Source organism: Oratosquilla oratoria, chromosome 26 (genome assembly GCF_046742065.1).
Source record: "Oratosquilla oratoria isolate Oo_2021 chromosome 26, ASM4674206v1, whole genome shotgun sequence".
NCBI lineage: Eukaryota > Metazoa > Arthropoda > Malacostraca > Stomatopoda > Squillidae > Oratosquilla > Oratosquilla oratoria.
This window is the reverse complement of record NC_134802.1, coordinates 44,308,890-44,380,978: the sequence shown is the minus strand read 5'-3', so window position 1 is coordinate 44,380,978 and position 72,089 is coordinate 44,308,890. Positions and strand designations below refer to the sequence as shown.

The following is a 72,089-nucleotide window of genomic DNA, read 5'->3' as shown; positions in this document are numbered from 1 at the left end:
CCGTACCTCGTTACGCCGAATTTCGGCTATATCGACCCTAATGAAACCCAAGGTCTAAGTATACAGGTCAGACCGTTTGAATTCTTCTGCGCAGCTTCTGACGTCATTAGGCTAGTCCATTTTCTCTTTGTGAAACACTGAAGAAAAATGTGAAACGCCAAGGAAGACAGGAACTATAATATTTTATATTATATATATATATATTATATCATATATATTATATATTCATATATATAGACAGGAACTATAATATTTTATATATATTTATATATATATTTTATATAATATTTGTCAGAATATAACTAATTGCGTGGAGCGGTGCGAGCGAAGGCAACGTCTTTCCCAATCGACGCACCAGCTTCAACTGACAGCTATAGGACCCGCCAACCCCACTTTGAACAGCCAGGTGACGTTCACGGGCCCGCTGCGCCAACTCCCTCGAAATTCGGTCGGAAGTGGTTAGACCTTATATTCTTAGATCTTGATGAAACCTACCGACCATTCGTCTGATATAACGAACACGGTATATGCGATGCAAGGTTTGATATGGATGGCGGGCGCATGGAAAACCTATATACATATGTAGTACTTACAGTGCGTACTTTCGGTTATAACGACCAAGCCTCCCCCTCCTCAATTAGTTTGATATATCGAGGGTTTACTGTAACTGGTATACTGGTGAGACAGTGTGTACCAAACTTCAATCTCATAAACCGACTCGAAGTTCGATATTTGCAGAGAGTTTGGTGTTAGGCTGGTGGTTTGCCCCACGTTGGGCACCCAAATGTTAGGCTGGTGGTCTTGCCCTACGTTGGGCAGCCATACGTAAGGTTGGTTGAAGGCAAACTCTGTTGGAGAGTTGGTTTTATTTAACAATGAATTTTGGGCGCCAGTGGGGGGGGGACGAGACGGCGAGGGAGGTGACGACTGTGTTTCAAGTCATGTCCCTGTGTGATCTGCTTGCGGGGATGGGGCGAGAAAGCAAGGAGCAGCGATTCAGGCTCATGTATGATGCTCCGAGGCGATCTGAATCTTCGGCATCCGTTCAGTTCTTTATATACACGGGCAGGTAATGACCCGTGCTCCTAATTGGCGTGAGGTCAAAGTGCGATGCGTAGGGAAGTTGGACGCAAAACGTTCTCAGGCCGTTGACTCACGTAGAGGTTTGTTCTGGGTGGCTAATGAATACGAAATTTCAACTTGTTAAGAATGTATATATTTGTTTACAACACGGACAACAATACTTGCACCTGCTAACAAAGCTTCTTAAATACTGACGCCACGCTCTCGTTCGCGCCAAAAACAAGACACGCATCGCATCTGCGATATCTTATACAAACAAAATACATTTTATTGTACATAATGTAAATATGGTTACAAATAAATAATAAAATAATACAATATATACACCATGCCAACACAGGTTATGAGGCGGTTATCGCACGTGAGTTCCTTCAAAAGGGCTTTGTGGTGTCTCACGTGGCAGACCCTGGCACTGGTTAGTCATCCTTGGGTGGCCTCACAGGGTTCGCATTAGGTTAGTGAACTGCATGTGTGTTTCCTCAAACGGTCTTTGTGATGATCATGCGGCCAGCTGTGGCTCACATGGCTAGGCGGCATATGAGTCAAACTGATGGCCCCACGAGCGATTCCCTTGGGAGGCCTCGGAGGTCAAATGTCGTGGGCAGAGAAGAGATGAGGACGAGAGTGAAGACTACTCCTAATATTTGGCATAATAAAATATTAAGATATATCAAACTTTCAGATATAACGCCCAAGCTCCCCCCCCCCCCGAATTAGTTCGATATATTGAGGGTTTACTGTACTCTTCTTTCAGTACACGTCTTCAACACCCCCTCCCCTTGTTTGCTCCTTTCTGGCACATACTTTCCTATTACCTCATCCTCTGGCTCATCTCGGACTCCAGTGATAGAACTTTCAACACCTCTACATTTATGTTTCTTTCAAAATTCTCCGCACATTCATTTAACTTATTCAAAACATTTCCTCTTACATATGACCAAAATACACAAAACCTATCAAATATGCACACATCTTTCCATTGTAGCAACTGCAACGCTTTGGCCTTCTTAGAATGCACCACACTTACCAGTACGAAATGAAAACAACAAACTCTCCACTGCCTGCATACACCCATACCCTCAGAAAAAAAAGCAGATACAATTTGAACACTTAATAAATAAACGTTAGTGGAATCATGCTACCACGCAGAGCTGCAATCATTCGTACATCTAGTGGTATAAGAAATCATGTTATACTGCACTGTCCTACAGTTCAATCCAGACGGATTCACAGAGGCGTCTGTGTCCAGAGATGGATTAGTCAACTGTTCATTGGAATACAGAAAATTTGACAAATCCACACAATAATTTGTTTCCTAACCAAATCTAACATAACATTAACTAGGTCGGAGTTGTGTCATTATGTCATGTTGATGCTGGTACCCGCCTCATACTCTGGGTCCTGTTTCAGTTCTAATGACTCCCTGGTAGCCCAACCAGAAGCTCCTACTTCAGCTGCAGTTCATTCACCAATTTTATGTTGAGTTAGGTTAGGTTAGCTTCTGGTTGGGCTACCAGGGAGTCATTAGAACTGAAACATCATTAATTTATCAAATGTGTATTGTTAATGTTTTAATAGTATATTTTCCTTTGGGTCTGCAGAATGGAGGAATAGGAGGCTTTCCCTGAAGAATCACCGTGATGCCTCCCCGGAAGACCATCCCTCGACTTGAGGCTCTGGCCATGAAGACGCTGGTCCGGCGTCTGGGCCAGCCCTGTATTGAAATGACCTTCGGTTTCATCATGATCTTACAGGGTCAAGTGAACCAGGAACTCAGAAAGTCCCAGACCTCTTCTTCCTCTCCGCAGAACAACCACGACCCGAAGGACTCGAATCCCGAGGAGTTCGCCGAAGACAGCTGCGGCAAGGAAAATCACGAGGAGTGTGCTCGAATGCCCTTGCGGAATGAAAGTGCTTGTGGCTTCTTTTCCGACGAAGAGGAGGACTTCATCGACGTTGATTGTGACATCGAAATATGGCGGAGAGCTTTCGAAAACCACCAGAATTCGTGGAAGGGCCAGCGTATGACTTACAATCAAAAAGTGTTAGGATATCGCGTATTGATGGAGCAGGCGAGAATATACGTCAACAGCCGACTACCAGCAGCTCTTCAGCGGAGACTACTGGAAGAGCTTTTGGAGTTCATTAGCGTTATGCACATAAAGGGTTGTGACAAGGTCCTACAGTCCATTATGAAAACTACGATTGGCTTCTTTAGAAACGAGATCGTAACCCAGTTAAACCTCTCCTCTTGTGTCCATCGATCCCAACCGAAACGTTTGATTGTGCCGGGTTACCACTACCCCCGAAGTATGCTCCGTGGTCTCTTGGGTGTGGCGGGCCTCAGGTCCCATAAGAAAGACCATACGATAGTTCTTGGCGTGCCTGGAGACCTTGACTGCTTCATATACGACTGTAAGAACGTGACTTATCTGGATGTTGGCCATTTTGTCACTCCAGCTCTCGTCTGGAATTTGGGATGTCAATGCACCAACTTACGACAACTCTTTCTTGACTGCCCAGATGGATTCTTCTGTTACGAAAAGGAAGGAAGCAGCGTTGAGAGACAAAATAAAATTTATACTAGTGGGTGTCTTGCAGCCTTATGTGGGGAGGAATATAAAGGGTTTACCGGGAAACCCAAAGGATGTAAAAAGATTAAAACCCTCGTCTTGCCTTCACCAGATTTCCGAATTGACGAAAAGACAAAAGAGATTAAAATAGTAGCTAAATGTTTAAAGTTTATGCCAAAGCTAGAATATTTGGGAGGAGTGCCAGTAATTCATGTCGTTTTAGAATATGCGAAACTTTACAGGGCGGAAAACGAGCCCCCGAAACCACTTAAGTTGAAGGGTTTTGACGACTTCAACCGACAGTGCAGGATCAGGAATCCTGACACGCTTGCTATCAACACTCTTCTCGGCAGCGTCAACAAAATCATTGTGCATACCGTCCGCCCTGGGGATACGTTTTATTTCGCAGAGTTCCCGAACGTGAACGAAATCACTGTCAAAACTTCTTTTGAGAGGCTCTCCTCGTACCTTTTACACTTAAGGAATTTGAAACATTTAGATTTGACCGGAGGAGGAGAGAACATTCGGCCCTTGTTGACTTACCTTCACGAATCGTCACCATGCATCGAGGAGCTAGTGCTTAACTACTTCAAGGTCGAAGAATGTGACAGAAGAAAGACTGAAGACAAGTTTCTACAACTGAAGACAATTAAACTCTACTTCCCCAATGACTTAAACCTCTCGGTGGTAGTGGACCTTGTTAGCTGCTGCCCTGCCCTTACTTCTCTCCATCTCCAAATACGGAGGGAAGCATGCGTGAGTCACATCGAGGATGAGTACATGGTCCAGCTTGCGAACGTTGCCCCCAACCTGGAGAACTTCTTCCTGCTTCAGCACTACAAGTGGTTCAAGGAAGTAACGGCCTTGTCTGTGGAGGCTTTTCTGACGTCCTGTCCGCGACTGTCTCGTCTGGGGAAGATCACGCGATGGGGACTCACGGAATCTGAAGTGGAGGAGTTACAAGACAGAGTGAGACACAACAACTGGGATCTTCTTTTAGTCGTCTGAATCAGTAGGTTGTTTTTTAACTTTTAAAACATGTGGTAGGGCAGTAAAGAGATGATTTTTTGTTTGTTTTTCAATTAAGTTCGGAGTCTGGTATTCGATAAGTTTGAGCTGTAGGTGCCTTGCATCGGAGAAGAATATTACATTTCTAGAATGATGGCCATTAAAAGAAGCAGTTGATTTGTAAATGCGAAATCTTGTTTCTATAAGTTGGTCTGATAACGTCATACATGAGAAACTTCTTCAGGAAGATGCCTCTTTTACATGTATCATTGGTAGTATACAGACTGGAAACTTACAGTATCAAGAAGATATATGGAATGACTTAGACAGTATCGTAAACGATCTCTGTGAAATGCAAAAAAGTTTTTATTGAAAATGCAAAGATATGTTGGAATAGTGGTAGAGCAACACAACCTTTTTTGTTCCTCGGAGTCACAATCTCAAACTGATTCTTGTGTGAACGACAGAATAAGTCTTCTTATAGCCATATTTTATATGTCATACTTTTTATTTCTGAGGATATAAGACTTTACATTGCAATGCATGGTTTAGAAGGAATTAACAATGGGTTGTCATGCTACAGGAAGTAATTACTTGTGACTTTTTCAAGTAATAGGTATTAGAAGTGTTCACATTTAACAAGACCATAGTTCTTTTGTTACCAACATGACTCCTGTGCATTGGGGTTCACTGGGCAAAGGAAAAATAATTTTTACTTTGATGGATTGTTGAATATGGTATTATTAGAGGCCCAAAAAGTCATGGATCTGAAGATGTGTAGTCGTTATGAACAGTGACTACCTGCTCACAGTTTTAATTAAAGGTGCAATAGAAATTCGTGCTCATACTTGATAAGAACTAGAAACGCTTAGCCATTTCTGTGCTCATACGTTGTCTCCAGTTAGTGATCCAAGATGGAAGCTTTAGTGAATCGTTATGCAAATATTAGGGGAGCTAGTACTGTCTAGTGAAAGACTTTGTCTATGAAGGCGTTTTGTCCACATGAACCATCTGAAATTTGAGTGTTAGAATAGTTCAGCATGATGGAGCATTGTATATTACTATTATCATCGGCAAACGGCCTCGCGCTGAGGAGACCTGCACGTACTCGGAGTCAGAAGTCTTGCGCTCCGGCCCATGGTCATCAAAATCACCGGGTACCCTGAAACGTCAAATCCCGACCGTTTTGCAGTACGGTGCACGATGATTTTCTCTCTCTCCACAGTGGCTTGTAACCCGCTTAGGCTGGGGAGGAAACAGATGCAGTTTGGAAAGTTCGAGAATGACACATCATCGTGCATCAACGATAAGCTCGGAAACAGGACGCAATGTCAGTTTACCTCATGCGACTGCGGGTCATTTCAAATCTTGTGATCATGGCTAACGTTCGAATTTTGTAGCCAGAACTAACGTTCGGATCCTTTGACCGTAACTAACTTTTCAACTGAAAAATAACTTGATTTATCGCGCAATGAGGACTCAGTGCCGTAGTCAAGAACCTCGTGGGGTGCCCGACACTAGCCCAAAAGACGACCGACGATCGTCTAGATTAAACTGTGGGTGCCAAAAATCGGACAAAACTTTGCTACTTTTTTCGCGTCTCAGCGGTATAGGTCCCCTCCCTTCACCTATAAGGGCCTTAGCCACCACTCACCGCATCATGATGTTACCAATGGTCATACAAAACAAGTTGGAGATTTATTAGTTACTGTTTTTTAAAGTGCCGGGAAAAACTCGTTAGTCTGCCAGGTTTTGAATGCTTGCCAAGGGTTCCCCACCCCTGGCAAAGACAATGATTCTATAGTAATCTAGTCGTTCTTTTCTCGGGACGTATTCAGGGACATCCCATTGGTTACACCACGGTGTTATGTATGTCTCCTGTTTAGAATATGGACGATTACCGCGCCGTTAATATCATGAATAAGTTTTTATTGCGCATCAACATCGCTTGCACGATGACATCGGGTGTCCCGTGAATTTGCTAATTACCAAGGGGTCCAGCGTTGTGGCATGGCTATGTGTCTGCACGGCTCTAATATATATATTGGTCCTGCCTGCCAAAAGTCCTTTGTGGAACCATGGCATACATATTCAGCTGTAGGCGTATTTGGTAACGACTCAAAAATCGGACGCGTCGGGCCTAGGAACGCTGCGAGCCGTCGTTCCTGTTTGGGAACACATCGCGCGATTTGACGTCATCGTTATGAGTGCGTCCGCTAACCATTCACTGCCCAAAGAAGAATGACGTGGGCAAACCTGAGAAGTTATTGGTGCAATGCGTTCGAGATTTGTGTCGTTGCCTAAAGGCCACGCCATACTACGCGTCTTTCGAGTGAGGGTGGCCTGGCGCGGGGGTGAAAAGCGCGCGCATTTTAACCGTCCTGTGTTCAAACGGTGACTCATTGCCGTGGGTGAATGACGCACGCTACTCAGTTCATCCCTGGCATTTCTGTCTTTGTACAGGTGATGTTTCACTTGCCACAGGCACACGTTATCCTTGTACAGTTCTATCAGTTGAATAACGTCCTCACGACGCCAGTAGAGCTGCGACTTCTGTGACATGATGAGTGAGGCGGTTTGGTGGGTCTTCTGTTGCGCCTCACCAATCCACCACTGCTGGGAGGACAGTGGCGCGCGTCAAAGTGCCCTGCGCGTCTCAATTTGAGTGTGTTGCGGGGACCGCCGGGGTCAGTTCCCCACGATTTGACGCGTAGTGTGACGTGGCCTTAAGACGCCTTATGGTAAGCATTTTACTTTCTTGTTCGACACCATCGGCGTGTGTTATAATTCACAAGTTTAGGATAGTCGTGGTTAACTGCTGCTGTTACTTTGGTACAATGATCCTAGCTGTGAATTAATGCAATATTTTTACGACAGAATTATTATGTAAACGCCAATGCAATAACATATGTGTATAATCAGCAAGCGACAGAGTAGGGTTCGTCAGTGCGAGATCACAGACTGGCAAACTTCACAGACATTTAATTATTGTTTTATTATATTATTGCCAACGAAACTCACGTGTTGGTGTTCGTGAATGGTGACGAACTCTATGCAAAAGTGACACCACACAATAACCGTGATATGTATGAATTAGTAAGACCTCTGTTCACAGGAGGAACAGCGAATAAATTACTTAACAGGAGGTCGCGAACAACACTGACAGTTGTTGAGATAATACTGATTGTTGAGAAATATAGTATTAAGATGCCCTAGCGGAAGAAAAAAATTAAAAAGATAACCCATTATCATGCAAGAGAAACTATACACTATTAATTAAAATGTACTATAAAAATCACAAACTACTCCGTAAGCTTTTGTTAGAACGACACTGAGTTCTAAATTTATAGTGAGAAATACGTGTTATATCCTAATTACTGTTTCTGAAAAACTACCTAACTTGTAAGTATATATATATATATATATATATATATATATATATGTTGAGAAATTCTGACAGGTTGACGTAAGCGGAGTAGGAAACACAGGAGTCTTAGTCTTCAGTTTATTCCTGACTAGTTTCGCAGGTATGCTTTTTCAAAGGAAAAAGCATACCTGCGAAACTAGTCAGGAATAAACTCAAGACTAAGACTCCTGTGTTTCCTACTCCGCTTACGTCATATATATATATATATAAGGTATAACCAGTACCTCTTTGTCCATTTTTTCAATGTCTGGAAAATGCATAATGAATATGTAGCTGGACTGCATACCTGGAAGGGAATACACACACAGACAAACACACACGCACACACAGAGTAGAGAAGTTTCACTCGTTATCCTATATTCATCGCAAAGAATATATGTGTATAAGCTTATAAGTCTTTCACTCTTTATTCACATTTTGTATATCACCCATAAGTCTTCAGGCCACGATTGTTATGGACTACTGTTCACATCAGTTGTTGATTATTGAACAAACTGTGTAGTAACTACATTTTGGGAATCTAAGCACAAAAGTCACAAGCGATGAAGGAATGATATGAACGATGATGTGTATTTACATGACCATATCTTTAGTTTTTTTAATGATGTTCGTTTTCATATATATGTTAAGGGTTCCATATTTAATACTTCACTTGTAATATCAACTCGTGGTCATATCAAGTTAATACGTTGACGAAGATTTGATTGTGTAATTCGTGTTTCCTATCATGTCTGTTTTACTATGCATATTTGGTGTTTTTATATATACATATATAAAATTGCCTTTATCATTAGATGGTTGTACATTTGATCTCTCCATCATTCATAATGCATATATTTAATGATAATTATTATACATGTAAACTTTGTACGGCATATTTGTGAAGGTACAGTAGGCAAGATTTATGCGTGATCTACCTGTTGTTCGTGCAGCGTGGATGTGGCACAACGCGTTGTGAAATGAACGGATTGTAGTGTTCATTTTCAACAGTTAGAATATACACGCGCGCGCACACACACACACACACAATAGATGTATGTTTGTATATATATATATATATATATATATATATATATATATATATATATATATATATATATATATACATATGTATATGTATATTTACAGAACACAGTATATGTATATACTACAGGAATACAGTGTTGCCACATCTCAACACTCGGTGGACCACACGAAAACCTTACCAGCTGTACTATATTGAATATTTTGATCATGTGTGAGGTCATCGATGAACACCTGAGTAAGATGGCCAGATGTCGGAGAGGGCTGTCTCCCCACTGTCCGTCACCAAGGCCCATCAACACCTTTACTTCCACTTCGAGATGCAGCCTTGGTGGGCTGATTCTCGATCCACGGAGTGAGTCCAAGATCTTTCTATATTTAATCAATTTCTACTGTTTTCCATCACTTTTCCACATCGGGAGAAATGGCTTCGAGAACTACTCCCCTTCCAGTCGGTAACATAAAAACATAAGAATGAAGGAGACTGCAAGAGACCATAAGGCCTACACAAGGCAGTTCGCACAACACAGCAATCTAGCATTCCTTCCTAGTAAGATCTATGGGGCTGGCGTCGCCGGTTGTCGTGGGGTAGCGGGTTTCTAGTCAGAGAAACGGCTGTAATTGTTTTGTCCGTTCCGCCATCGTAGTGTAAGTTAGGATTTTTAACACATTTTTTTCTAATAATGTCACGGACAAATGGTCTTGGCACAGTAGCGTCGGTGGTATTCGGCAACTTGTCTGTATTCAAGTATGTTTCTGCAGGTTTACTGTCACAAGGATAGAAGCGATGGTCAACCACGGATGATTCGACAGTCTCGCTGGTGACGTGTGGCAACTCGACACAATGTCGCTGGAGACACGTTGCAACTTGCCTGTACTCAAATATTTTCTCTTAGTTTCAGTGTCACAGGGGCAGAAGTACATGACAGATCATAACAGCCATAAGAGTGCTGATGCACATTCAAAGTAGAAGGGTTCCGGTCACAATAATGATGATTATTTTTAGTATTATTGCCGTTATCATCATATTAATTATCTTGTAATGAAAGAAGATTAGAGTAGGAAGGTATCAAGAACTTGGTGTTGGACTTCCAGTGGATGTCGGGGTGGCGCCCTTTATATAATTGTTTCTGGTTAGTGCGAGATTATTTTAATCAGCTGAGGGGCCGGGCCCGGGGTGAAACGAGTTTTAGGACAACCCAGACCCAGCCAAGATCCACGCCATCTTGGCCAATCGCAGCCGCTTCTGCCTACGCGTCATCCAATTGTGATTGGTCAGGGAAGGAGAAGGGGGCCGTGGTTTGTTTCGCCTGGTAGCGTGGTTGTATCAGTAAATAGGCAAAACATGGAAAGAATATGAACGTAGCGAAGGCGGCAGACACTGCGTGACTGAAAGACAAGGGAGGCATGGAACTGAAACACTATGCAACCGATGTGCAACTGCAGCATGCAATTCGTTGACAGTGAGCAACACATTCCGAAGCTATTTTCTCTCTCTCTCTTCCCCTCTTTTTCTTATTTATTGTGCCATTAAAGTTATCTTACGTCAATGAATGACGTCTCGTGACATAGGTCTATTCGTTAGTCAAACAGCTGAATTGTCGAAATGATAGGAATAATTTTGTTCTATTTCCAGTGGCTGATTATATATATATATATATATATATATATATATATATATATATATACACTATAATCTTTTATAACTTCTTCCTTTGTAATGGACGTAATATGACGTGAAGGCTTACGATTGGTGCTTGTAACCGTTAAATTTAGTGGTAAGATATTTCGCGTTTTTTGTCTTATGCAACTGGAACTTCTAAACACAATTTTCAAAAAAAAAAAAAAAAGTGAACCTCTCGACAAATTCGGTCCAGCGTAGCTTTTTGCATGTTTGATTCTTTTGATATATTCACACTAATGTCTTTCAAGACCCAATTGAATTTATAATATCTTAAGATTTAGCGTAAAAGGTGAGACTGTCGTTTGTTGCTCTTCTTTTTCACTAAATCACAAAAAGCAGTCGTGCGTTTTTTATAGAATTTGTTTTAAGGTAAATACAAACTCTTCTAGTGGAAATTTATTTAAATCAAGATTATATTGCCAAGACGACTGCTCTAGCGAAGAAATATGGGACTGCATCACTTCAGGGGTAAATCTGAAGATCATAAAAACTGCATGAATTTGGGTCTTCATGAGAGGATTTTTTTTTTCTTTCTTTCTTTCTTTCAGGACTCTATAAGTAAGTCTATCTCTATCTCTGTCTCTCACCTGGAATTTGATACCAACCACATATCCGTAAAGGATCTTGAGATTTCGTATGCATTTAAGATATGCGAATAACATCTTCCAAAAATCCTTTCCGATGACAAGCCTGAACAACAATTTAACCCTAATTTCTTTCCACAATGAAAATACATAACAAAATGCTTTGCCAAGAAACTTAGTAAGGACTGTTATTCTAGCTGGTGTGCTGATTTATTGAAAAATATATTTGAAAAATGTCGCCGCTACATTTGAAGACTTGAGACGTAGGGTCGTGCTTAAGACTGTATTAATCGAATTTATGAAAATTAAACTCCCAAAACTTCGGACGCCTGGCGATTGTTTCGAAACTGTTATTGCTTGTTTGCTTGCTTCATATATATATCCTCTACTGAATGAAGAAATAGTGGTCGTAGAATTGGTTGACAATACTTGATTAAGAGTGATGTAAGATGAATGTTTAATCGACAGTTTTAAATGAATGTTTGGTATTCTGTCGCCAGGCACCCCCGAACGATTTGTTTATGGTACGACCCTACTCGAAGAGTCCTAAGCATAACTACAGCCCTTTACAAGCCTTCTTCATGTCCTTCCCTCACGTCGAAAAAGGCTGTTAGCCAGTCATCCATTATCTACTGTCATTTAAGTATTCATTCATTATAAGTGTTTACGGGAAATGTTTTAAGGATTATTTTAGATATTTATATATTCTTATATGTATTTAAGGGGTATCCACGGATTAAAATGAACAGTTTCATGAGGTGTTTCATTGAGCCTTGGGTGCAAGAATTTTTTTTTTTTTTTTTTTTTTTTTTTTTTTTTTCCTACGTTCTCATGGTTGGGAAGTCTAGTGAATCCGTTAATGAAATATCCTCAATATGACAAGATCCAGAAGAATTCTGTGACTATATAGGTAAGTACTGAGTCAATTTTAATAAACAAATAAAAAAAAAACATGTTATATAAATATAGTATGTTGAGTGTCTCGGTATTCCAATCAACGAACGAGCCGACAAAGTAGCTCGGGATGCAGCATTATTTTCTCCCGTTCACACGACAAAACTCGTGGCATAAATGTTTGCAGAATCGCTCGATGTTTCATCTAAAATATATCAAACCAGTGGCCCTCTCCCCTTCGGCACTGTGAGACAGCTATGACGTGATCATCTTCACAGGACATCTCGTCTCATCGATTTTTTTATGATGACAACTTCCCTCTACTGTTTCTGGTATTCCTTTTGTTACATCCCACATTTTACTTGAACGCCTTGCTTATGCCACCTCTCGTACCTTGTTCCTTTATTACCTTCATCAAACAACTATTTCATTAATTTCTACTATATCTTCTCTCCGTCTTCATAAGAACCTACTGACCCACACCTTCCATCAGATTCAAGAACCCAATCGGGTTATAACGACGAGGGGGCTACGGTGAAAAGTAAAGAGGGTAAGTCCATTCTTTAGTTGTACGGTTTGAACTGAACTGATTTTACATGCGCCCCGAAGCCGTATATATACATTCCGCGGTCAATCTCTCGTAGTATATAAATATAATTAGATTAGCTATGGGTCACGCTGGAGTTATGCAGTGAATGCAGGCGTGCATATCAGATCACGTTCTCGTGATTGATACTACGTGATATCAACATAGTCTTCGATATCGGTACGATACTATCTAGAAGAGAAGTGTAGGTGACGAAATAGCAATACAGGTCACTGGTGTATCTGAGACTGCAAATAGCAGTGAGTCAATGGTCACTCCTTTGCGGTGGCGACGGTGATCATCCCATCTGTTGGGAGGGTTCTGACGCGGCATCGAATTAACCACAGTCTTGGATCACATGTTGGACTCGTGATCGATAGCTATTACCTTCCCGGGGTAGAGCTCATAGCTCATATATGACCGATCTGTGTGTAATGTTGAGACCTTACAACCCCCCCCCCCAAGTTCCCGCTCACGAGAGTTGGAGTGGCGGCTCGCAGTGCAGCAATACCGAAATGATTTCAGTCCTGGGTGGGAAGGGTTAACAGGGCGGGGTGGGGTATTAGCAGGGATGAATCTAAGGGCCCAGTCACACCAAACTTACAACCTGCTTCCGACCACCGGCAACCAGGCTGATTTGTGCTGTTCCTCTGTTTATAAAAAGAATTCAAGACAATAATGCAATTGGAATTAATCTCCTCCCCTCCTCCTCCTCCTCCTCCCCGTCATGAAGATGAATATGAAATAGCCACCGGTCGCTAGCCATGAGAGAAACAAAAGTGCCACCGTCGAAGATGGTGGTCGGAAATAGGTCACAAGCTTGGTGTGACTGGGGATTTATGGTTCTGTGAGGGCTGATGTTCTCTTCTTCCATCGGAGGTTTCGTTTATCGGTTTGTTTTGACCTCAAACGAAGGTGACCCGACTGGGGACGATCGCATAATCGAGAACTTACGAAGTAGGCTATCTTTAGGGCACTTTTTCTAACCTCTTCCCCTGCAAGGTAAGCAGAGCGGATCCTAAATAATGCTGCTCAGGCTTATGGGCGGTTGCCGAGCTGCGCTGCCAACTCCAAGTATGGTGTGGTCCACCATTCCATATTGTGTGGTTCGTGATTAGAAGCTTCCAGGGATCAATGCCCCCAACCCACCCACACGACTCGTGACGCAGTGGTAGCCTTCGCCGCCGACACTACGGCGGTCCAGGTTCGAAGCCCGACCAGGGCTGAAATAATTTCAGTATCCCTGCGCTGCAGATCATTACTCCAACTCTCGTGAGTGGGGAATTAGGTGTGTTTGTGTGCGTGTAAGGTCACAGCATTACCCATAGATCGGTCATATATGAGCTCTGAGCTTTCTTCCGGGAGGGTAATAGCTGTCGATCACAAGTCCAATACGTGATCCAAGACCATGGTGAATCACACACACACTCGCACCCCTCGTCATAGAAACCCTTTGCCGCAGGACAGAATATGGGCAAAGGTGACGTAGGGAGTAATTGACACTCAGCTTGGTTTGAGCGCTTTATTATGTGGATATTTATACAGCGGCCTAAAGAGTGACATGCCCCCCCCCCCCACACACACACACACGTGCGACCGCGAAGGCCTAGCGGCGAGCTACAGAACAGAAGGCTGACTGGATGGACTATCGGACGGTAACTGAGTGAGTCGGCTGAGTGGCTTGCCCGCTCGGGGCGGGCGGTGTATATATACCCAGGGCCGATCTGACGCCTCACCTTAGTGAATTTGAATTGCGTCGGCTGGTGGAGTGTCACCCCCCCCCTTTAAATATTTTTCATGATCATTATCATATGTATATGCATTGACAATGTTAGAAAGGGTGCATTCACCGGGATGTGCATACATATATCACATATGTATGCACATCATGTGGTTGTATGAGTGGGTGTAGCATACCACACACACATACACAGAATCACCCTCCAAACGGGCTCACCTTTAAAACCCGTGGGAATCTTATTCCCGAATTAAATAAAATAGAATCTGACGCCTTGACCAGACGCGACCTAATTGGGATGACCCATGCTAGCCTTCGAGCGTCGCGTCAGGTCAAACTACCACACAACTCCGCGTGCATCAAATTGCACCTACAAGCATACCGGTGCATGTGTACACCACAAGAAAACGAAGTTGAGAGGAAGTCCTGGTGTTGCCAAGGAAGAATTTTAAGGTAGGTGTAAAATAAACAAACAAATGAATAAATGGATGAATTTAATTGATGAGTTGAAAGGATCGTTGGTGCCTCTGTCGACCGCCACGAAGGAAGAGGTGGGGGAGGGGGACATGATTCTAACCGCTGCCAGCCTAGCAAGTTCATCGCTGGTCCCATCGCCTGGTTAATCTGGAGATATAGTGAACAAATTAAATTATTTTCGTGTTTTGACATTGCTGTTGATAAAAGTGAATCTGGCTCTGCAGCAGCACTGAAAAATTATGTAGTAAACTTTATGTTTTAAGGATATAGACCAAATTGGAAAAATACATGAGTTTGAAGCTAGTAATTGTAAACTAAAGAGTAGGGAACGGGATCCGACGAGCGGTGCTCCTTTCCTGTATATTACAACTAGGTAAATATCAGACCTTGGTGCGTTCCTCTATTTTGGGTAGTGCCTTGCCGTTCCTGCGTTCCTCCAGCCGTTGTTAGTGCGTTCCTGGAATAGCGTTCTTCAATATTTTCGCTCGGTGCGTTCTTGCGCACAGTAGTGTTTTGGAGGAACTTTTTTTTTTTTTTTACGCTTTGATAATTCGAGAGCGCAAACGCAGGAACGCACCGAGCAAAACACTTGAGGAACGCGCCCAGCTCCGGTAAATATATTCACTCCCGTGGTACTTCGACCAACTGTGGACTCCTCACCGCTCAAACTCGTTGCCTCCACTCTCGACGATCTTGTGCCAACATTGTCATCCACTCAATGGACATCTCCCGCAACACTGCTCAAGTTCTTCCCTACGCTGTCAACCCATCTTGTGCGTCGTCGTGGTCTTCCTGGTAAGCTTTTTCCTCCTACAACACCAACCCATTCAACTCCGATGACAAGATGTCTTGTCATTTGGTCAAATAAAACAAAAAATCATAATAAAACAACAAAATGTTTGATGATCAAACAGCACCAGAAAAATATGACGTCATCAGTCCTCCTCGAGGAGGACTGATGACGTCTTCGGAGTTGAATGGGTTAACCAACACTCCCTTGGGTAGTTTTCTCTCCTGATCCATTCTAGCAATGTGTCCTGCGTGTTTTAGTCGAAATGTAGGTAAATATATGCGCAAGAAATTATAAATGAAAATGAATTACATTTAATGCATATTAATTTACTAACTGGTGTCTTTTGATCTACCTGCAAAGTTGAGCGAGTACAGGCTCCACAAACCACAAGAAAAATAGACATGTTAGAATAATAATAATAACGAGCCCTAATAATATATACTCGAGTCGCCTATCCAAGAATGCTATGTAGCATCACGCGCCTAAAACTCCCTGAGTTTATTTTGCATCAAAGGAATAGGGAGGAGATGCAAACAGCAAACAGAACTATTGGTCCTTATGGGACTATACCCGTTGCACTGAGAACTGGCCGTTAGGGCGGAGCACTGGGAGTTCCCCTGTGGTGCCACATCTAATTATTTCATAATTTTATTTTAATCATTCTATTTTATGATTTTATAATGTTGCCACATATAATTATATTATAATTTTTGTCACACACCACCACTGAGGTAAAAATCAAAGCAATTTTTTCTATACAAAGGTTTCGTTTCTTCGAGTCTAGACATGGCATATGGAAAAGAGAGAGCGACGTTGCCGCTACATCTAATCTCTGGCCCCGCCCCCCTCACACTGCATTCAGAAAACATTGCATCCACACGCACGTTCTCGCCATGGATGCCCATGTGTGGCAACACCGGGAAATCTCCTAGCCCCGCCTTATCGGTCATTTCTCCTTGCGCTGACTATAATAGCGAATTGAAAGGGTTTGTAAACAATGGAAACGATGAGTTAGATTGGGGCTGGACTCCATATATTTATCTGGGCGTTTTTAAGTGTCGTTTGTATTTATCTAATTGCCCAAATATAAGGGTTCTGGTTGGAAATCTCTCAGATCCTCTTATGCCTTGACTTCTCGTAGGATAATTTTACAGAAAGCAGGATGCCTAGTCCCATCCCCGTACCACAGGGGGAGAGGCGAAAAGGAAAATATATACTCTAAGAAGTGGTACAGAATAGTTTTAAGATGGGACAGCATAATGGGGGATAGTCGCAGTGCAAAAGAAGTATAATTCCTCTATGTTTTACTATTTTATTTAACGCAGACAAAATCATGTGTGCCTCTAGTCCATAGGGGCGCCCCAACACAGTTCCCAAAGCATTGGGTGCATCATGCAACTATGCAATTGATACTGCACAATCGCATGCAGCCTATACCCCCAATACGAAACAGTGTGGGTTTAGGGCAGAGGATGCGTTGATTTTTTTTTTTTTTTTTTTTTTTTTTTAGGCGGATTGTGTGAAGGTAGGCACTGTGGGATGTATTGCGGATATATTTGGCAATATGATCTTTCCTTTTTTTTTTTTTTTTAATAATAATCATAAAGGTTTAGTCATTCCTTTTGCACGCTCCTTTTGTTAGGATGCAGTTAGTCAAGATAGGGAGATTTGTCCCCCTAAAAAAGGACATCCATACTTATAATAAATACATTATCAGTTTTAGCACTTTTTATGCTGAATGTCTACTTTAGAACTTAACTGATCCCTTGCTTCTATTAAATATAACTTTATTTATTTCCGCAGTGTGGATGGAACAGAAATTGATAAATTCTCAATAACCTTTTTTTTGTGTTTCTGGTAAATAAATAAACACATAAATACATACATACATAACATCGGGGTCCATGTGGTCACTCAGCGATTGTCAAAACATCTGTTGATCTTAATTATACTTACGGTACTTGCCCATTGTGCCGTAGTTTGATAATAAATGCATGTTTATCACTGGTTTGACATAATTTTTCATAGCATTCTTGCATGGTCAATGTCTGTTCTTGAACATTCTAGTTAGTGACGTTAGAACTTTTTATCGCTTAACATGACATTTTATATCTAATAATTGAATCAATATCAGTAATAGTATCCATTAAAATTGTGTTTTTAGTTCACGTAAATAATTCAAAACTGCTTTTGTTTATTCGTTTCCTCTGCATTAGTTGGCACGAGGCTCTGATCTTTAAATAGCCTCTTGTTGTCAATGTTACAGTTGCTACAGAATTTGGTGATTGATTATGAAATCGTCCCCAAAGCTTCAGAACATGGGCGACAGATGGAGTTAGTAGTGATGTCAACATGGCTCTCATATGTCAAGTACTGAAGCCGCTTGTTGAGGTAGATTTTTACAAGTTTTACATGCGTGGTTATGTGTTTGATTAAGTTGTGGCTAAGGTAAATTTTATAGGATATATATGATTACTCAGTTGATTTTAGTTACGCAAGAGTTATTAGGTATTTGTGATATTGTGACCATACTGTTGCCACCGGATCATCAACTATCATACTATGTGTCAGACACCATTAAGCTAACTCAGGTGGTTCCATCAGGCGAGCTTCATTAGCCATGCTGTTAAGTGATAAGTCGTATGTCAGTACATCAATTTACAACAGATGAGTTTCTTTAAGTATTTGATCGAAAATCTATTGATTCACTACCTTAGATTTAAGTAGTAATGCAAATTATTTCCACTGCATATTTGTCATCTGGATGCTACAATGTTTTATCCCTAAGAATGAAAAATATTTATTAATTAGTTACCGCTGTTTATGATATTTTAGGTAAAATTTTACTTTCGACCTTTGTTTGAATATAGCAATACAAAATTAAATAGTAATTTTGTAAATTAAAATGTATCAACGTAATATGCAATTTTGTGTGCGGAAATGAAAATAAAAATACGTTGCTACAACATTTCTGTTAACGAAGTCGTGTACGACGAATGGTACGCCAAGTTTGTTGTGGTAGATGCCGACGTCGGAGAAATGAAAGGACGATAAATTTGTCTAAAACTAAACTAACCTAACCTAACCTGTGTTTAATAAATCATTACCTGCAAATTAGATATCATCCGGCTGGTCCTCGTCGTCGTCGTCGTGAGAGACGTTGGCGGGCTTTTCAACCACTCTCTCAGCTTTTGTATGGCTATATTCCTCCAATGGTCGAAAGTAAAATTTTACCGGTTAGGTTAGGTTAGTTTACTTTACTTTAGTTTAGACAAATTTATCGTTCTTTCATTTCTCCGACGTCGGAATCTACCATAACAAACATGGCGTACCATTCGTAGTACACAACTTCGTTACAGAAATATGTTTTAGCAACTTTTTTTATTTTCATTTCCGCACACAAAACTGCATATTACGTTCATACATTTTAATTTACAAAATTACTATTTAATTTTGTATTGCTATATTCCAACAAAGGTCGAAAGTAAAATTTTACCTTATTTTATATTATTTAGTGCAGTAGGAAAGATTGCAGGAAAACTCACCATGTGGAATTTATTATTCAAAATTAGCTTAGTATTTCTTATGCGATGAAATTGTTTTAACCGAAATGTCAATATATTCAGCTATGCTTATGACACTTTGAAACTCTTAGATTATATTGATTTATGAAACTTTTTGTAATTGTGTATTTTTCCAAATCAAGAGGAAAAAATGTAAATTCTCTTAAACATAAGGAATGTTCAATGTAAAAATACTGAACATGTGGAGGTGTATATGCCTACTCAACAATTGTTGCCCTTTAATAACGTAAAGTCATTGGATGTCTCAGTTCTTCATAATTGATGTGGAGTTGTATAACTCATATTGACAAATCAAGGAAATGACATTTAAATTGGACTGGTTATTTTTGCATTTTTCAGTGGCTCGGCAGAATATCATTGTTGTGACATTGTTTCTTCATGAATTTTGAGAGAATTTTTTTTATTATTTCTGCATGCAAGGATTTTTATATCAATTACAATGTTTTTTGATAGTTCTAGTAATCTAATCAACTTTTTTAGTTCTATTACTTTAAAAGAGACCTAAGAAAGTAGAAAGCGTTTGCTGTAACAAATAATAGCAGTATATTGAATTTTGGTTTCAATAGAATCACTGGCCACTTAATGTTGAGCACCAGTCACTATATATATTTTTTTTTGCTATCTACCCTTTCATAGTAAAATATATTTACTTAAAAGGAGAAATTTTCAGAAGCGTACACCTATGCAATATAACAATAGAAAATTAGATATTAATTTTGTAAATTATAATACATCTACATAATATACTGTATGTTTCTTGGCAGAAATTGATAATAGAAAAAAAATGCTAAAAGCAATACATAAACGAATATAACCATGTTGATTGCTTGAGATGCCATATTTGTTTTGATAGGTGTGGAGGTTGAAGAAATTGAAATATGATAAATTCATCTATTCTAACCTAACTTACCTGTAAATTTTTAGAAGCACACCTACATGATATAGCAATAGAAACTTGAATAATAATATGGTAAATTGCAATACATCAATGTAAAAATTTTTGTTTTTGGTAGAAATCAGTAATAGAAAAGGTTGCTAAAAGCTATAAAGGAACAAACCTAGTCACTTTGACTACTTGAGTTGCCATCTTTGATTTGGTAGAGGAAGAGGTCAAAGAAATTTTAATAGATTGGTCTATTCTAACCTAACCTACCTAACATAACCTGCAATAGAATAGTGGTACCTGTAATTCTAGAGGTCATCAGATCGTCATCATTGTCTCCGACCACCAAATCTATCAAAACAAAGTTCGTGTCTAAAGAACTCATCGCAACTTTATTAATTTCTGCATAGCTTTTAACAATGTTTTCTGATATTGACTTTTGCCAAGAAAAATATTAATTACATTGATGTAATATAATTTACAAAATTAATATTTAATTTTGTGATGCTATACTGCAAAGGTGTACACTTCTAAAAAAAAATACCAACCTACCTAACCTAACCGGCATTTAGTAATTCAGCACCTGTAATTCTAGAGCAGCGATTCTTAGGGCACCTGTACCCCAAAGAGGTATGAAACCTTGAACCTGGGGGGGTACCAGACATGATACAGTGCAATGGTGCTGTATATCTACCATTAGAAAGCATAATGTGGATTCATTGTTTTCTACTAATTGACATTTTTAATTTGAAATAAAAAAGTACCTTTGTTCAGTAATTGGGAATATATCTAATAATTTCTCAGCAAGGTTTGTATCACTAATCCTATTCATATGTTTGCATTGTATTTATATTGGATAAGGGTACAAGATTTTTTTTTTAGATCATCAAGGAGTACAGGCACTGAAAAAAGGTTAAGAACCACTGTTCTAAAGGTAATTAGGGTCGCCATCTTCAACCCCCGAATCCATCAATACAAAGATGGCAGCTCTTTTCGTTTGTGTAACACTCCTAGCAACTTTTTCTGTATTGATTTCTGCCAAGAAAAACCTATTTTATGTTGATGTATTATAATTTAAAAATTATTATTTAATTTTCTAATGCTATATCATGTAGGCATGCACTTCTGAAAAAATACCCTTAAAAGTCATAGGAAACAATGGTAGTATAATTTGATTGGTAAAATTACAAAGGCGGAGCATGCCGACAGGAGACCTTTTGATCCATATCTAGGTCGGATGCAAAAAAAAAAAAAAAAATCATAATAATAAATTAAAACTATAATAATGTAAAAATAACAAATAAAATACATAAATAAATGCATAGGTATAGTTGAATAACAAACAAAAAGGTAAATAGTAAATGATTATAAATTGACATATAACTAATAATAAATGAAAATCAGACAGACAAATTATAACAAAACAAAAACAAATAATATAACATAAATTATAATCATTACAGCATCTTACTTAGGTATTTATCTAAATGATTCTTAAAGCTTCGAACTGAACTACATTGCACTACCTGTGCAGGAAGTTTATTCCATTCATTAACTACACGGTTGGCAAAGTTGTTTCTACCTACTTCCAAATTGAATCTCTTTCCGGATAGTTTGAGACCATTGTTTCTTGTCTGATTCTCATTCAATGTGAAAATTTGGTCACTTTTGATGTTGTCAATTCCCTTTAAAATCTTAAAGACCTGTATCAAGTCACCTCTGAGTCTACGCTTTTTTAGGGAAAACAGATTCATGTGCTTAAGTCGATTTTCGTATGATTTATTTTTGATATTTGGAATCAGTTTTGTGGCTCGCCGTTGTACTTTTTCCAGTCTGTCAATGTCTTTAATGAGATTCGGTGACCATACGGAAACAGCATATTCCAAATGTGGACGAACTAACGATTTATATAGCTTGTTAATGAGTGATGGACTTTTGAAATCAAAAGATCGCCCAATCAATCCCAGAATCTTATTTGCTTTCTCAGAGGCTGAAATACACTGCTTGGATGATTTGAGGTCGTTACTGATAATTACGCCGAGATCTTTTTCACTATCCACTTTTGTTAACGAATTTCCAAATAACTTGTAATCGTACTTACTGTTATTTTTACCTATGTGCATTACCTTGCATTTACTTGTGTTAAATTTCATTAGCCACTTTTCAGACCATTGCTGTAATTGATCTAAATCTTCTTGAATATCTAATTGGTTTGAGTGATCATTTGCCACTCCGCACAGTTTTGTATCATCAGCAAATTTGGAAACAGTAGATTTTAGTCCATTGTCTATATCATTTATATATACTATGAATAGAAGTGGCCCAAGAACGAAACCCTGAGGAACTCCACTTGCAACATTTTTCCATCCAGAAGTTTTTCCATTTAAAACAACTCTCTGTTTTCGACCTTTCAACCAATTACTAGTCCAACCTAATAGGCTACCACTTATTCCATGCAAAGCTAATTTAGTAAGTAGTCTATCGTGTGGGACGGTATCAAAAGCTTTTGCAAAGTCTAGATATATTAAATCTATATTGTTTCTTTTGTCATAATTCGAGATAACTGTGTTGTAGAATTCGAGTAAGTTAGTCACGCAAGAACGTTTCCGTCTGAAACCATGCTGGCTATCATTTATCAAACGGTTACTTTCTAAATGATATTCGATATCATCTCTGATGATAGTTTCCATTATTTTTCCTACGATCGAAGTCAAACTTATAGGCCTATAGTTATTTGGTTTCTTTTTGTCACCTTTTTTGAATATGGGAGTAACGTTAGCTAGCTTCCATTCTCTTGGGACATCTCCGGATATGATGGATTTCTTGAAAATAATTTCTAATGGAACAACAATCTCATTTTTCATTTCCTTTAAAGATATATAAAAGAAAAAATGAAAGAGAATACAAAAAATAGTGACTACACTTGCACTTGGCCTTACAAATAGACTGTATGAAAAGAGACAAGTGCAGTGGACAAGCCATTACGAAAAGAATAATGAGAATGAAGTGACATTGCAGTGAATGGTGTGTACAGAATTGACGGAGAGGATATCTTGGTTATGGAATGAAGGGCATCATGAGCCCAAACCATGGGAACAATTTGAAAAAGACAACATTTGAAGTACAGTTTAACATATGAGTCAACTCCTGACATAACCTAGAAAGTGATATAGCAAAAGTTGGCACCATAAATGCGTTTAAGACTAGGTGTGACAAACAGAAAATGAGATACAGGACCCAAGAATTGTATCTTTTCTCTTGTATACTAGTTAGATAAATCCATAAAGAGCATGGCAATTTTGCTGTTACACACTGTTCCCTCATGGAGATGGAGAAAAACAAGGAAGAGCACAACAGCAACCCTTCAAAACAATACATCCCCTGCCCAAAGTCTGGAAAGCAGAAGTGGATGGAGTGAATTTTAGAAGTCCTAGGGTGAGTGATATCATTAAGCACCTCATGAGGATCCTGGACTAGAGGTACAGCCTACAGGCTCTACCTGAAGTCCCGTGCAGCATGAGCAATTCATATTTTCAGCCTGCAAGATCTTGTCCATTATCAAGCCCAAAATCATTATCCCTCCTCCTTGGCAGTCTCTTTGTTCCAGGTTTCTGACCTTTGCCTTGCAAGAAAGAAGTCCGATTATGACCCAAACAGGTTTAGGCCAATTATTCTTGGGGCCATAAGGAGTGTCACTCCACTTGCAAACTCATCATATTACACAATTCTGTGGACACCTTCACAGGAATCTATGAAGTGGACTTCATCATCAGTGATGGGGAAACTGCTCTGTCAAGAGAGGGCACCAAAGCTCACTACCATCTCAAAGGCCCTAGACCATGCCCTCTCCTCCCATCAGAGGCAGTTGTGATCCACACAGACTCAATGGAGGCAACAAATGTACTCATAGTAGTAATATGACCAATAACATATAACATCTGTTCAGTTCATGTGTTTTTGCCAGGACAGGCCTTTTAATATTTCACTGGATTCCCAGTAATATAGGTGTTCCTGGTAACATTATGGCAGATGATGCTACCAAGGCAGCATTTTGGTTCAACAGGCTTATGCTACCCCTGGCACCCATAATTGCTCAGATCATGGAGACCACAGTAAAGTGCACAAGATTAATGGCCAGGGGTCAGCATAGCAACAGCATGGTAGTACAACCTTGTTACTAGATTTAAGGACCTCTGCTTTCTTCCCAGACCAGATACAGATACATAAGAGGGGGAGAGACTGTCCTGCATAGGGTCTTATTCTGATATCTGTGTGGGTGGCAAGCACCCCCCCCCTCCCCATGCAAGAAGGAACAGAGAAGAACAGTGCCAGTTATGATGGGCTGTGACACTGCAGCCACTGCACTTCTGAGCTGGGTACATCCCTTATAAGGGGGGAAGAAGTCTTTGGTGTATTGACAGAGATAGAATATTTCATTCATCTTCATGGCACTCCCTTTGTTGTCATGGGATTATGGCAAGACAGATATAACTCCAAGGTAGTTATGCTCTGTAATGGTTTGGTATAACCTCCAGTAACCTAGTGTGTTATGCAAGGCACAGGGAGTAAGGACAGTATATAACCAACATTGTGCACCTGACACACCAGTTTGCTAACACACACTTGATGGTGCAATGGTAGCAGTCACAACTGCCACTATGGTGGTCCAGGTTTGAATCCCATCCAGGGCTGAAATAATTTTGGTATTGATGCGCTGCGAGTCATTTCTCCAACTGCAATGGGTGGGGAGTGGAGGGTTTCTGTGCATGTAAGGTCACAGCATTACCCATAGATTAGTCATATATGAACTCAGAGCTCTTTTCCAGAAGGGAAATAGCTGTTGGTCACAAGTCCAACATGTGATCCACCATGGTGAATCACACACACGTACATGAGTGTCACAAACTATTGGTTTATTTTCCTATCTTTTCTAAGATAAATTTGTCTAAATATGTATGTAACAAAATTTTTGTTTGCAGCGAATAGAGAAACAAACGGAACTTGTCACTGGAGACCTGTATGGCTGTGAGACAGAGGGAGGCTATCTTATAACAACAGTCCTTGCAAGTGGCACAACCACCAAGAATTCATGGCCACATGATGTGTCTCTTCTTCTACCATCACCAATCAAGTGTTTGGGCATCTTCTCTGTGTCTACAGAGGAAACAAAAACTCCTCAGATTGGGGTAAGGTTTACTATATAGTTTTGAAATTATATGTACAACCATATTTGTACAATTGCATTTCTAAATATTATTTTGTATCACCATTCAGAAACCAGAAGCCTTCCTGTAAAGCAGCACATGACAATGATAGTTACAGTTCTGTGCAAGAGCCCTCAAACCCATCACATTACATAAACACAGCCCACCAAATATAACATGGGAATTACCCCAACAATGATCTACTCAAACATCTACAATAACTTACCTCCAGTGCTCCACATTGTGTCTGTACAAAAACACATACATACTCATATAAGAACATAAGAAATAAAGGAGACTGCAAAAGACCATAAGGCCTACACTAGGCAGCTCCGTATCCATCACCACCTGTCGTCCCCATCCATAAAGTTGTCTAATCGTTTTTTAAAACAACTGATAGTTTCAGCGCTTACTACGTGGTTACTAAGTTTATTCCATTCATCGACCACCCTATTTGTAAACCAATTCTTGCCTATTTCCTTCTTAAATCTAAATTTGTCCAGTTTATACCCATTACTGCGAGTCCTGCCCTGTTGTTTTATTATGATGACCTTGTTTGCATCACCCTTGTTATAGCCTTTGATCCACTTGAACACTTCTATTAGATCACCCCGCACTCTGCGTCTTTCCAGAGAGTGTAAGTTTAGGTGCCTAAGCCTCTCTTTGTAAGGCAAATTTCCGAGTCCTTGTATCATTTTGGTCATTCTTCTCTGTACTGATTCTAGTGAATTTATGTCCATTCTGTAGGACGGAGACCAAAACTGTACCGCATAGTCAAGGATGGGTCTAACTATCGCTAGATAGAGTTTGATAATTACCTCTGCACTTCTATTCGTTACCGTCCTAGCAATGAAGCCTAATGCTCTGTTTGCTTTATTTCTGGCGCTAATGCACTGCTTCCTGGTTTTAAGGTCCGGACTCACCAGAACTCCCAAGTCCCTCTCGCACTCAGATTTTTCTAAAAACGTGTCATCTAAGTTGTATCTATTTTCGGGGTTGTGTAGCCCTACGTTTAACACGCTACACTTAGAGATATTGAAGTTCATTTGCCATTTCACCGACCATGTTAACAGTTTATTAAGATCATCCTGCAGAATCTGGGCATCTTCTCCTGACCTAATTAGGCGTCCTATTTTAGTGTCGTCCGCAAACTTACTAACATCACTATTTAACCCATCGTCTAAGTCGTTTATATACATAATGAACAATAAGGGACCCAAAACCGAGCCCTGGGGGACCCCACTAGTAACATTACCCCACCTAGATTTTATTCCATTTATGGTGACCCGCTGTTTTCTGTTACTAATCCAAGCTCTAATCCATTCTAACACTTTTCCTCCTATGCCATGGGCTTTGATTTTATTTAGTAGTCTCTGGTGTGGCACTTTGTCGAACGCTTTGCTAAAGTCAAGGTAAATAACATCGTAATTTTCATTGTTGTCTGACGCCTTATATACCTTAGTGTAAAAGGATAGAAGATTAGTCATGCATGACTTACCTTTGGAGAAACCATGCTGTGAATCACGAATTAAATTATGCCCTTCAATGTGTTCTCTGAGTCTATTTACTATTATTGATTCAAGCATTTTTCCTATAACCGATGTCAAACTGATTGGCCTGTAGTTGCATATGGTCGATCTATCTCCCTTCTTAAAAACAGGAACAACGTTTGCCTGCCTCCAAGCAGTTGGAACAGAACCAGTGTCTACCGATTTATTGAATATTTCAGTTAACTGGTCGCAGATTTCAAATTTACACTCTTTAAGCATTCTTGGAAAAATTTCGTTCGGACCCGGAGATTTTGTAGCTTTAAGTCTGTCAATCTGCTTGATAACTTCTTCTTTACTAATGCTGATATTAGTTAGGCTATTTTCTTCATCCCCTCTGAAAATCGGATCACAGTCAGGTACTTTATCTAACCTCTCATTAGTAAACACCGATAGAAAATAATTGTTAAACTCCTCACTCATTTTTTCTTCCGATTCTATCATGACATTTTCATCGTTTTTAATTGGTCCTATTCTTTCTTTATTTTTTGTTCTATAGAGGTGAAAGAAACCCTTTGGGTTGGATTTTGCTTGACTGGCAACCTTGATTTCATAATTACGTTTCGCTGAATGTGTATTCCTTTTAACCAGCTTTGCCTTTTCGTTATAACTTGATCTAAGGTGTGATTCCCCGTTTTTTATTTTTATGTAAAGTCCTCTTTTAATTCCGATCTCATGTTTCAATCTGTCCGTCATCCATTTGGGAGTATTACTATTTTTCCGTATTGACTTTAGGGGGATAAATGTGTTTTGTGCATTAATAATTAGATCTGCCAGATTGCTATACATCTCATCCAAAGTACTGACCTGATTTTTGGGCCCTCGCCCCGAATTGACCCGACCCAAGGCACGCGCATCACTCTCTGTGACCCAGACCTGACCTAAGGTATGCGTATTTCTCTCCTTGACCCAGACCTGACCCAAGGTACGCGTATCCTCCTTGACCCACTTCTGACTATCAGCCCCGCAACGAGAATCAAGAATGTTTGAAGCGTCCGGATTGTTTTTCGTATTCAATTTCAAATAGGTTTTTATATTGTCAAAGTTTGCTTTCCTGAAGTCTGGTAATTTAACGTTATTTGTACTTTTTATTTTTTCCCAAATAATATTAAATCTTATTTCTTGATGATCGCTAAAGCCTAGACTATCGCCCACTATTACGCTGCTAATTTGGTGCTCATTATTTGTTAGAATTAAGTCCAGGGTATTTTGTCCCCTCGTAGGATCGGTAATCATTTGTTTTAGGAAATTATCCTGCACCACATCTAGGAATTTTTTCGCTTCATGATCTCCTATTAAAGTTTCCCAGTCAATGTTTCTATAGTTAAAATCTCCCATGATTACAACGTTTTTGTACTGGGACGCTCTGTGAATTTCATGAATTAGGGAATCAGTCTGCTCAATGCTAAGGTTAGGAGGTCTATACAAGACGCCAATAATAACTTTCTTATTATTGCCTATAATCTCTACCCAAATAGATTCCGTACAGTCCTCTTCCTTAATCGAATTGTTGATAATACAGTTTAATGTATTTTTAACGAAAAGTGCTACACCTCCCCCATTCCTGCCGACCCTATCCTTATGAAAAAACTTATATCCTTCTATTTCGATTTCCGGAAGGAAATGTTTATCAGCCATGTTGATCCAGGATTCAGTAATGGCTATAATATCGAAATTTTCTACGCATGCTTTACCTCGCAGCAAATCAATTTTATTAATTATGCTCCTACTATTTGTATAGTAAACTTTAAGTTTATCTTCCCTCCACCTGCTTTGGTGATTTTTTGTACAGTCCTCTAAGTTGTTTCTATTTCCTAAACTATATTCCGATACTTCCCCCCCTACTCCCACATAATCTACCCGAAAAAACCCTGTAGGATGCCTACTTCTCGCTCAAGGGATTCAGCAAGGAGCCGAAATCCTTTGGGAGACAAGTGCACTCCGTCCCTTGTGTATAGGTGATTCTTACCGTAAAAGTGATCCCAGTTGTCGACAAATGCCCATCCATTAGCCTTACAATGTTTTGCCAGCCTGCAATTCATTGCAATATCCCTGGAATGCCACATGCCTCCAACTCTACGCCTCGGAAGGATTCCACATACTACAGGAACCCCTCCCCTATTTCTGATCTTGTCTAGCGCATCTCGGTACCACGCAAATAATTCCTCACTCCCTAACTTACCTATATCATTTCCTCCGGCACTTAAGCAAACTACTGGGTCCTTACCTTCCCCTACTAGACACTCTTCAATCCTATCTCTAACATCACCTATGCCCGCGCCGGGGAAACACACCTGCGTCCTATGCTTCCTATCTTTGTCGCAGAAAACCCTGTCTAAATACCTCACTTGACTGTCTCCTACTACCAAAATCTTACCTGTGGGCAGGGATCCAGCGTCTGCCCTTTCCTTCTTCTCTTGGATTTCATTAGTTCCTTCTTCCTGCAGATTTGCCAGCACTTGAAACGAGTTTTTGCATTTCAGTGGGACTGGTGAGGACTTTTTTCCACTTTTCCGCATCTTATTTCTCACCGTATTCCATCCATGCTCATCGCTAATATTGCCTTCCGTATCATGGGCCTTCGAGCGGAGAACTCGATTCTCCTCTTTAAGGCACTTAACAGCATCCTCCAAGGCTTCAATTCTACTAAGTAGAGATTGTACCTCTTCGGCGCTGAACACAGTGACACATTCACTCGCCATATCGCTAACTGAAGCAGCTACCCGGTTTGACCTGACCTGAGTGACGAAAGAAGCACTCCATAACATAGCCAGCAGATATATCATTTCCAAGACAAGCAAGAATTGCATGGACATGCTAATGATCACATATCCATCCCACATTAAACCTGTACCAACTCGTATCCTAGGCCCAGTCTGGAGACAGAGACTGTCCCATGAGGTTGTACCTATAGATGGAGGTATGGGGTTGTTAAGGGGCTTTGAAAATTGGCAGTAGGGATATATAATTCTCTTTGGCACCCATATTGCAAGAAGACAAAATAGTAAGTGCTCCTGGTACCAACATTCTCCAAAAACATGAACTTCCATCCATTCTCATAATATAACCTTATCACCTCAGATTAGCTTGTTCCAGTCTTGCCAGCTCTCAAATGCATCATTTCCACTGTCTCAACACAACTTTTTTGTTATATATTTATCATGTAGGTCTCACCCCCATATGTAATAATTGGCACAACTTTTGCTTTATATATTCCTTTCGTTGCTCTCGCTGACTTTTTTTTTTTTTTTTCCTCCTTATTCTTCTCCACTGTCAGAGTATCTTGTACCATGTCTCCCTCCCTCATTCTGTGACTTGTTTCTTCTTCCAGTCTTCTATTCTTATGTACACTTGAACCTCAGATAACTAATGCCCCATTTAATTAACAAATCCATTAATATACAAGTTTTGTGAAGAATTTTTATGTTAACAAATGATACTTTGGGGTACAAGCATGCACATACTCCTATAAAAGCAATCCCACCAATTCAGTAGTGCTTTGGCACATTTGCTATAATTACTTTGGTTAGCAAACAGTTTAGTTTAAGAATGGAGTCATAGAATGGATTAAGTTTCTGAGGTTCCTCTGTATAATAATCCACAAATATATATACTTTACTACCTGCTCATCCACACTCCGCAACCACTATTACCTTGCTGTTTGTTACAATAACATTGTGTCTTCTAGCAAATGCTGCTAAATTCACTTGCATATTTCCTCAATTGCTCCTGTGTTTTGTAGCAGAAACATTGTCGTGTGCATATAATAGTTGAATTTTAATTGTGTACATATTCCTCTTTACAGGATGGAGATCTTGCAGTAACATGGGATCAGAATACTTTACAAGTGTATGCTGGGGATGAAACTGGTATCCATTCCGTTGAGTACTCCGTAGTATCTCCTGAGGAGATCACCCAACACTATGCCATTGCAAGGACTCACTTTTCCCTGAATCTTGGGTACCGCAGGAGCCCTGCAAGTGTGCGGTCTGCCATTCACAAGCAGATAGAGTTATTAAATTCCCCAGTATCGTGCTTCAGGTTGAAAAATACAAAATTAATTCTACAAAACAATCAAGGTGGAATATTAAGTGATGGTGGTTTGGTAAATGATTCTGATGAAGTAGAGTGCTTATTAAAAGACCCAGGCAAGAAGAAAGCAACACCTAGCCAGTGTCCATTGAACTTCCAACTTTTCTTGAATAGGAGTTTGTCTAATTCTTCTAATTCACCAGTTGTGCACTTGGATAACCAGAAGGGCGATATTGCCAAGACAGACTTAAAAGGGGACCTTGTTGTGTACATCTCTAAGTCTCTACATGTTACACAGCTTGCAAGAGTATTTGTCAAAGCAATTCATCGTCACCTACTTCTTGTTGAACAGTGGCTTATAAATCAACTGACAGACCCAAAAATAGCGTCTGCACTAAGCAGCATTAATGTTCTTCCCTATCACTGTGGGCACTTCCTTGGTTTGGTTTATCCAGAACAAGTTGATGAAACGTATTTTCAGGATTATAGGAGCATCATACACCAGTCACTCCTCCTTCCGACTGATTGCCCAATTGTCAGACGTGCCAACAGGTATGAGTTTCCAGGTGACGGCTTATCCGTTGTTCTGACTAATACTCATGTTGGCGTCAAACCCTCTAGTGTAAATGGAAATGTTAGTATAGTTAGCGGCACTTATGGGTATCATCATTACATGCAGGATCGTTTTGATGATAACAAATGGGGTTGTGCTTACCGATCATTACAAACGGTTGTATCATGGTTTCGGCATCAGGGTTACGTGGACAAATCCATCCCAACCCACAGGGAAATTCAACAGTGTTTGGTCGACATTGGAGACAAACCTCCAAAGTTTGTCGGTTCCTCACAGTGGATAGGCTCCACAGAGGTCGGATTCGTTTTGGATAATCTGTACGGCATAACATCGAAATTCATCTTTGTCAACAGTGGAGCAGATTTGTCCAGTAAGGGTAGGGAATTGGCCCACCACTTCGACACCCAAGGCACACCAATCATGATAGGTGGGGGAGTTCTTGCCCATACTATTATAGGTGTAGATTTCAACTCTGATACAGGGGACATCAGCTTCCTCATTCTTGATCCCCACTACACTGGGTTAGAGGACTTGCACACAATTCAAAAACAGGGATGGTGTGGTTGGAAAGGGTCAAGTTTTTGGAAAGCTGATGCATACTATAATCTTTGCCTTCCACAAAAGCCAAAATGTATGTAGTTGCCAAACTTTTTTTTTTGTGATCGTGGCAAAGTATGTTTATATTTTACTGTTGTCCATTAATGGGAGAAGGACATATGGCACATTTGAGAAATAGAAAAAGTGTGAAACATATCAACTGTGCATAATTCAATCACTTTTAACAGGGTTTTGTCTTTCTATGCATATTTGACTTCTGTCTGTAGTCTGTATAATAGATTTGTTGATATGCTTAGAGATTCATGCAAATGTAATAAATTGAAGAAAAAAAATTCTCCCAAAATAATCATTCCTTTATTAATGCAAAATTTTGCAGAAAAGCGGAAAACATCTCATAGCATTGACATAATCAGTAGTGAAAAATCTTTTGGAACAAGCATTTTTAAATATCATCCTATCTTCATCTTTCATTTTTCCTTTTTATAGTAATGAGAGAAGTGTCATATTCATCTTGTTTTATGGGAAAGGTTAGGGAACTTCATGTTCAATACTTTTTGTAAGTAGCATCTGCTCATTGAATTTTATTTTCATAAGGATTTTACATTTTATAGAACAACCGATGAAAAATACACAGGATTTATATGGTAGGTCTGTGGTACAAGAGGAACGAAAAAAAAATTGGGTTTTTGCAAACTGCACAGTGTTTCACAGCCCACCTCTCATCCATCTTTACAATTCATCTTGCCCTGTAGTCCAGAGCTCTTAGAAAAACGATAACCCCTTGGGCACAAGATGCTGCCATCAGCTGAATAAAGTTGTGTTACTCGCAACAGAATCGAGAAAGATGTCTGTAGTGAAGGGATTCATGAAAGTAGCATTTACCCTTTCAGTATGGTATTCTGCCCTCGGATTTGGCCTTAACGAAAAAAAAATTGCAAAATCATTATTGTAATGATGAATTTTTTTTTTTTTTTTTTTTTCTCCAAAAACAAAAGAATTGTTCTCAAACTTGGTATCCTCCACCCTTCAAGCCATTTCTGAATCCACAGAATATATATTCAGTATCAGAATTATGACTTGTTTTAAAACGTGGTTTTGTTTTGTATGTCATGAAGTTCTCCATTCTCGAGATCTATGGATAGATCCTCTTCAGTGTTTTTGCACAAGACTGTCCATTTATAAGGAAAGATTGAACCTCGGGGTAAAGTTTCTAGTTCGTACTTGGAATGCACTCTTTAGTAGTAATGTTATGTATTGTTCACAGTTTAGATTATCCTTCCTCCCTGTATATTCATGAGTATAGTAACTGTACCCTTTTTATATACTGATTGTCATTGTTTTCTTTCATAAAGGTGACTATTTTCTTTACATTGTAGAAAAGCTACTTGGAATGAGTTTTGCATTAGACAAATACCGAGTCCAATTTTCCTGTACAAGGGCCATGTCTAAGATAAAAAAAAAAGTCAAAATATGTTTGGTTTTGTATTTACCAAAGGATGGTTCACTTGAAAATTTAAACATAGGATTAAAGTATTGTGAGATCTCTATCTTACCTTGCTGGTGCTGTAATGTAAATTAAGAAAAGTGCGTGCTGTATACAACTTTTGATTTTGCACAAGATCACACATTCACCATAATTAATTGAAAAGGACAAATAGCTCTAGAAACTGTTCTGTATTGCAGAAATATTATGTTTGGCCATGGCTGTTTATAATGTGGATAATTCTTGTGTTTTTATACTTGCAAATAAGGCCCTCTCGCATATCTCTCAGGCGGGGAAAAAATTAGGACTGTTGGCTATGTTGTATTAATGTGGGCCTCTTTCCATGTTACCAGCTGAAAGTGGTACAGCAAAGGAGCAATTGTTAAATGTCAGCTCTCCATGTGTAGAAAAGTTTGAGAAATACAATTAAAAATTGATAGAGAAATTTTTTGCCCCAGTCTGGAGACAGTGTCAGCCAAGGGCTGTACCTCCTACTGCAGGTGAGGGGATTTCTGATTTTTTAAACTGGGCAGCTTTCCTGTTGATCTTGCAAGGCCATCACATTAAAGTACTCATCATTGGTCCCACTTATGAATATAATATAGAAAAAAAATTGGTCAATTTTGCCTTGGTTTAAGACGAATGTCTGCTGTTTTAGTTTTAGGTTTTGTAATTGGAACCTTGCAATTACCTAGTATATATAATTGCAGATACAATTTGCTTCGAATATGAGCACTGCAGCATTGTTTGAGATATATAAAGAAATTATAACATTGTGCAGATTATGTTTTACTTAATGGTCATAATATATCTAGTTGCTCTTGTAAACTGGATCATTGCACACAGTAATGACAGTTAAAACTCCATAACCTGTGAAGGATTTATATAAAAGCATTCAACCATGACTGACCAGCACCCCTACCTGATGAAGAATATCAGATCAGTGGTGGTGGTCCTTATTTTTGCAGCTGCAAGCTATTCTTTAACATAACTAATAGAATTTTAATGTTTTTGCAGTTATTAATTTCCAAGTTTGACATAAATTTCCTTCACTGTAGACAGAGTAGTACATTGTGTTCAGAATGGTACAGAGTCCTCGAGTTATGAACAATTGACATTCTTGAAGGCTGTTCTATTGTGTACAGAACCAAAGTATGCACTAGTGGTGATGTACTACTAAATAAACATGTTTAAAAGCTAATGCTGTACAGTCCAAAGAAGTAAGAAAAAATGTAAATGCACAAGATATATAACTAATCTTACTTTGCCAAGATATGGCAGATTTTTTAACATTGCTTCATACTGTACATGTAAATATATACACATACATACCAAGAGGCCCTTTCTCTTATAAGTCAAAGGTGCCCAGGCAAAGTATACACCCACCCTCTACTCACTCAATATGCTGTCCAATTTATCCTAGCTTTGTTGATAAAGGATCATCCTTGTACTAGCTCACATAAGACATCACCTTCACAGCAGGGCCCAACAGCCAAAGCTGGTTTACTCTCCACTGTTTCGTTACATGGCAACCCTCCCCCTCGTCCATTCAAGAGTTTACAGAGTAGATGAAAAGAAATCCCTTTGGACCACATCAATGTCATTCACATCCGCCCACTCTCAACGTAAACTGATCTTGCCCTCTTCCCTGCTTGGCAGGCATTCCTCTTGTACCCAAGTCCCTATTCACCTCATCCATCCAGCCCATTCTCTGTCTTCCATATATACATACAAATACATAAAATACTAGAATGCTTCTCACTGCTATACTGCTAAATGAACATTAACAGCAAAGCATAAATTTGATTTTCAAGTAGAGATCAGCTATTTCCTCATCTTCCAAAAATTTGTAAGTCAAATGTTTGTAACTCGGGGACTCTGTAATGTTTATGTGCATATTTATATATGCACACATACATACACACACTCACATACTCGTACACACACACACTTACTACAGGCCCTTCCCCCATTGTAATGAGGGTGGCCAGGACAAAGCACACTCAGTATAGGATCAAGGTAATTAGTATGTCAGTTTATTTATTCTTGTATATTACATGCTGAGAAACCTTAACCTGTTTAAAGGTAGTGGTTTGATAAGGCTTACTGAAGGATGGAACACTAAATGGTGCTGCTCTCCGTCAACTTGGTGTCAAAAAGGTGGGCTGTAAAGGTTGGGCATTCTTCTGTGTTGAAATAGTTGTTTTGTAATGCATGGTTTTGTGTCAAGAATCGTGTTGTTCCCTGCTGAAGTGAGGTAGGCAGTACGCAATAGAAAACAAGAAAAAACAATTGCTGGGTGACCACTATTGTTTTACAGCTATTTTTGTCACAAATCAACCCCAGAATAGAAGGAAGTGATGTTTCGGGTTTTGATTCGCTCCAAATCACAACCATAGATTTTTCAAATAAAATTCTACAGGTATAATGGTACAATCTATGACTTTTGGGGGGTTCTATGTAAAAGAACAGACCTATTGAAACCTTACCATTGAATTTTGGTGTGAAACTTTGCCTCGGAATGCCTGAACATGATGTGGGGACATCTTAAAACCAACCCAATTGTTGCATATTGCACCTCAGCAGAGGCTGCCTCAGTTGTGGACTTAATACTGAGAAGTACAACCAGTATAATAGCATGTGAAACTTACCAGCCATTAATTTTGTTATAATGTTATTACCTTTTAAGTAATGGGAAAATAACCAGGCTTAGTGTTCTATTGTGTATATTTGGAATAGTTCACAAATTGGATTTGATAAAGTATTTTTGCACACAATTTTGAAGTTTATATTTATTCTGTTAACATTTTTATTTTGCTCTTCAAGTAATTGGTGATAATTGACCATTAAAAGGTGTGAAAATTAATTGTGTTTATTTATCTTTGAGATACACTGTTGTCTTTCAATAATGATACCTCCTACTAAGTAGATCAGTAGGGAAGCTGCAGTTGTATTGATGATTTTATTGCAATGTGGCTTCAAGTTTATAGTGCTAATATGATAATGAAGGTAATACTTCACCAATACTATGCAAAAAGTTTATTTGTAATGAATAATAAATTATATGGTTTAACATCACAAACAACCCCCCTATCAGAAGGCTAGGACAGAGCCCCTTACAGAGGACTTTGTAGCTTGGAATTTAATGAACCATGCCCTTAGTTCAACTTTGCCAGTGGCAGGACTCGAACCACCATCCCCTTGACCTTCGCTGCAAGTAACGACCCCCTAACCTGCTCAGCCAGCAAGCTTCCTTGATACTGTAATAATGTGACCCTTTGTTCACAAGAGCCATAATAAGGAAAGCGATAGAACTGGGGTGGATGCATGCCTTGGTTGGCTACCTCCCATATAAGGAAGAAGTAACATTTTCATATATAGTAATGATAGTTATGTTGAGTTTCATTCACTGGAAACCCACAGCCCCACACTAATTGGCAACAGTCCCCGAGTCTTACCATAGATCTCTTTGAGAAGAAATGTATCATTTACTTTGTGGGACATTTCTGTCGCCAGATAATAGTAGGAGAAGGGGAGCAATCACTGGGTGTGTCTCCTTATGTGAAAAAGCAGAGGAAATAGCTCAGTTTATAGAGATCTTGGGGCCCAATATGGTGACCACCTGGAGATGAAGGTGAGGGTGTTTATGGGTCTTGAAAATGGGCATCAGGGAGATGATTCTCTCTGTTGTCCATCATAAAGGACTTTCTCATTAGACCTTCATAGCTAAAGATGCTGAAAAAAATTCCAGTAATAACTCATCATCAACCATCATTATAAGACATACAACAGAACACATCGCTCCATGGCGCAGTGGGCTAGGGTGTGAATCATACACTAACAGTGTAGGTTCGAGTTCTCACCACATACTGAACCTACCCATGAGAGAGTTAAAAAAAAATGTATATACTTCACTCGCATGCCTACGCCAGTCCCCATGGTCTTTCCAAGCAAGCTCCCATATAGCCACCCTTCCTTCTCACTCCAAACAACTCTTGACAGGTTTGATCAACTTGCCCCAGCCATGAATTCTATGGACATCCCATTGTCTTCTCCATTGAATGTTGTCTCTTGTGGAGACAACCCTATGAGTAGGATCAACATCAGGGAAACTTGCCACATGCCCATATAGCTGGCATTGACATTCATGCTGATAACTGGCCTAGACTGAGCCTCAGTCCATAAAAGCTCTCCAGATGTGTAATTTCAATATGTAAAAGCCACAGTCTAGGCAACAGATTGACAATCATCCTATCATAATATATGGTCTGATTCTGATTAGAGGCCAGTGGCAAGTACCTGGTAGTGGTGGTCTTTGTACTCTCTTCCATTTTTCAATCCTTGAAGGTTTCAACAGATACACACTGTTTGTCCATTCGATGTAAGAATGGCTGATTTGCTAACCACATCATAAGTAATTGGCAATGCTCTTTCACTCACAACACCGACTTGGACCCTCCTGGTTGCTGCCCCATGCCCCATCTATGTCCCTGCTTTGCTTGGCTACACTATTGAAAAACCAAATACCATTTGACATCATCCAGTAAGCTTCCCTGCTTATCCTCTCATTACTGTGTCATCCATATCAATTGGCTCCCACTCTGATAAGTAGGTTATACACCTGTATCTCCCACATACAGACCATGCCCCAGCCATTGAACAGCTTACTGTAATTGTCTCCTTAAGCCTTATTTTCAGTTCTCTTATTCTTAATAATTTCCAAAAGGAAATTTTAAGACCATCATACTATATGTGAGCCCATCGTTCTGTCCTAACAACGTAACCAACGGTTTGAGACAGCAGATATTTATGAACAGTTTCGTACGCTTTACTTTCGTTTCGTTCATCTCTTAAATTTTCACCACTGTCACTTCCCCTATCTTCACTTTCACCCACCTTTCTCTTGTTACTTCTTTTTCTGCATTAATTTACAGATTTTTAGTAGGTAGGCCCTGTGCATATAAGTACTATTTTTTCAATTACTATATATTTTACTTTAGACAAGGGGGAATGAAATATTTGTAGATTTTCTTTTCTTTCTTGAATACCGGCTACACTGTGTGTTTCTCCAGGTACAATCTACGAATTCCGTGAGAACACGCACTCTTAGGTCCCAGGTAAGTTCTGCGGTGACGTCATGGTTTCTTTAGTCCAATGATCTTTAACTTTATATTTAAGATCTTCCCCTAAGGGTGTGATATTACAATCGTGAACCAATTCATTCTTCTCCACCCTTTCTCCAATCAGATTCGTTGTTACAAGTCTATATGCAATATTGTTTACTTAAGCAATTTCGAATCTCTGCATAACTTCCGTGGGTTACAGAAGTTTTATGACAGCAAAACATATACACGGCATACAAACTCCCGGCCATTTTTATGACTAGGTGGAGAGCGAGCTTGCGCAAACCCTCGCCAATGAACTGTGCTGTTTACAAACAGCTGATCCATAAAAATGTAACCCCTCGCCATCTACCCCAATTTTTACGAGCCTCTTATAACATAGTTATGCCAAATTGATCCCACCACAACTTACCCTTGAGGTTCTCCTCTCACTATTTGCGCATTTTACCCGAATGTCTAACATACTCGACCCCTTGCAACAATCTTTCATCAAACAACAATCCAATTCCAATTCATCTTCAGGGGACCGACACGGTAATTAACACACCTGACCTTACTTAACTTAGATCATACCTTATTGTAGAGATGGGTTGTTGATGTCCTCTTCATCTCCACACATGAAAGAGTGGGTGACTTGGATCATTAGAACGTGGATATGAATATGGAATTTCTAGGAAAGGACATCTGCTTTCGAAGGGTTAGATTTTATGGAAGGTGAAAAAGTCTGTAGAAAAATAAAAGTGATGCGAAAAAGCGCCTATTGCCAATAAGCGCTTTGATATGATTTAGGAGGCTAATGTGTGGCCAGAGGCTCGCATCGGTGCTCGGTTTTCGAAGTACTTTGAGAGGGATTCTTTTTGTGATGTTTATTAACCAAAACCTCAACCAACAAAGTTAGGAAAGAGATCGAAGGCAATGCCGTAGGGAGAGTCAGGTTTTTATTTATTTATTATTTCATTTATCTTTCCATTTATTTATTCATTTTAGAAGCTCTGCCAAGGGATTTGAACCCTGACCTGTGCGTATATAATCACGTATATAATTATTTGTCTATTGTGATAGGTAAAACTGAAACGAGAAGATGCAGCAGGAGAGAAAGAAATAGAATAAAATTCAGCAGGAGAGACAGCGTATGTAAATGTTTGTGCGTGTGGTCGTGTTTTCTTGGTTGCAATGTGCTTGTGTGTATGTGTGCCACGCAGGGAGTGTAACTGCCTCTATGCGGGTGTGCATACAATAGATTTTATCATAATATTTGAGTCATTGGCTTTCCCCCGCCGACGGAACTCTCTGAAGTAGCGGAGTCGTTTTCCCGGCGAGAGGAAGACAAGTATGAATCGAACACACAAAATGAATGAATGAATCCAGCGGGGACTGATGCCTGACCATCCAAAGCACGTGTACTGAGAACCTACTATACCCGTTGCACTGAGAACTGGCCGTTAGGGCGCAGCACTGGGAGTTCCCCTGTGGTGCCACATCTAATTATTTCATAATTTTATTTTATTTTATCATTCTATTTTATGATTTTATAATGTTGCCACATATGATTATATTATAATTTTTGTCACACACCACCACTGAGGTAAAAATCAAAGCAATTTTTTCTATACAAAGGTTTCGTTTCTTCGAGTCTAGACATGGCATATGGAAAAGAGAGAGCGACGTTGCCGCTACATCTAATCTCTGGCCCCGCCCCCCTCACACTGCATTCAGAAAACATTGCATCCACACGCACGTTCTCGCCATGGATGCCCATGTGTGGCAACACCGGGAAATCTCCTAGCCCCGCCTTATCGGTCATTTCTCCTTGCGCTGACTATACCCTTTCTCATGCTTGCCGGTGGTTCCAGACGGACTTATGTCCGTGGTACTTAGTCAGACAGGACCCAGCACATCGCGGTACGTCTGGTCACGGTGAGTTTAAGCTTGTAAAAGGATACGTTAACGCCCTCTGGTCACCGTATATAACCGTGGAGGAAACGGCGTAGACCAAGGTCTAAATATACAGGTCAGATCGTTTGAATTCTTCTGCGCAGCTTCTGACGTCATTAGGCTGAGTCCATTTTCTCTTTGTGAAACACTGAAGAAAACTGTGAAACGCCAAGGAAGACAGGAACTATAATATTTTATATATTATATATATATATATATATATATATTATATATCATATATATTATATATTCATATATATAGACAGGAACTATAATATTTTATATATATATTTTATATAATATTTGTCAGAATATAACTAATTGCGTGGAGCGGTGCGAGCGAAGGGAACGTCTTTCTTACACGACGCACCAGCTTCAACTGACAGCTATAGGACCCGCCAACCCCACTTTCAACAGCCAGGTGACGTTCACGGGCCCGCTGCGCCAACTCCCTCGAAATTCGGTCGGAAGTGGTTAGACCTTATATTCTTAGATCTTGGCGTAGACGACAGGAAATCTGTAGAATGCGGCCTAGGTGTGATGTGGCATATCAGGTGTTCGTGTTTGGCGTGAAGTCTTTCGAGGTGTTTGGTGTACAGTGTGTATTTGTATCGGTTTAAGGCCTTAAGCACACTGGCCACTTTTGTAGAGCCACAAGTGGCTGCGTTTTGTGGCGGGGATATTTTCTCCCATAGGTTCCCATTGTTTTCAAGCTTTGCCGATCACACCCACCAAGTGTGATCGGCAAAGCTTGAAAACAATGGGAACCTATGGGAGAAAATATCCCCGCCACAAAACGCAGCCACTTGTGGCTCTACAAAGTCGCCAGTGTGCTTAAGGCCTAAGGGACGAATGTTGGCCACGTACAAAGAATTACAAAGGATTACAAAGGCAAAGCATGCCGACAGGAGACCTTTTGATCCATATCTAGGTCGGATGCGGAAAAAAATCATATTAATAAAAAATAAATAAAAACTATGATAATGTAAATAACAAATAAAATACATGAATAAATGCATAGGTATAGTTAAATAATAAACAAACAGGTAAATAGTAAATAATAATAAATTAACGTATAACTAATAATAAATGAAAATCAGACAGACAAATGATAACAAAACAAAAACAAATAATATAAGATAAATTATAATCATTACAGCATCTTACTTAGGTATCAATAATATAATTTTTAAACCTTGACCCGTTTTTGATTCGTTTCCCGTTTCGGTCGCGCACACTACGAAAAGCGGGACACCCCTCTCCGGGGGCCGCACGGCCCACAACATGTTCAAGATCCCGTTAATGGAGTTTGACGAAACTAAAGCGTGCTCCGTCAAGAAGAACACGGAATTGGCGAAGCTCCTACAACAGACCGAGCTGATCGTCTGGGACGAAGTCGTAATGGCGAACAAGAACATGCTGACTGCTGTGGATATCACTCTTAGAGACATCATGGACAACGACGAATTCATGGGGGGCAAAGTGTTTGTGTGCGCAGGAGACTTTCGTCAGATCTTGCCGGTGATAAGAAACGGAGGGAAGGAGCAGGAACTAGCCCACTGAAAAAAGGACGACGTCAAGAACAGCAAGTTCGCGAAGCAGCTGTTGACGATCGGGTCTCGCGAAAGCGGCGAGATCTACTTCGGAAGGGGTTTCGGTGTGCGAGCGACTTCGAGAGAGGAGTTGGTCTACAAAGTTTACGACGACTTCGGAGCGAACCACTTGAACCTTTCCTACTTCGAAAAGCGGTCGATAGTCTCGCCGACCAACGACGACGTCGACTCTGTGAACAAGATGATCTACGATCTCAACCAGGAAAAGGAGGTCGTGTACTACAGCGCGGACACGCCGTTGGATCAGGAAACGGATATCCAGGTTTCAGTGTTCAACTCCATGACCAGCCCGTCTGTGCCGTTGCACGATCTGAGGCTGAAGATCGGCTGTATCGTGATGGTGATGAGGAACATCTGTCCTCCTATGATATGCAACGGAACACGTGTGATGGTCACTAACCTCAAGAAACACATTGTGGTGGGGAAAATCTTAGGGGGTGCTTATCGGGGTGAACAGGTATTGATCCCGCGAATTGCTCTGGAGTCGCAGGACACTCCCGTGCCCTTCAGGCGAAAGCAGTTCCCGATAAAGTTGAGTTACGCTATGACGATCAACAAGAGCCAGGGACAGACTTTTGATCGCTGTGGGTTACTGCTGGATTCTGTACATTGCTTCGCGCACGGTCAACTGTATGTAGCCTGTTCTAGAGTAACGAACTGGGACTCTTTGGTGTACTATACGGGCTGGCGAAGGGCTGGAAAAAGTGTTGCCCCCCGGCCTGCTGTTAACGTGGTGTACAGAGAGTTGTTCGAGGATTATTTAGAGGGAGAAGAGGAGGAAAAGGGGCCCACAAAAGCGTCTTTAGTTGCGGCTACCCGCATTCCCGAGGAAGTGGACGAGTCCGACAGGACAAACAACATCCCGGAAGACATACACAAAATCTCAGAGGAGGAATGGCGGAATATGTTAGCGCCCGACTGTTCTCGAAAATAGAAAAGCTGGAGGAAAAGCTGAAGAAGGAGATCGAGGCTGTGATGGTGGCTTTAAACCGCTCTAGCGATGACGAAAGTAGCTCCGATGGCTTCCCGAAGAGAAGCCGTGAATCCGAAGAAGACAAAGAAGAGGGGCACTCTTCAGGGGGTTATGTTACTTCTCCGCCTTTTCCTAAGAAGGTTAAAACAGGGGCGAAGCCCTAGGGCGCGAAGCGCCCGCGAGCGAAGCGAGCTTGCGCGAAGCGCAAAAGCCCCCTGCGGAGCAGGGCCGGCGAAGCCGGTGGGCTTGTGATTCTTAAAGCTTCGAACTGAACTACATTGCACTACCTGTGCAGGAAGTTTATTCCATTCATTAACTACACGGTTGGCAAAGTTGTTTCTACCCACTTCCGAATTGAATCTATTTCCGGACAGTTTGAGACCATTGTTTCTTGTCTGATTCTCATTCAATGTGAAAATTTTGTCACTTTTGATGTTGTAAATTCCCTATAAAATCTTAAAGACCTGTATCAAGTCACCTCTGAGTCTACGATTTTTTTAGGGAAAACAGATTCATGTGTTTTAGTCGATTTTCTGAAGTAATTCTAATTCCTGTCCGTGATCGGGGAGCAACGTTACTCTGGAGGGAGTAATTGTTTATTGCGCATGCCATCTGGCACGACTCGTGACATCGTATAGGTGAGCCGACAAATTCGGCGCGCTTCATGAGGTAGATTTTCCTTTTTTTTCATTTAATGGCGCTATCATGATTTTTCGGTTATTTTTGTTATTGAAAAATAGATTATTTAGAATAGGGTAACCTATAAAGTTGTGCAACTGATTAATGTCTGAACAATAACAGGTAAGTGGCAAATTTTGTCGTTATAAAAATTATCGGTGTCGTTATTTGTTTCCTATAACAACAAAAAGACATTTTAAAAACAAGAAATAAACAAAGAAAATTTGATTATCATCCAGAACTAGGAATAACTAAGTCAATCTAGCACTTTTACATATAGAGTAGCACATTTTCTTTGTCGATTTTACATCTCAAACATACGTTTTCAAAACAAAACGTGTGACTTCACGTAAACAACCCCCTAGAAATATTCTTCTAGAATCAGAAAGCAGTGTATTGATTATGTCCCAAGCACTGGAAAGCTACGTAAACCGTATCCTTTTAATCTGAGTAGTAACTAAAACAATAACTGGCCGCTTTGGATTTGGTAGATTTTAGTCTGTTTTCTTACCTCGAACAATAAATATACTTGCATATCTTGTCGTAGATTTAGGTGACCTCACCACGGCCAGTCTGGGGACTCACCACTTCCACACCTCTGCTCGCACTTCAGGTATTGAAGCTGATCAAAGATGGAGTTTGATGCAGCCCCCATTGAAGTCTGACCGTGACCCGTGTGGTATGGGAGGCTCATCGCCATGATGTCTAAAACTTGTCTAGCCACCTCTTGAAAGCCTCGGTGCTGACTCCTTTTAGGTCTCTTATGTCTCTGGGTAGACAATTGAAGAGACGTGGTCCAGCACCGAAAAAGTTCTCTGCCTGGATTGTTTTTATGCATTGAGAGGAACTGCTTACCACAGGTCCTACCAAATCTGGGGTAGTGTTGTGCACTGAAGCCCCCTGGTGATGGGCTTGGTTCAGTGCCCTCAAGTGTATAGCAGCAGTCATTAGAGCATCAAAAAATCATGAAAGTTAAACTCCAGAAACTCTGTTTTCCTTTTTATGCTGATTTTGTAGTGGCGGATCACCACGGCTGTGAAGAGGTCGTCTAGACATATCCAAGTAAATGTACAATTTTTGGAAGAGCCAAACCTCATTTCTAAAACTTATATTGGTTATTAATTAAACATGTACAGTAGCCTATTGAGTAGGGAGAAGGCATTTCAATCTATATAATCAAAGTATCATATACTTTGTCATACCAATAGCACCACTAATAAAATGTGGTATGTTTTCATAAAGGTAGCATTATTGTTTACTTAATTTAACTCTTGTCTTTTCTGGAATGTAATTTAAGGAAGGGACCTAAGTTCTGACGGGAGTCAGCTAGACAAATTTCTGGACAACATCCCAGGTGAGCCTGCAATCTTACATGGCCCAACTTCACAAGGAGAGGCAATGATTCGATCATAAATCATCCCAATACGCAAGGGTCAGGCAGAGATGTGGGACCAGTGTGTCCTCAGACTGGAAATGGTATAACCACCAAAATCTGCAGTACAAGAAATATTTAGTTATTATATATATATATATATATATATATATATATATATATATATATATATATATATATATATATATACTTTTTTATCAACCACTTTAATTCTAAGCTATCAACATCGAGAGACTCAAGAGTGTGTATATATATGTATATATATATATATATATACAGGTGTAGGGATGACCCGTCATCCAGGAGGTGCTAAGATGGGAGGGAGGGTGGAGGGGTGTGGAGTGTATTCAGGGATGGGTGGGAATGATTTTATGCCTTTTCCTTTTTGGCTACCTCCCTTGTAAGGGGGAAAAAGCCTTGGTATATATATGTATATATATATATATATTTTTTTTTTTTATGAGTGATCTTAATGCTGCAAGGTCTATCCATAGCTCAGGAGTTCTAAGGATACAGTCTTCATAAAAGATTCTTCTCAATTTACTGCATGAGGGAATGATGAGGGAGGGTTACCATGTAAGTAAAGCAGTCCTGCTGTGGATGCACAATGTCTTGCTGCATTGCATTTGCCCCAGGTGGTGGGCAGGAAACAGGGATGACCCATATTCCATGAGGAGTGTGATGCGAGGGTAACAAGGGTGGTGGATGGAAGTGGCTGTATGCTCTATCTGGCTACTTCCCTTATAAGGTGGAAGCTCTTGGTATGTATATGTGTGTATATATATATATATATATATATATATATATATATATGTATGTATATATATATATATATACATATATGTATATATATATATTATTTGGATGATGGAGAACATATATACAGGGGAAGGCTCGGAACCCTATACACTCTAACGTTTCGTTCGCGTAGAACTTCTTCAGAGAGTGTATGTAGAACTGCAATTGGAGTTTATGTACTAAATCTAATTATCTTTTCGGACACTTGGGAAAGGTCGTTTTTCTGGCGTGTTTTAGAATTAAAATACTAGTTTCTTTAGCTAAATTGATAAACCCTCCTCGATGATTCGATGAATTATTAGTAGAAATATATGCTGATTCAACAATTCTTCTAGTGAATTTATCAAAACCTTTATGTAGTACTTCAGCTTCTCTCCAGTTTGGTAAATGATCGAATTTTTCCGCATGAACTACTAAAGAATTAGATGTCCTATGTGCTTTTATATCATTTTTATGTTCATAAATTCTTTTTTCTAATCCTCTTGACGATTCGCCAAAATAAGCCATTGAGCAACTATTACACGGGATTTTGTATACGACGCTTGCGAAAACAGCGTCGTATACAAAATCCCGTGCAATAGTTGCTCAATGGCTTATTATGGCGAATCGTCAAGAGGATTAGAAAAAAGAATTTATGAACATAAAAACGACATAAAAGCACATAGGACATCTAATTCTTTAGTAGTTCATGCGGAAAAATTCGATCATTTACCAAACTGGAGAGAAGCTGAAGTACTACATAAAGGTTTTGATAAATTCACTAGAAGAATTGTTGAATCAGCATATATTTCTACTAATAATTCATCGAATCATCGAGGAGGGTTTATCAATTTAGCTAAAGAAACTAGTATTTTAATTCTAAAACACGCCAGAAAAACGACCTTTCCCAAGTGTCCGAAAAGATAATTAGATTTAGTACATAAACTCCAATTGCAGTTCTACATACACTCTCTGAAGAAGTTCTACGCGAACGAAACGTTAGAGTGTATAGGGTTCCGAGCCTTCCCCTGTATATATGTTCTCCATCATCCAAATAATTTGTCTAAAATACTTATCAATATATATATATATATATATATATGTATATTAAATTTTAAATATTTATATTGCTGTTATTATTATTATTACCATATTTTTTATAAATCTGACTTAACCCATGCTCTCAGATCTTGTATCAATTATCACAGCAGATGGCAGAAATATTGTGGTAAGAATTTATACATTGTTTGCTTATATAAGTTTTATAATTATTGTTCTTCTAGTACAGTAAATGACTTAATTTTGTCGCTGCAGTGGATAAGATAAATAAAATCACCTGGCACAAATGGAATATGGGTAAAAGTTAGACAAAGTTTCACAGAATCATGCATCCCCACAGTGGCTGGCAGTGGGCTTTGGGCTCTCCTATAGATCTGTGAGGGAAGAGAACTTTGGACTCTTATAAGGGGTTATCACACTGGGCTAATTTTCCTGTCACATCGTACCTCCAATCTCCATTTGAATAACTAGAACATGATTTTGCGTACTGAAATCTAGACTTATCTAAGAATATTTCAGCAGTATGTCCAGCATTCATATAGGAATACAATCTCTAGTTCATCATTCAGCATTGCTATACAGAAAGATAATTTGGAGATTTGAAAAATAAAATCATGTAATTGAGGATGCTTTTACTCAAACGGACTCTCAACTGTCAGTACCAGTGAAGCATGTGGAAGGCCAGTCTGATAATCTTTTAACCTCTTGAATATGATAATGCCTATATATGCCTTATGAGCCACTAGTAGGATATACGAAGATGCTAGCATCAGCTTTCTTGGTTATATTTATTTTGTAGTTGTAGCTGAAAAAAAAACATTCTGTGAACAGGCTTGATCACATTTTCTGTGACATTATATTTATTCAGGGTGGAAGAGAACAAGTATAATAGCAGTAACTTAATATTTTGTAATGCATGTATTGTGATGCATCATCATACATTAGGCAACCTGATGTGTGCATGAATATTTGACTCATATTGAAGAGGTTTGTGTGTCTGTTTCTGTTACTGACTTATAGGAGTTGGAGCATGGGAATAGTCACCAGTTTTCAGCCCTCCATATATAAAAAGCTGGAAGATACCATTGAAATTTTATAATGAGAAATTTTGGGTGTGGAAACTGGGTGTCACCATCTCATGGCTGCACTTTTCAATATATGTGAGGATGTTGATGGCTTATAAATATATGTGGCAAAGAGACAGTTCTCCAACTTTTCCCATAGGGAGAGCTTACAACTGATGATTGTGCCCCTTCTTTTATTATAATCCAGTGACACACAAATAATCCCACACAAAAACAACACAGTAGTCAAATATTTCTTCTTAGAGATATCTATAGAAGAGCCCGAGGACCATGCTGACTGCTGTGAGTGTGGATTTACAGTAATTGAAATTCAAGCGAACAGTTATTATTTTTGTAGCAGTGAACATATTGCTCATTGTATTTCTTATACTTTTATTAATGGATTTTATTTTATAATGGTCTTATTACATTTTGACAGGGTACACTGAAGGGATGTGACCAGACAATAAACTTGATTCTAGATGAATGCCATGAACGTGTTTACAGTACGCAGCGAGGAGTGGAACAAGTTGTTCTGGGTCTCTATATTGTCCGAGGAGACAACGTGTAAGTATTTTTATAGAATTGATTGATATCATACATACATATACCAAAGGCTCTTTCCCCCCTTACAAGGGAGGTAGCCAAAAAAAAAAGGCATAAAAACCATTCCCACCCATTCCATCCCCAATACACTCCACTCCCCTCCACCCTCTACCCTCCCTCCCATCTTGGCACCTCCTGGATGATGGGTCATCCCTGTAGCTTGTCCACTGCTCTGGGTCAGAAGCAGTGTCACAAGACACAGCACATTCACAGCAAGACTGCTTCATTAAATTGGTGGAACCCCCCCCCCCCCTCCATCCCCTCATGCAGAAAAGGAGAAGACAGGGAGAAATCCCTTCGGGCTGCGTCAAATTTTTCTCGCACATACTACCTCACCCCCATCCCCCCACCCATTCCACCTCATCATCCATATACAACCATTTTCCATTCACCCGTCTTCTATCCTCTCCCGTCCTTCCCCAAAGACCCTTTCACCCCATCCATCCATCTCATCCTAGGTTGCCCCCTCATGTTCACTCCCTCCACATCTGCCTTCCATACCTCTTTTTCTAGTCTCTCTTCACTCATTCTTTCCATGTGCCCAAAGTTCCAAACCATCCCAATGCTCTTTCATTCACCCTATCTCCCAACTCCCTTACCACCCCCATTCTCCTCATCACCTCCTCATTTCTTACTCTATCCAGCCTAGTAACCCCCATCATACTTCTCAGACACCTCATCTCAAACACATTCAATTCCTTCTCTCTTCCTCTCTTATGTTCCATGTTTCTGTCCCATACAGTGCTGTTGGCACAATCACTCCTTCATACAATCTCCTCTTAGCATCCATTCCCAAATGTCTGTTTCTCATTACACTTTTTAATCCACCAAAGCATTTACTCACTTCTCTCAATCTAAATTCTACCTCCACCTCCACTCCTCCCTTTCCTGCCACATTCGTACCCAAGTATCTAAAACTATCCATTTCCTCTAGTCTCTCTCCCTTAATGCTCACTTCCAGTCTGCTGTCACTTTCACCCCTTGTACATCTCATCACCTTACTTTTACCCATGTTTATTTTCAACTTTCTTCTTTCACACACTCTCCCAAACTGTCACCAGCTTCCCATATCAATTGTTGAAATTTTATGCAGTGTAAAGGGGAAGAAGTCTTTGGTATATGTATGTAGTCTTCATCTATCAATATCTGTCTATATACCAAGGACTTTTTTCCCCCCTTACAAGAAAGTCAATTCAACAGGCTTTTACCCACACTCACCCTTTCCTCCCTCTCATCTTAGCTCCTCATGGATGAAGGGTCATCCCTGTCTCCTCTTCACTGCCCTGAATTAGAAGCAATGAAGCAAGATACAGTACGTCCACAGCAAGACTGCCTCAGTTAATCAGTGACACCCCCCCCCCCTCTGTGTCCCCTTGTGCAAAAAAGAGAGAAGACAGGGAGTAATCCCTAAAGGCTGTGTCAAAATATCATTCACACATAACCACTCCCTACTCCCCCATCCCCACCCTTCCTTGTATCACAATATCATCTTTACACAGCCATTCTTCACTCACCCTTATCTCCTGCCTCTCTCTTCCTTGCTCAGTAGACATTCCCCTTTTGCTCAAAGCTCCTTTCACCCTATCCATCCATCTCATCCTCAGTTGTCCCCTCAGGTTCACTCCTTCCACACCTCTTTTACTAATCTTTTTTCACTCATTCTTTCCATGTGTCCAAACCATTCCATTACTTTTTTATCAACTATCTGCCAACTCCTTCTCCACCCTTACTCTCATCTTCACCTTGTTTCTCATGTATCATTCATAAGAGAAAAAAGAAAAAGAAATTCTTTATTCTAATATTCCATCTTGATACTATATTATCACCCTTCCCTCTAACTCGCTTCACTTAAGAGCAGGGAAGTGAGTTAGTGGTATGAAAGTCCTTCTTTTAGAACAGATGATGAAAAAAATTAGTACAACCTAGCTGCTTTATTTTGGTATGGGTGCAGCAAGGATATGGTTTGCTGCCATCCATCTTGTAGGACCACTAGTCACACAATATTGTCATTAGTCCCCATTTATTATGTTCATTCAGTATAGGGATTTGTTAATGGATTTCTTAAGTTATATAGGATATATTTTGATAATGTAACGTGATGGACAGCATTGATTGAAATGGAATAGTTTTATTATGAATTTTTACAATTGTGGGGAATGGCAGGATTTGATTAGTACTCTCCTAGTATGCTGCTCTGGTTCTGTCTTGCCAACCTATGGCCTAAAGGTATCTGTCAGTATCCCTCAAGTTGGCTCATACGCCACACAAGCAAGAAATTTTGTACTGTTGTCTATACATTGTTAGTGATTGGTAAGATCAGGTGTTGTGTCATCGGTATGGTTCAGATGTCTAGGGTAGATGGTGTCTCAACTAGGTTTGTTCTGTGTTGATTGATCATTCATGTTTGAATTTTACAGAGCAGTGATCGGAGAAATTGATGAAGACCTGGACTCCAGATTGGATTTGGAAAATATTCGTGCTGAGCCCCTCAATGAGTGCAAAACTTGATTTTGTTTTCCTCCTTTCTTTTTCTTCTTTTCCTGGAGAATTCTTGTATTTTTACTACGGGGTGAAAGAAACTATGCACTTCTTACATGTTTGCTGTCCTTTGTGAAATCAGTTGTATGAATAGTATTGTACAGTAATCCCTCCCATATTGAAACTAACTGGACCTCAGGATGTTTGGATTTGGAGGGCATTCAGATTCACGATGTAAAATGATTCCGACCCCCAGTGTCCATTACGCCACTCTCGTGCTAAATTTTCATTCTTAACCCCTTCCATACAATGATGCCAATGTAGGTGTCTTGAGGCTCAAGTGGGTATACAAGGATGCCAGCATCAGCGTCGTTGATTATATTTATTTTGTAGTTGTAGCTGAGTGACCCCTGTATTTTGTGAACTGGCTTGATCATGTTTTCTGTGGTTATTAATATTCAGAGTGAAAGAGAACAAGTAATGTAACTTTATATTTTATAACACGGGTATTGTGATCCATCATCGTATACAGTAAGTCCTCGTTATACGGTACATATGCGTTCCTGAAAACCTTACCACAAATTTAAATTACCGTATACCGAACCCATTGTAACATGTAATAATAGGATATGGCAGACGTACCTTCTCCCTGCTCTTTCCTCTTCAAAATATCTAGCGGATACTGTATCTGTGAATTTTTCTTACCGTAAATAGAATCAAGGGTAGTAATTACCAAATACCGTAACTGTGAATTTACCAGATAAAGAATTACCGTATAAGGAGGACACACTATACCTGGTAGCCGATGCTGCCCAGTAGAATTTTGAATTGTATTGAAGAGGTTAAGGAATAAAAGTTATATACAATACACATCAATTATTTGATAATGAACAATGATTCAGATAATGGTGGTTTGGATGTGGGAAGGGTTACTGAATTTTGTTCCTTGTAAATGATGTAGGAAAGGTCATAGAAAATTACTTGAAGCAAATGGCATTTTTGTTTTGCATGTTTCTTGCTACATGCCAGAAGTTGTTTTGATTATTTTAACTGAGAGTACAAGACAAATAAGCTAAAACTACAATTTGTTTATAAAGATGTGAAATAGGATAAGTGGAAATAAAGGATAAGAGTTTTACATTAATAGTTTTGTTATCCAATTAACAAATATAGGTTGGGTTAGGCACTCCTCTGCTTTGTCCCACCAGGGAAGTTGATCCTAATGTACCTGATCTCCATTGATAATGAAAGTGTACTGTGCAGTAGTCATAAATTATTCTACACCAGATGATTTATAAGTAATTTGACATTAAATAAAGGGCAGTTGAAAAACAAGCTAGATAGTTGTATATCCTTTTATTGTTGCATTTATGGTCTTTCATTCTATATATATATTTTTCATACAAATACAGTTGTTCCTATCTAGTCAATCATTTGCCTCTCCCCTTCCCCCCCCCCACACACATACTACAGTTTGGTAAATACACAGACTTGCAGTCCCAAAGTAGTAAACAACAAGCCCTAGAATACCCTGTAAGTCACTTAAGGAAGAAATTTTGTATTGTTCTCAGTACTGTGTTAATGATGGGCAGTGTAAGATTGTATTTTGTCTAATGTATTGTGCATGCATCTTGGATAAAAAATGTCAGTTTCCAGTCAGATTTTCTTCCATTGAGGGATGTCTCTTGTGGAGAAATAATGTGCAATTGTTTTATGGTTGAAATGAGAAGCACTAAAAGATGTGTAACATGGGAATGAAAATGAAGATTTTACTCTATTATACTGTACGTAGTTTCCTCTTGTTGAGGGTTTGGGCGTCGTTACTGGCGGCGAAGGTCGAGGTGAGGGTGGTTCGAATCTTGCCACCGTCCTAGCCTCCTGATAGGGGGGAGTGTGTGACGTTAAACCATAAAAAAAAAAAGATGTGTGTGTGTTTAACAGAAAATACTAAAGAAATCTTAATCAATTATAGGTAACTTTCCCATAGCTCTGGCTCATTTTCACTTGGAGTGGTTCAGCCAAAGAATTATCTATGACTATAGCATCCTTAAGGAAATCTGGAAGAGAGTAAAGACTCTTATGCATTACTTCCCCAGCTTTGCTCTTTTTAGTTACATCAGTATCACTTCTGACTTCTGTAGCATTGTCTGGTATTCCATATATGCCATGATTTACAATATCTCTTCCTGGTAGATGGAATTTGTCTTCCTCAGATGGAGTATAGGGTAAAATGTTTGTAGGTAAATGTATTTTGAAAGACTCATCTACAGTTTGGGTATTTGATGGAAGTTGTGGAAGAAGGGAAGGCTGTGGTGGTTGGGGATGATGAATAATGACTGGCTTTGTTTGAATTAGGGGAGATTTATCTTGTTGATGGGGTTTGAGATTTGTTAGAGGGTCGAGTGTTGAATGAGGCATAAGAGAAGTACTTGCTGACTGCAGTTGATGTTTTAATGTAGGTTCTTTCACTTGCTTGGATGGGAAATCAGAAGAAGATTGCAATTGTGCATTGGATATTTGGGATGACTCTTGGGTAGGCAGAGGTTGGTGCTGAGAAAAATGCTGAAGGGAAAGATTTTGCAAAGACGGGATTGTGTGAGGTGATGGAGGCTCCTGTGTGCTGGGTTGAGGTTCATCTGTAATAGGACGTAACTGAGGTCTTATTTGTTGATCTTGGTAGGAATTTGAAGGCTCTTGTATTTGCTTATCTCCAGCATGTGTGTTAGGTTGTAGTGAAGATAGTTGTGCATTAATCACAGCCACTAGAAGTTCCTGTTGTGATTTCTCTGTCAAAGGTTTCATTGGAAGAGCATGTGATGGAACAGGTGAATTTGATGCGAGTTCTTTCAATAAGTCTTGATGTATTACTTGTGTGGGGTTAGTTTGTGGTGTTGGAGGAAGTGGTAATCTTTGTTGCTCGGATGTTTCGTTATGTGATTGAAGGGGCACTGTTGTATAGGATTGTTCAGATTCCTCTGTCAGGTGTGGTTGTTTATGTCGATGTAAAATATCCTTGGGTATGATAACAGGCCTTAAAGGATTTGCATGAGCAGAGGGAATGATAAAAGGTCTGTCTGTCTTGTGTGGCACGGATTTAGAACTACTATTGTCTGACAAGGACACATCAGAATGAGAAGTAATAAGAGTGAGTTGAGATCTATTAGTATTTCCTGCTATATCCTGGTTGTGCTGGTTGGTATAATTCTTTGGTGTTTTTGAAGACTGATCTATAGAATCATCATACTCTATAATGAACCCTGTACCTTTATGCTCTGTATGTATCTCTTTATTTTCATTTGCTGTCTGGCTAGAGCCTTGGGTCCTAAGTGTTGCTGCTTTCTCTATGTTGGCTGGAATTGTGATTTCTTCTTTGTTCTGATAGTTTGAGTCTTGTTGATTCTGTGTATGTGTCAGAATTGAGGTCCCTTTGCTGTGCAGTTTTGACTCTTGGTTGATGTCTGTTTCATGGTATTTTGAACCACTGAAAGGAACTGTATAAATGAAATCATCTTCAAGTGTTACAGCACTACTGTTATTACCCACTTCAAAAGTATATAGGAAACTCCTAGGTGTAGTTATTTTAACTGAAGCTTTTGAAGTTTCTTCAGTTGTGTCTGGTGATAATGAACTATCATAGTTATTTGCAAGTAGATTATCTTTTCTTGTTTCATTCACATCCAGTACTATGAGTGAAAGATTTTTACTTTGATCCTCATTTAACACAGGATTTGTATCACTTGCTAGATTTGTTTTGCTGTTATCTCCAGATGTTAAAATCAAACTTTCACTAACAGGTGAGTGAATTTGTTCCTCATTTTTGTGGCTAGAAGGTCCTGATATAATAGTGAAAGGATCATCATTAGGTGCTTTAGTTTTGATTGACTCCTTTTGAGGAAGAGGATTAGTATTCAGCCTGAATACCCTCTTGCTTGCTGGATTGAATTGTGGAAGTACCTCAACCTGGCTTTTAGCTAAATCAGGGACAGTTTTAAGGTTGTCCTCAGCCATAACCACTGGAGGAGGAAGCTTAGTTCTTTGTATCTGTTGTTGTGGTCTTGGTTGATGAAGGAGGAAAGGTGGATGTTTGCTATTTGTGGGTTGTGGAGGATGAATTCTTGTATGAGGTTGAAAATCTGAAGCAGACTGTTTAGGAGTTAAAGTAAAATGAGTAGAATTCAGCAAGGGGAAATAAGGAGGAAGATTATCTTCATTATGATTAGCAGGAGGATTTTGTGGTTGATGAAGAAAATTATGTTGTTGTGGGGATAGATGATAATTTTGTTGACGTGGTTGCTTATGGAGGGACTGCTCATCTGGTGATTGGTAAATAGATGTGTCATTTACTAGCTGATGAGAGGCAGGTGGGTGATAAAGGGGAACCTCTTGTGAACGTCTTACAGGAGTTTGTTGTGTGTTGATCTGTGAATTCTGAGGATGGATATTGTGAGAAAAAGAAAATGTAGTACCTTGAGACTTTAACCCATCTCTAGAACTGAAATGCTCTCCATAAGAGGCTTCACTCCTTCCTTCATGTAATTCCGATGATAGTTCCTTCCTATTGAAGTCAGGCTCTTGATCATTTGACTTTAGGTCAGATTTTGTTAAATACTCTTGATCACTAATTGTCCTTACTTGGAAGTAATGTGTTTTGGGCAAATGATCATTTTCTGGAGAATCCACACTGGACTGGAAGTGAAAAACAGGAGCAGGGCCTGGGACAGGGCCTAATGCTGGATACAGAAGCTGACCACTAGGTGACATCAAGGTGTGGAATGGTGGTGGATGTTGACTCCTATAAAAAACAGTATCAGGATGAACTAATGGGTCCTGAGTGTTTGGAAGTTGTTGGTACGTGTTTGGGGCTGGGACTGTTTGGGGTGACTTAAGGACTGAAGGAGACTGAGGATGACGGTTGGCAGTGGGGGTTTGGTGGATGTTTGAAGGAGGCCTTGAAGGTTGCTGTTGATGGATATTTGGATTATGATGGTTTTGAGGTGTGAAGGGTACAACTGGGTGCCTGGCTGAAGGAAATCTAGGTGGAGCTGGGCGATTCATGCCATTGTACAAACTGGGTGAAGAATGCTGATGAGAGGCTGGAGATCTATGGAAGGTCGGTTGTGGTGGTGGTTGACGTAAAGACAGATGAGGTCGGGACTCGTGAATGAGGGACTGAGGGTAGAAAGTCGTGTTAAACTGTGGAGGTAGAATAGATGGGGTACGAGATGGTAAATTAGGTGCAGATACTGAAATAGGGTGAAATATATTTTGTTTTTGGGATGAGAGAAGAGGTGTGGAAGTTTGCTGTGAGTGCTGTGGATTGGTTGGACCCAAAGGAATAGAAGTAGAATTTTTTGCATGTACAGATGGAAGCCTCTGATAATTTCTGCCATGATAAGGCTGCAAAAATTGTGTTTGTGATGGGTAAAGGTTCGGTGGAATTCGTGTGCTAGGAGAGATTGGATTCATTGGGGAATTGTGGTGAGAGGGATTAGATTCGACATATTCTGGGGAATGTTGGAGTGTATGAGAAGGAGTTGTATCTGGAAATGGTCTCTCTAAGTTTGATTCAGAAGGATCAGACTCAGCAGTTGTTGATGCTGTTGGTCTGTAAGGTGTTTGTTCGGAAAATGTATGAGTTTTTTGTGCTTCCTGTACTACTGCATATTGTGGCAAAGCTTCATGATTCTTTGGTGTTTCATCATCCATTAGGTGGCTTCTAAAATGTAGAGAGTCCTGGTTGAGATCATCTTTGTTGTCTTTAACCACCTGGTGCTCAGTTGCTGGTTCATCCAATGCATCTTTCTGTTTGAATTCTAAATCTTGTATTTCATCATCTGCTTGTTGTTCTGCAACATAAGGCTTTTGTGTTTGGTCATCCATTATGTGGTGTAAAAACTCATGTGGTCCTGTTATTTGTTCATTCATTGGGTTGTCATCAATTATAAAGATTTCTTCTTTTTCTTTACTCATCTCATTGCCTACATAGCCTTCTTCTGTGTGTTCATTTATTGTGTCTTTTGATGTGTATGAATCCTTTACTTCAAAATTTAGATTTTCATGTTCAATCTTTACAGGTTCTTGAACTTGCTCAGATGCGAGAGCATGTTGCAGAGGTGGCTGTGAAATTTTAGGATACACTGTTTCTCCCGCTATTAAAATTTCCTCACGTTGTTTATCTTTTTCATATGCAATGCCATCTTTTTCCAGCTCTGAACTACTGTCTATAACACTTTTGTAATGGACTTCATCTTGAGTACTGCTCTGAGTAGTTTCTTGTTTGTCAGTAGAACCTGATTCGGAGTTTCTGTCATTACAACAAACATCCTTTTTCTCACTTGTGGATGATAGGGTGTCAGTATTGGAAAATTCTTTCTCTGTGTCATTTTCATTCACTTGAGTCATTTCATCAGTTCTACCTGTTTCAGAAATCAATTGCCTATGTGGTTGTAAGATTGTTTGGTTGATGTCATCAACAGATTCCTCTGTGCTGGATGCTATCACAAATAAAGATTTAGCTGGTGATTCTTCTGAAAATAGAGTTGTTATTTCTGTGATGGGAAGCTCTGTTTCAATGGTGTCTACACTCTGTATTTTCTTGCCCTGTACATCTTTTATCTCGCTATAACCATTAGAATTGTTCTCTTCTTTCTCAGTCTCATTTTTATATGTATCCATGCTCTGAGCATCTATATTATCAGGTCCAGTGCTTTGACCTTTTCTGTCATTATCATCCCCATTACTATATTTTACAATTTCATCTGATTCAGAGTCAAGTGCTGTGCTATGAGATTTATAACCTGTCTGCACTCGTGTTGCAATATCATTGTTTGTATGAAATTCTACCTCGCTCATACTTGATCTATGAGGATCACTGCTTTCATGAGCATTTTGATGAAAATCACCATCATCATCATCATTTACTGGAATGTATTTAGCACCACTTTCAAGGTATACCTGGGCATCACTCATATCTTCATGAGGGGATGCTTTCACTAAATCATCAGTATCATCTCTTCTTATGGAATAATCATATGTATTACTAATCTGGGTTTCAGGACCAGAACTAGTACCTGTATTAATGCCACCATAACTTGTACCTTGAACATTAGCATTTTGACTAAGGTGAGGAGTTTGTGATATTATGTCCCTTGAACTAAAGGGATGAGTTCTTTGAAGATCCAATGTTGAAGATGGTAAGAAAGTTGGTGGTGGAACAATGGAACTTGCAATAGGTTGTGAATATGTCCTTTGCAAAGGTGCCTGGTATCGAGCACCATAGTTTCTGAAGTTATCATAACGTCTTTGATGCTGAAGATAAGGATTGTAGCCTTGAGGAGGATTATATGGGATTTGCTGTGGGTATCTGAGGAGTAGACAAAATTTGGCAGTTTATTTAATGATCAGTGAACATGTTAAATTCGAATGACTTCAAATAGTGAATTGTACAAAGAAATTTATTATGTCTGATGCATAAATAATAAGATTTTATAATTCTGAAATCATAGAAATCTTCATTCAGAAGAATATGAAGAACTCACCTTGTTGATCTGTATGGAGGAAGACGAGGTTGAATACGGCCTCTGTACAGGTACTGCCCTTCCACCTGAATCAGCATCAGGCATATTACAAATGCTCTTATAAATGACTTCCAATCTGGAAGAAAAATTATTGCTATTAGTATTGATACATTAGCCTTTTCATACTTAAAATCACCATTCATAAAAAAAGATGCATGCCAGGGCAGTGGAAAGTCTCAGGCTCAATTCCTGGGAGGTGCCAGTTTTTCAGTGGCACTTTCTATCCAACACAGCACAGTGAGTAGGATCCCACAGCAGTGCACATTCCTGCACTGGCAGAGGCCCATGGAAGGGAGATATGGGAGTGGTCACTAGAGGCGACCGTGGTGTGATCAGTAAGCACGCTTGCCTGGAAAGTGGGAGGTCCCAGGTTTGATTCCTGCATGGTTCCAGCTTTTCATTGATGCTCCCTATCCATAGGGTCACATGACTAAATGAATAACCAAACATTAAGACAGAAAAAGATGACATTTTCTGGTTGTTGAAGACAGGATTAATTGAAATGGGTTTCTACCTTGGCTATCAATAGTGTAGCACAACTGAAACAAAATTACCTAGCACTGACAAGAATAACATGTCAAGTCCCTGCCAGTACAAATACAGTCAACTGAGGTTATTTGGAATCATCTTTAGCCATGAATAGTATCACCTGAGTACCTCCTCACAGGATGAATGTTAGAAAAAATCACTTCCCTGCTGTTCATTTTCAAAACCCCTCAATATCATCTCCCCTGGAATTAAGACACTCACCTACTGGGATTCGAACCTTTGCCTGAGTGGTATGCTTATTATAAGGCACACAAATCATCACCCCCTTTTTGAAAAGTGCAGCCTTGAGTGGCTGGGACTTGGTCTCCAAACTTTGAAACTGGGCCCAAGATCTACTGTTTTCAACTTTGACTACTTTTCCCTCTTTCTTTTTCACATTTGACTTCACTTTTGACTTCTGGCAACATTCTCACTCTGCTAGCCAGTAATATAGAAACAGATCTACACTAATACAATACAGTCACTTCATACAAACAGCTCAACAGCGCAGTGGTAGCATTCGGAATTGCAAACTCAGAGGTCTGAGTTCGAATCCCACCCAGGTCTGAAATAATTTCAGTATTGCTGTGCTGCGAGCCGTTACTCCAACTCTCGTGGGCAGGGAGTTGGGGTGAGCGTGTGTGTGCAGGTCACAGCATTACCCATAGATCGGTCATACATGAGCTCTGAGCTCTCGTCCAGGAGGGTAGTAGCTATCAATCATGAGTCCAACACATGATCCAAGACCATGGCGAATTACCATAAAGGCCTATGAGAGGCTGAAGAACCAATACTAGTTACTGTAGATCTGTGAGTTTTCAGTTAGTGAAACTCAAAGCAACAGTTATTAGTACTATCAGAACAAAATTACAAAAGATGTCAGGGCTAATAGGTTAACAGAGTGATGACCATGTTGTGCCTGTATTTACCTAATAGTATACAGGAAAGGAGCAACGCTTATAGGGTCCTGTTTCCTACTCACCAATTTGTCATACCTAGTCTCAAATTCATGCACAGTTCCAACATATATCCTTCATTTCCAATTATCATATTTAGATTTGAATTTGTTTTATTGTTCCAACTTGGGCTATATCACCTTTACTTCCATGCTAATAACATTTCTTGAATTTCACTGACTGCAGATGGTTCTTGAGTCCTCCAATTAATGTCTCTTCAGACTCTTGATTGCGTTGTATTAGCATGGGTCTGTTTCTGTCACCTACTAACAAGACGGGGACGGGGAGTAGTCAACAATTATCAGCTCTCCTCATAAAAGTGGAAGAAATAAGCTTACAGGCTTTTTTGTGTTATCCTCGGCAATTGTAATTGTTATTTCGAACTATGTATTCTTTTCATTATGTGCACTTCATGTATATTGATTCATTGCCAAATAAAACTATTATCATTATTATTATTATTATATAATAATGATGATGATGATGATAATAATAATAATGATAATAATAATAATAATAATAATGATAATAATAATAATAATAATTAATAATAATGATAATAATAATAATAATTAATAATAATAATAGTAATAATAATAATAATAATAATGATAATAATAATAATAATAATAATAACAATAATTAATAAGTGAGATCCTGGGCCCGATCCGGCAATCGAACTCCACGCCATCGTGGCCGTACCTCGTGATGTAGATGAGATATTGATAGGTTTGGTGTGAACTTCCGCCACAAAGGAACGCCACTGACAGGTACCCACACCGATACTATTCAGATAACTATCACAATAGTCTCACTTTAAACTGCACTATCTGCAGTAAATGAAATTGACGACACGAAAGACAAAGTTAATATGAGGTTGACACTTGCCTTCCATGGTATGATGTTCTCTCTACTGCCTGAAGAGACACCCTAGAGAAAGGAATACACCCGTACACGCCCACAGCCGACGACTTCCTGACTGATCCCGTGGTTGGATGGTCCAGACCTGCCCGGAGACCAAGACAAATGCACGTCGACCTGACGGGCGACCCAGCGGGAGGGTGAATGCCCAGGAGGGATGGGTCACGACTCTCGAGACCTCTTCGACTGTCCCCCGCAACACAACGAAAGTCTCTTATCCAAGAGGGTCTTCCCCCAAGAACATCATTCCAGGGTTTGCTTAGGATGCTGATGTTATTGTTATGGAGTGTAATTTATCAGCGCTGCTCTCTGTGTGGCGCAATCGGAAGCGTGCTGGTTTCGAGTTCGTATTTTTTTCTTCTTCTTCTTCCGATTCCCAGCAGTGACTGTCACCTGTCCCAACAGTCCAAGTGCATAATAGGGCAAAGGGTGACTGCTTCGGCCGCAGCTACTCAGCGCCTCATGGCGTAGGCTCCTCACCTTGTAGCCATGAAATTTGTATATGTAAGTGTGATGGATGACCTGTACAAAAGAACCGTAGACCTCATTCAGACGCTAACTTCGACAGGAACGTCCTGGCTATAAAGGCGTCTTCCTCGTTATCACAACCCATAAAACGAACTTATTGACTGTGGAAACGAAGTTAAACGACTGTGAACCAGAGGAGATGAGTGGAGGGGTAGGAGGACTCGGTATCCGAAAGGAATCTTCATGACAAGGGAGAAAGTTTACACCCAAGGGGTGATGGGGAGGGGGGAGGACATTACTCCCCCGGTGGGATGGGGGGAGGGGACCGACGAAGAACCCTTGATGGATGGGAAGTATTGGAATGTGTTTTGGTGGGAGAGGAGGTTCCCCCCACCCTCCCCCCGTGACAGATGTCGGCCACAGGATTAGAGGGACTCTACGGAGCAGCCCAGAGGGTAACTCGAGTTGGGGTTGTATGTTTGAGGAGATATGTTTTATTCATACATTAATTTTATAAATTTGAATAATATTTCTTCTATTCTGATAATATAGTATCATTTTCTCACCTACATCCGGCCTCTAAGGACCGAAAGGTCTGTCAGCTTCATTCTTTATATTTACAGTCCGCATAAAGTTTTATTTATTTTTTTCTTTAGATAGTTCATAGGCTCTGTAAGAAAAGCAATAGAATAACCTGGCGGAAAAGACAAGACGCCAAATGTCGTTAAGTGATTTTATTCAAAACAGCGACAGACGACTTTATTCAGTTTAGTGACTTCTGCCTAACGAAGGGTCAGTATTACAACTGACCTAACTTAAGACTAGGTCGACTGTATTTTATTTCAAATGCTCCTATTATTTCCATTATTATTATCATTATTGTTATTAGGTTTATTATTATTATTATTATTATTATTATTATTATTATTATTATTATTATTATCGTTATCATTGTTAAGAACGTAAGAATGAAGGAGACTGCAATAGACCATACTACTAGTATTACTATTATTATTATTATTTATCAGTGTTATCATTATTATTATTATTATTATTATTATTATTATTATTATTATTACATTATTACTATTATCGTTATTTTATTATTATTACTATTATCTTTATTATTATTATTATTGTTGTTGTTGTTGTTCCCGCCTACGATTTGCGCGCACGAATCCTGTGTTCTATTTGCGGAATGACGGTCGTTTGGGAGCCAGTGAGGTCAAGGATGCTGCCCCACCCCCACCCCCAACCCTCAGCCCCCAGTCCGGGGTCAGCCTTTTAACTCTTAACACTGCGGGAGGTAATTTAAGTAGCTCGAAGGATTCCAAATATATATCACTCACACACACACTACGACTCGTGGCGTAATGGTAGAGTTCCCGGCCGCCACTACGGTGGTCCAGGTTCTGATCCCGCTCAGGGTTGAAATAATTTCAGGATCGCTGCGCTGCGATTCGTTATTCCAACTCTCGTGGACGGGGAGTTGGGTGTATGTGTGCGTGTAAGGCCACATCATTACCCATAGATCGGTCATATACGAGCTCCGAATCCAACACGTGAACGAAGACCATGGTGGTGAATCACACACACATATATATTATACACATATGCACAATAGAGAATACAAGTTCCGATTGCTACTTTCCGGTGTCGTTTTGGTGTCTTTCGGCAACACATTGCGTCGGAATCTTTTCGAGAATGAACAGACTTTGAATTGAATTGATTTTTTTTTTACATCAAAATGATGTAGGCAGTATACAGTTCTTCGCCCTCAAAGTGAGCAGACGAAATCTCTTGTTGACTCCAGTTACCAACATGTCGGACGCATTTTCAGTTATACTTTAATTATATCCTTTTTAGTTCAAATGCATCCAAATAGAATATCGAAGAACTTATTTAATTCACTGTACAAGTAGCCAATGTCAATTTATGAGAAAAAGATGATCATATTGAAAATGAAAACGAGAGGGAAAAAACGTTAACATTTTTCTTATAAGCAGCACTGTCGTCAGGCTGCGTGGTCCCCCCCCCCCCACACACACACACACAAAGGGACAGACAGGTGCTGTGGACCATGAAACCTAAACACTTCTATTTTTTTTTTTTTTTTTTTTTACTAAAGAAAAAAATGTGTTGAAAACTAGGTATCAAAACTTCTCCGTTAATAAATTAATTTTTATTTCTTCTTAGTTTTATCGTGTGAATGATGATGGAAGATTAGGATCCGCTGAACAACTGTCACCCCAAGGTGATTATTCTTCAGGTGGGCTGTCCTGCGGTGACAAAGAGGCGCCAGTACAGTATGTGGCCTACCTCTTTGAAACTGGCATATTATGTGGCCTACCCTATTTGAAACTGGCATATTATGTGGCCTACCCTATTTGAAACTGGCATATTATGTGGTCTACCTCTTTGAAATTTGTATATTATGTGCACTACGCTATTTGAATATGTTCTACCTAGGCAAAATTTTGAAACAAGGTTAGGTTAGCTTAACCTAATTGTAAAGGTAAGACACATACTATACCAAGGGGAAAAAAATCATAGGCCACATACTATACCGGCACCGACAAATATTCAGATGGGCTGTCCTGGGGTGACGATTCCTAATCTAACCTACGACAGCCTAACTTAAACTAGCGTAACCTAACATAACGTAACTAAGCCTAACATAACCCAACTAAGGTGGCGATTCTTCAGGTAATGTTGGTTGGGGTGACAATTCTTTAGGTGATCCAAAGGGGGAAAAAATCTTAAAATAATTTCGGAACAAAACAGAGAGTATTATGAGTATATCTAAAAGAAAAAGAAAAAAAACAGGTTCTCATTGACAATGACTTTGGATTGACCCAATTTCCCCACTTTGCCTTTTCAATTGTCAACGCTTTGGAGGCACCAAGGGACTCGGCCACTACTACCAGCAGGAATTTGCGTGCTGTGATCTCCCACTCCCCACGGTTCCTTAGGCCCAGAGGAAGTTGATGCATCACAGTGATGTCCAACTCACCTCCGGTCAGTGGTGAACAGCGGCTAGGAGCCATTACTCATCGCGGCCAGGGTTTGAACAGACACCGAAATCCTTACGCGGTTACCAGACGCACGCGGTACCACTGGGTCACGGCGTGGGATGTTGTAACCACTTCCACGTTGTTGTTAAAATTTGTGTAGTTCCTATTACAACTGTTCTCATGCATCGATCTTTCAAGAAATCCTGGATCTATTCAAGGGACTTAATCAAAGTTTTCCAATGTTTCATTTTCCAAGAAAGTCTAGTCTATTGTCAGATACCTTGTCAGTTGCTTTCTCTAGATCCAAATTTACAGTCTACCCAACCCTCTTTCCTACAGCACAGCAGCTGATCTTTAATACGACAAACAAGGCGGGCCCAAGCCATTACGGGGTCCTAAGCAGGACTGATTAGTGGGCCCTTTGATTGCCACTTGTATCAGTGCTTAACTATTAATTGTGCTTGATAATTCCATGCACTATAAATGCATCACCAACACACTCACCTAATATAATTTGCAGCATTTAGTTACCTTACATCATATTGTCATATTTTTTTCCAACCTTATAGGAGTACAAATTCACAATATGCTTCAGTTTTAGTTGCACACTAAAAATTCAGTGACGTATTGTATGGCACATTGAATTTGTGATTGTATCAGCAAATTAATAGACAAGACTCTACATTTAAGACAAAACAAGTTAACCAGCTTAAATGCATCTAATTTAAAGAATGGGGCGTCTGTGCAAAAAAAAAAAAAAAATTCCCACACAAATAAACACGAATGCCATACGTGTTATCTTAGTACACAAAAAGAAGTTGTAGAAATAGATAAATGTGTAACTTCATTGGGAAAATACTTGAATATGTGCACAAAAAATAACAGAAACATTCACAACATACATACATATACCAAGGCTTTTTCACCCTTACAAGGGAGGTAGCCAAAAAGGAAAAGACATAAAATCATTCCTACCCATTCCATCCCTGAAAACACTCCATACCCCTCCACCCTCCCTCTTATCTTAGCACCTCCTGGATGACGGGTCATCCCTGCACCTTGTCCACTGCCCTGGGTCAGAAGCAGTGTCGCAAGACACAGCACATCCACAGCAAGGCCGCTTCATTAAATCGGCGACCCCCCTCTCCGTCCCCCCCATGCATAAAAGGAGAAGACGGGGAGAAATCCCTTCGGGCTGCGTCAAATTTTGCTCACACATACTACTTAACCCCCCATCCCCCCGCCCATTCCACCTCATGCATCACAACATCATCCATATACAACCATTCTCCATTCACCCCTGTCTTCTGTCCTCTCCCGTCCTTCCTCAACAGACATTCCCCTCTTCCCCAAAGCCCCCTTCACCCCATCCATCCACCTCATCCTAGGGCATCCCCTCATGTTCACTCCCTCCACATCTGCCTTCCATACCTCTTTTACTAGTCTTTCTTCACTCATTCTTTCCATGTGTCCAAACCATCCTAATACTCTTTCATCAACCCTATCTCCCAACTCCCTTTCCACCCCTGTTTTCCTCCTCACCTCCTCATTTCTTACTCTATCTAGCCTAGTAACCCCCATCATACTTCTCAGACACCTCATCTCAAACACATTCAAACTTCTTCTCTCTTCCTCTCCTATGTTCCATGTTTCTGCCCCATACAGTGCTGTTGGCACAATCACTCCTTCATACAGTCTCCTCTTAGCATCCATTCCCAAATGTCTATTCATCATTACACTCTTCAATCCACCAAGGCATTTACTCGCTTCTCTCAATCTACATTCTACCTCCACTTTCACTCCACATTTCCCTGCCACATTTGCACCCAAGTATCTAAAACTATCCACTTCCTCCAGTCGCTCTCCCTTAATGCTCACTTCCAGTCTACTGCCACTTTAACCCCTTGTACATCTCATCACCTTACTTTTACCCACATTTATCTTTAGCTTTCTTCTATCACATACTCTCCCAAAATCTGTCACCAACTTCCTCAATCCCTCCTCCGATCCTGCCACAAGCGCAGTGTCGTCCGCAAACAACAGCTGGCTCACCTCCCACTTTTCTCCATTTTCTTTAACCATCTCCAATCCCTGACCGACTACCCTTGCACTACCTGGCACTACCCCATCCATGTATAAGTTGAACAGCCAGAGCGACATAACGCATCCTTGACGAAGTCCCACCTTTACCTCGAACCACTCACTCTCTCCATTTCTAATCCTGACACAAGCTCTACTACTCTCATAAAAACTCTTGACAGCTCGTAGAAGCTTTCCTCCTATCCTATATATCTGCATAACCTCCCACAGTGCCTTTCTGTCTACCCTATCGTAAGCCTTTTCCAGATCCATAAAAGCCCAAAAAACATCCTTCCCCTTTCCTATAGCTTTCTCACATATCTGTCTTACCACAAAAATCTGATCTACACAACCTCTACCTGTCCTAAATCCACACTGTTCCTCACCAATTACTCCTTCTGTTCCTCTCCTAATCCTCTCAATCAAGATCCTCCCATAAGCCTTCCCAACTACACTAACAAACTAATCCCTCTGAAACTACTACATTCACACTTGTCCCCTTTTCCCTTGTAAAGTGGAACTATACAGGCACTTCTCCAGTCCTCCGGCACTCTACCCTCTCTCCAGCAAACATTATATAACCTCACCAACCAGTCCACCATCACTGTACCTCCTTTTTTTTTATACATTCTGCATGACATCCATCCAGACCAGGTGCCTTACCTGCTTTCATCATCTTAACAACTGCCTTCACCTCATCCTTCCTTATTTCTCCTCCATTTTCCTCACCCATCACGGTCATTTTCTTAGCATTTCTCACTGCAGCTATCTTTCCCTCCCTATCCTCCTTCACATTTAGCAACTCCCTAAAATATTCTGCCCATTTTCTCCTTACTGCCTTCTCTTCCATTATCATCTCTCCATCTGCACCTTTTACCTTTTCTTCTCTACTTGATTCGCCTCCTCTTCCTCTCTTAATTTCTTTCCAAAACATATTTTTATTACTTTCAAAATTTTCTGTCACACTCTTACCCCACTTCACATCTACTCTCCTCTTTGCCTCCTTTACCTTTTGCTTTACCTCTCTTTTCTTTTCTTTGTACCTCTCATATGACTCCCTCGTCTTATTTTGTAACCAATCTGTGAAAGCTCGATTCTTCTCTTCTACAACCTTCTTTGTTTCCTCATCCCACCATTCACTACCCGTCCTTCTATTTCCTCCTGTCCTTCTTGTTCCACAGACCATCCTTGCACACTTTGTGACTCCCTCCTTGAACCATCCCCATTCCTCCTCCACACCTAGCTCTACTCTATCCTTCACTCCCTCCCACTCCTCCTTCAGCTTCTTCTTGTATTCCTTCTCCTTTTTCTTTTCATTTAAAGAGTTCACTCTGAGCACCTCCCTACCTTTTGTCCCTTTCCTCTTTCTCCATCTATCCTCCACTCTCAACTTACCTTCCACCAGAAAATGATCTGATATTCCCCCACCCTCTCCCCTTACCACATGTACATCCTTAACTCTTCCTATCATAATCCTATTTACCACTACATAATCCATTAACACTCTATCTACCACCCTTCCATCCACCACCCTCTCCCATGTGTACTTATGCTTGACTTTCTTCCGAAACACTGTATTTGCTATCAACAACTCTCTTTCTAGACACATTTCCACCATCAACTCTCCACTACGATTCTTTCCTGGAACTCCACATTTCCCAACCACTCCATCGATTGGACCATTTCCTACCCTAGCATTAAGGTCTCCCAGTACTATTACATTGACATTTCTCCCTAAATCCTCTATGCAATCATTTAAATCTATCCAAAAGGCCTCCCTTTCTTCTACACTCTTCTCACTGCCAGGCCCATATGCACTTACAAAGACCCACATCTCCTTTCCCAGTTTCACCTTCATCCACATTATCCTTGAGGAAACCTCCTTCCACTCCACTACACGTTTACCTATCTCTTCACTTACTAGAATAGCCACCCCTTCCCTCCCTCGCCCTCTCTTCACTCCTGATAACCTCCCACTTACACTCCCAAACTTACACTCACCCTTCCCTTTCAACTTAGTTTCACTCAAAGCCAACAAATCCATCTTTCTTCTCACAAACATACTACCTATCTCTTCCCTTTTACTCTCATCTGTACCACATCCACGTACATCAAAAGACCCAAACCTTAGGGTGCTGGTCGGAAAACTCCCAGACCCTCTTATGCCTTTACTTTTTCTTTTAGGAATGTCCCCTGTGGGACTACAAGGAGAAGGATGCCTAGTCCCAACATAATAACAGTAATGGTTCAAAATTTAGAATGAACAGACATATTTCAAAACTTAGGACGAAATCAGTAGGTGCGAAGATGCTCTAGTATAGGCCTACTTAAGGTTATACATTGGTCATTGTATTCTGTAATAAATACAAGACACTAACTAGCACTGCTTTATTAACAAACTACTTCAGTATTCAGTTCATTTTTAGTCTCTGTTTCCTGACTTTCCTGGAGGCAAAATAATTTATGACGTCAATGTATGTGCTCTCGCGGCCAGTAGAGTTCAAGTAACTTTTGTAAGTTTGAGCTTAGAAAAGCTCGCAGTAGACGTTCTAAACGGGGTTTCAAGATTTTTTGTTTTCCAATTTCAATTAATCTATATCCCAAGCGTTCTTGGGGGCTCCAAGACATATCAGTCAAGTCTTGCGTAATTTCTATGATTTTCATGTCTTACGGCATAAGTTGAAAATCTTGCGCTTTTTCTCCGCATGCGATGTTTTTTTTAATGTTTTTTTTTTTTAACAAATTCTCCTTTTCAAGCGTTTTCAAATACTATCGTCATGGTCAACATGGTTTCGATATTTACTGAATGGGAACATGACAAGGAGTTTCACGATCAGATCGCGAAGTCGGAAGAAGGATGTGAATATGCATTTGCAAGGCATGCAGAAAGTCAGTGAAGATAACAGTTCAGGCCGATTTACTCGTAATGACGTGCGGCACATGGAATCCAAGAAGTACAAGCTTGCGTTCAAAATGGCCAAACATTATGTACTGTTGTTGTACACAATGTAAACACATGACAGTATGAACACCACATAATGAAAAACAGTACTGTTTACTTCTTGTAAACAGTACTGTTTTCATTATGTGGTGCTCATACTGTGTTATGTGTTTTCATTCTGCATTTATTTTTAAACATAAATAATGAGTAACAAAAATTAGGGTTTCTTATGGTTTAATTACCGTTTTATATACACATATCTGTCAAGTCTTACTCTTTTTTTTTTTGCGTAATTCTTGCGCAAAATCTTACGGCAAGACTGCACAATAGCTTGACAGGTATGCGGCAATACGTCATTTAGTTCGCTTATACCTCGGGCCTGTACCTGACAACAGGTTTGTTTGAAGTTCCGTCAACAATTGACGCAGCTGAGATGAATACTGAAGCCTCCTGAGGGACGATATGCAGCCTTTCTGCCTTACCTCGGTGGCTAAACCCTGCTTGATAGGTTGTTTGTTTGGTGATATATGCATGTGTTTTTTTATGTTAGAATGGCTAAGGTTGTGAATGAAGTCTGGAATTGCATTCAGCTCCATCATACTGATTCGCACTTCTGATGCCCTCCGTTGGGGAGAGGGGTTGGAAAACCATGAAAGTACTTTTGCATTTACCGGGGATCTAACCCGGGCCTTCCTGTTGTAAAACCATATTTAAATATCCTCCAAAATATCAATCTCTTCAAGCTATTAAATTCATACGTATGTAACAAATTATTTCGGTTTAGTTAACATAAAGACACTGGTTTAACTAACACAACGAATCTAGGTACAAGATAAACTTTGATCATGACTGAGGTTCTCAGGTTGTATTACATCTAAATGACATGCACTGATACGGATTATCATAAAGATACATACATTTTCAAGGAAAACGCCTGCAAGACAAATAACATTTTACCAGTTATCGTTCAACTGGCATCCTCCCCCTATTTCGGTGTTTGTAAACAAATCGGTGAAGTCGCGCAAACCGCCTTAGACTTTTCGCGCGCAGTTAGCTACAAGTAGCTAGCATCCTGAACGACTTTACCAATTGGACAGCTGGCCCGGACGATCCGTATAAAGTATTTAACACAACTTTAGCCACAATTATTGAAAATACACGGAAAGGTACGGATTAGTTGTTTAGGAACCTGATGAACTATGTTTTTTAGCGAAAAAGGTCAGTTTACAGTCCTATTCCGTTAAAAGCCGCCATACCCACGGCGACACTGATCGAATATGGCGTATTGTTTACATAGCGACAACAAAACGAGCACTCCCACAGCAACGTCTGAGCTGTTCCATAGACTCGGTATGATAGAGGTTAAAGATCAAGTAATTAATTTCTTTGCTTAGTTTGGCTGTCAGCAGTATGCAAACGTGGTGAGACAAGGAATGTTATGCACTGTGACTTATATTTATGCAAGGAAGTATTGCATTTCTTGTGACTTGTCCTGTAAGCATGTTATTATTGATTGATTTAAACAGGTTTAATCAAAGAAACTAGGTCTAGGCTGGAATTGTCTGTGTAACTACTACTTAAAGTTCTAATGACTTTCCTTTTGATTGCATAACATTGTGAAATAATGCGTAATAGTATAAAACAAGCTGCATAACATTTTTAGTATGTGAACGTGGCCTAGCCCTAGGGAACGTGTATCAATAATATCATATGTGATTTTTTCTGGTGATTTTTTTTTTTACAAAATATTGGGAACAAGCGTCTTTTAATTCTTACATTAATCAAATCTATTTGACAGCTGTCTGTTTTTGTCATCCTCTGTAGAGTTTAAGACGACCTTAACCTATGAATTTATACATTTATGCATGCAAGGTGTACAACCACTAGATTATTACAAAGCCACAAATTATGTAAGCTGTGCATTTAGGGATGTGCTTCTTATACCTCTTCCATGACCATTCCCTTGGCCTTTGGGTGCATCCACTTGGTTTATGTCAAATATATTGTATCACCAGTAGTATTACCAACATTGTGCCTATCAATATATATTTTCAGCAATTTGGTGTTGAGCATGAATTTCACAGAAGAAATTGGGTAAATATTTAGAAGTGCACACCTATGCGATATAGCAATAGAAAATCAAATAATAATTTAGTAAATTATAATACATC

The 72,089-nt window shown here is 39.9% G+C and overlaps 6 protein-coding genes across 12 annotated transcripts in view; 5 read left to right on the top strand and 1 right to left on the bottom strand.

The window, feature by feature from the left end:
- Positions 1-8,138, top strand: part of LOC143039501 (uncharacterized) — a 15,638-nt gene extending 7,500 nt beyond the window's left edge. For both annotated transcript variants that reach the window (XM_076209626.1, XM_076209628.1), the window contains exon 2: positions 2,685-8,138. In XM_076209626.1, the coding sequence (XP_076065741.1) occupies positions 2,724-4,664 (1,941 nt within the window). In that variant the 5' untranslated portion in view covers positions 2,685-2,723 and the 3' untranslated portion in view covers positions 4,665-8,138. The remainder of the gene's footprint in view (positions 1-2,684) is intronic.
- Positions 8,139-18,106: 9,968 nt separating this feature from the next.
- On the top strand, positions 18,107-36,601 carry Ufsp2 (UFM1 specific peptidase 2). Of its 2 annotated transcripts, none has more exons than XM_076209624.1 (3): positions 18,107-18,261; positions 25,317-25,523; positions 30,894-36,601. In XM_076209624.1, the coding sequence occupies exons 1-3, from the start codon at positions 18,223-18,225 to the stop codon at positions 32,331-32,333; spliced, it is 1,686 nt and encodes a 561-aa protein (XP_076065739.1). In that variant the 5' UTR covers positions 18,107-18,222; the 3' UTR covers positions 32,334-36,601. The 2 variants fall into 2 exon arrangements, with proteins under 2 accessions (XP_076065739.1, XP_076065740.1); XM_076209625.1 differs by lacking the exon at positions 18,107-18,261 and adding an exon at positions 18,476-18,514.
- Positions 36,602-42,587: 5,986 nt separating this feature from the next.
- On the top strand, positions 42,588-43,340 carry LOC143039334 (ATP-dependent DNA helicase Pif1-like). The gene has a single exon (XM_076209213.1). The coding sequence runs from the start codon at positions 42,588-42,590 to the stop codon at positions 43,338-43,340; it is 753 nt and encodes a 250-aa protein (XP_076065328.1).
- Positions 43,341-44,337: 997 nt separating this feature from the next.
- On the top strand, positions 44,338-52,574 carry LOC143039499 (U6 snRNA-associated Sm-like protein LSm8). Of its 2 annotated transcripts, XM_076209623.1 has the most exons (5): positions 44,338-44,490; positions 47,415-47,455; positions 48,790-48,917; positions 50,197-50,268; positions 51,374-52,574. In XM_076209623.1, the coding sequence occupies exons 1-4, from the start codon at positions 44,460-44,462 to the stop codon at positions 50,246-50,248; spliced, it is 252 nt and encodes an 83-aa protein (XP_076065738.1). In that variant the 5' UTR covers positions 44,338-44,459; the 3' UTR covers positions 50,249-50,268; positions 51,374-52,574. The 2 variants fall into 2 exon arrangements, with proteins under 2 accessions (XP_076065738.1, XP_076065737.1); XM_076209622.1 differs by lacking the exon at positions 50,197-50,268 and having other exon boundaries at positions 44,345-44,490.
- A 726-nt stretch (positions 52,575-53,300) lies between these two features.
- LOC143039498 (uncharacterized) lies at positions 53,301-59,082 on the bottom strand. Its single transcript, XM_076209621.1, has 2 exons — positions 58,973-59,082; positions 53,301-58,797 (listed from the first exon to the last, which is right to left on the bottom strand). The coding sequence occupies exons 1-2, from the start codon at positions 59,047-59,049 to the stop codon at positions 53,397-53,399; spliced, it is 5,478 nt and encodes a 1,825-aa protein (XP_076065736.1). The 5' UTR covers positions 59,050-59,082; the 3' UTR covers positions 53,301-53,396.
- Positions 59,083-70,929: 11,847 nt separating this feature from the next.
- trsn (translin) overlaps positions 70,930-72,089 on the top strand; it is a 12,842-nt gene continuing 11,682 nt past the window's right edge. The window contains exon 1 of one of the 4 annotated variants that reach the window (XM_076209615.1): positions 70,930-71,084. The gene's annotated coding sequence lies outside the window, so the exon portion shown is untranslated. The other 3 variants (XM_076209616.1, XM_076209619.1, XM_076209620.1) reach the window with 3 other exon arrangements.

What these genes read in the sequence shown, in the direction of transcription:
- LOC143039498 (XM_076209621.1), bottom strand. Translation starts at nt 59,049, where the DNA reads ATGCTGATTCAGGTGGAAGGGCAGTACCTGTACAGAGGCCGTATTCAA. An exon ending in CCTCCATACAGATCAACAAG is followed by an intron (nt 58,798 to 58,972) that starts GTGAGTTCTTCA and finishes TCTACTCCTCAG; the next exon opens with ATACCCACAGCAAATCCCAT.
- Ufsp2 (XM_076209624.1), top strand. Translation starts at nt 18,223, where the DNA reads ATGGCTCTCATATGTCAAGTACTGAAGCCGCTTGTTGAG. An exon ending in TACTGAAGCCGCTTGTTGAG is followed by an intron (nt 18,262 to 25,316) that starts GTAGATTTTTAC and finishes TTTTGTTTGCAG; the next exon opens with CGAATAGAGAAACAAACGGA. An exon ending in CAAAAACTCCTCAGATTGGG is followed by an intron (nt 25,524 to 30,893) that starts GTAAGGTTTACT and finishes TCCTCTTTACAG; the next exon opens with GATGGAGATCTTGCAGTAAC.
- LOC143039334 (XM_076209213.1), top strand. Translation starts at nt 42,588, where the DNA reads ATGATCTACGATCTCAACCAGGAAAAGGAGGTCGTGTACTACAGCGCG.
- LOC143039499 (XM_076209622.1), top strand. Translation starts at nt 44,460, where the DNA reads ATGTCCCAAGCACTGGAAAGCTACGTAAACC. An exon ending in ACTGGAAAGCTACGTAAACC is followed by an intron (nt 44,491 to 47,414) that starts GTATCCTTTTAA and finishes CCATGCTCTCAG; the next exon opens with ATCTTGTATCAATTATCACA. An exon ending in CAGATGGCAGAAATATTGTG is followed by an intron (nt 47,456 to 48,789) that starts GTAAGAATTTAT and finishes ACATTTTGACAG; the next exon opens with GGTACACTGAAGGGATGTGA.